Source organism: Aricia agestis, chromosome 16, assembly GCF_905147365.1.
Source record: "Aricia agestis chromosome 16, ilAriAges1.1, whole genome shotgun sequence".
NCBI classification, from domain to species: Eukaryota; Metazoa; Arthropoda; class Insecta; order Lepidoptera; family Lycaenidae; genus Aricia; species Aricia agestis.
The window spans coordinates 6,265,846-6,328,583 of NC_056421.1; the positions used below are offsets into that span (position 1 = coordinate 6,265,846).

Genomic DNA, 62,738 nt, shown 5'->3' on the forward strand with positions numbered 1-62,738 from the left:
ACTAATTTTGCCGCAACGCAGTTGCTGGCATCGTCTATTTTCACTATTGCAGCAATTGTTGTTTATTTAAATGTTTTGTTAACAACCTCAATAATCTCTATATTCAAAGCAAATTACACTAACATTTTCTAGTTTCAATGACTATTTTAAACCGAGAACAAGAAGTTTTCAATGTCTTCATGTATTACTTTTTGTTTTACATCGTTTTAGCCATAGTCGGACACAATCTACAAGTCTAGACGAAGTCTGCACGCAAACTGAGAGATTAAAGCCAAGATGAATAGTGAGATGAAGAAAATACCTTGACGTACCAGAGCCTTGTTCTGTCACGTACACTCTTCTTATTTAACCTTTTTGGTCGGAGCAAATAGAATGGGACACATTTTTATGTTAAACTTGTACCTTTGTGTTGCTACTTTTATTTTAAATGCTTACTATGGTTTAGGTTAAGTACGTAAATAATAATGAAATTTCAAGTCTTAAGTTTTACTTAGATTCCAGTCCTGAAATAGACTTTGAATGCTCAAGAAATTCCAGATACCTGGAATCGAATAAAAATGTAATTGGGCTGAGGATAATGACAGCTTTTAAGTAGCTAAGCCTTAAATTGCCGACTGAGCCTAAGTGATTTTTTGTTTAAAAGCTCTACATTAATAAAATTTTAACATAAAAAGCCCCTAAGCCTATGCGACAAATAGGTCCATTGTTGATATCACAGCCATTAAAATTATGAATCATGTACCCATAAAGTCGAACAAACAGGATAGGCGGGATATTTTGTACCACCCGAGCACTCGTAAAAGCTCAAGCCCTAAATTAGCTCGATTCTTTGTCACCCCTTTGAGCAACCCTAAAAAATTCTACCACCGTCTTTGTCTAACAGTAACCACCACATTCCCATCCGCGAACTGCATCAAGGAAAATCAACGTACAACCGCCCGAGATGAAACGAGATAGAATAAAATATATGCACTAGTACAGATGACAGAGAGAGCGTCATACGTAGTAGTAGCCATGAACGTACAGCGCGTAGTGAGAGCGAGCGAGAGGAGGGAAACCCTCGCGCGAGAGCGGGACGGGACGAAAATTAACTATCCGAGGGGAGAGGAACAGAGCTTCTTCAAGCGGGGTGGTTAGTCCGCTTTCGGCCGCGATCGAGGCGGTATCGCTTATCGAAATCGTTTCGCTGGAGAACGATTCAAGTTGTGCAGATTCAATTCCTGTGTATTGTATTTCGTTTCGTTCGCCTTGGATTCTTTTGGACATGGTCACACGTGCTTCATGTTTTGTTCCTTTGTGAATATTTATTTTGATTTTAATTTTCGTGCTACTAAACTTGTTAATTTGTTTTGACAATATTATGCGTTTTTCGTTTGGATTTCTGTGCGTGTTATGATAGCAGATAAATACTGACTTATCTAAAAGAAGATACCAAAGAAGATGAGTGCCAAAATGTTATTATATAATTTCTCCTTGTTTTCTGCGGTTATAACTTGGATTGGAGTGGTAGCTGAGGAGGAGGTTTCGTCGCCTTTAAGGGTAGCACAATGCAGAGCGACATGTCTTCAAAAGGTAAGATTCTTAATTTTTTTGCTATGCTCGTTTATTTTTTTTCGGCACCACGTAATGAATGTCATAAATCTTGTATGGCTTCTAAAATTTTTATTATAATTAGCATTTATTAAGAATCACTTCCAAATGTTAAAATTTGCACTTTGCTTTCCAACTTCATTGGAAAATGTATCTATCGACAACTTTTTGCGAGCGAGTTGCAGAGCTCTACATTTATCAAAAGTTGTCGAACTAGCGCAAGCATATAGTGAGGGTCATAAAATAAAATTCAAACATTCACCTAATGAAAGAAAAGTTTCACATGCTACGAGTAACAAAAATCATAGGAAACAAAATATGAAAACAGTTTTTCAACACTTCGCGTTAAACGGATTTCGAGCTTTAAGCTTTTCAGCATATCACAATTTATCCCGTGAAAAACTCGTTTTTACTGACGTGGCATTTTAAAATTAATCGCGATGCAATTAGGTTCAAATTTGATAAACTCAATTATCGAAATATTCCCGTAGATTGGTCATTTGTCCCCCGATCAATCACTCTCCGTCGGCTCCCCGACATAAATATTAACTGCACACGAGCTTTGTTGTCCACATGAGAATACTCCTGTTCAATTTTATCGACTACGGTGTGATTAAAGACTCTACATGCATAAAAAGATTAAAAATATGCGAGAAAATCTCTTGCTCTATTTTTTTTAGCTCTACATTCAAACTCGTAGTACGACTTTCGTAATGAAATGCTAAGTGCCATTGTTTTTTTTAGTTTGAGCATCTAGTGATTTCGAAATAACATTTTCAGTTAGCTTTTTACTCATAAGTACTTGTCTTTTTCTGAAGTCCACTTTAATAATACTCCAGTCATTACATTGGAAAAATCGGGTTAGAAATGCAAATGAACCGAGAAAGCCAACTTTTGGATATTACGTGGGGATGGCTAGAAAAGCTTAAGTTCAAATTGTCGACCAAAATAACCTTGTAACCCACAACTACCGACCCCCCACGTTATATCCAAAATTTGGCTTTCTCGGTTCATTTGCATTTCCAAATGTATATAATGACTGGAGTATAAGATTTAATAAGATCTAGTGATTTACACCTTTAATTTTTTTTTAAATTTCAAATTCTACGAAAGAACAAATTACAATAGAGCAACTAAACAAAAATAATACCTGAAATTAAAAAGAGATCACGAAAACCATCGGTGTGTATTATGAATAAAATATTACGCTTATTAGTCATGAACCTAATCGGTCATCCAATTATTGTGCCATTAGTGGTCAAAGCAGTCGTTAAATCGAGCCTTCGGTGACATAAATTAGGAGAAAAAAACAATCTTAACGATACTTTAATAGAAATCGATTTAGTAGGTAGAGTAGGTACGGATAAAAGTGGTTCTACTTTGATATGCTCTACATCCAAACCTATACTTAGTAATTTTATAATTGTTGCTACTTTTATATAATTAAGTATCAAAAAAAAAATAGAATTTGTTACGAAATTACTTACATTTATTTACACGTCTACTTCATTTTTACTATTTGTAATATCGTTGGAATGTAGTTCAATCTTTATTTTTTTAACTTCTCATGGCTACATTGGATTATTCGGGATCACAATTAAAAGTCACAGAACCCAACGTACCTAAGTGTTGTAATTTTTAGCAACAGTATAAAATAGTTACTCGATTTCGTAGAAATATGTAGTGCGTGAGTTCTTTCGATGGAATGTATATTGTGTCCGGCAGGAGACGATGGGTGCCATGTTTTTATACAACTCCGTTATGTGAAGGGTATCTTAAAGATTATAATGACATATTTTATGGCCACACATGGACTGGACCAATTAAAAAATTATGATCTTTTGTAGCTTGTTCGCTTTGTAACGAAACATTGTTTTTCTTCATTTGTACCTTTGCCACGTAGTCATTATAATAATTGTCAAGTAAAAACAATATTTTTTTGTTTATTTAGGTTTAATATTGATATTACAGAAAAACTTTTGTAACAAAATAGTAACTTGAATTACTTATCAATTTAAGCCTTAATTACTTTGGTGGATTAACTTTTTATCTTGAGTAAAAAATGTTCATTACCGATAATCCGATAAATACCATAGTCCACATATAATCAGCATCTTTATTAGGCTATCAAGCTCGTAACTTAAATGGTATTATGGAAATATGATAAAATATGAAATAAGCTACATAACTAGTCCAATTTATTAAAAGTCTGCAAAACTGGGTGTAATAAAACGAAAGAGGTTTGTCGCTGATACTATCTTCGTCTAGAGCTACCCAACCGCTTACGTCGTAAAATATAATTCTTTTCATTTCACGAAATCTCTTACAATAAAAAGAAACTGTTATAACAATAATACAATAATTCTTGAACAACAAAATCCTATTTGCAATAATCTTGGTTCCATCGTTATCTTTATTTATTATTGCAGGAAGTTAATCCTTTAGCAAGTAAATTTTGTTCTTGTTATTAATGTATCGTTTCACTCAATGTATTTATTTATGAGTAGATCAAATAAAAATAATCCTAATTTTATTCGTTTGGTTCAAAAGAACTTCAGTTGAAGATACTGTTGTACCAAAACCACAAAAGTAGCTTACAAAATCTTTAATAACATAACCGTGAAATTTCCTAAGTATATACTATCAGATCATACATTTGTAACGCTATAGTGTATCGCATGTTATGCAGATACGGATTATCTTAACACCTTAGACAATTTATTAGCACATACAAACAGGTTGTTAGCAAGCTCTATAAGGATTTAGCTATAAACGTAATTTGTATGGACCTCTAGCATCAGAAGGTTTGCAACGGTCGCCCACGTAGCTTTTAGCATCTTTTTGTTGTCGCTCTCGTAAACTACTTCACATATTTTGTACCTTTTTTGCCAAGGTATTTAAGCTAAATTTAGAAATCATAATGATCATCTTCGTCAAATAATTATAGTCCCAATATTAAATTTTGTACATTTGACATTTCGTATTGAATTGTTGATTTCTATTAAATGAATGTCTACTCTAAAATTAATAATATGAATAAAGATAAGCAAAAACCAGGATTTCATAAAATAACTTAAAATCAGAATATTGGTGCTTCACTTATCAAACCATTAAAATCATGTCACAAAATTTATGTTCCTTATAAAACAGCAGTTTTTTTAAATGTAATTTGGGGTGGTCTATGGGCTATTCGCCCATATTCTTTTTTGCTATCTTTTTTAGGTTTTCCGCACCAACGATAATTATTGAAATAATATTTAAACACCGGTTTACAGCATTCAAAATAAAAGCAATATCATCCAGCTATATCATTTCAAGAAAGGTATCTTCTTTCTTTAAATGAAATAACATTTTTAATTTCGATTACTTTGCTGAAGATTAATGTATTTTCTTAGCGCTGTAATGAGTCCCTTGATTGAATTTTAATTAAGTTTTTACTTTTACGAGGAGCGAGACATTTTTTTCATCGTCGCCCGTGACTTTCTTTTATTAATCTTTTTAACTTTTTTACTTTATTATCTATTGTGATGGTCAAATATTTTATAACGTCAACTTTGTTAGCCTTTTTATGTGATAATATTTATTTGCTTTATAAGTTAACCGTTTATTGCTCTATGAAATAAATTGGATATATCCAAGAGATGAGGAGAGAGGTACTTCTAAGATGAGTGATAAGATAAGGGTGAGAGAGAGGTACACCTCTAATAGGATCTAAAATATTATAAACAAGAATAATAATCATTAATGTTATCGATATTGTTTCAGAGTAACCCAACACTACATGATCAATTATTTGCCCTAGCTTTACCGCCTTTACTACTCCAGTAGGTTGTTTATACTCTTTGAACATATTCCATTCGTGTCCTACTACAGGGACCGGTTTTGTGATGTGTCAGATCTGGATAATATCTGACCATTGTACTACTTTCAATGGTAGCGATGACGTACATTTTCAAGCTTCATCGAAGCGTTTAAGCTTGCTTCATTTTAAATGACTTAATTTTCTTCTTCTTAATAATATCTAAGATGTTTTTAAAAGTTATCTATTTGAACGTCATTGGTTTAATATACTTAAATTAATGTGTGTAACATTATCAGCCTCTTCAAAGTTCGCATGCTATCGATAATGTATACTATCGGTAGCAAAAAAAATAAAGGGCGTAAAGACGTGGTTATGAATAGTTTTTTTTTTTAAGAAAATGGTGTAATACCTACCTTATTGCTTTCAATACGTCAGGCTCTATTGTCAATTGTAATAGATCTGCTCTATTTAATATTAAAAAAAAGAAAACATCGAATAATCTCATGCACATCACTATGCCTCAAAATCGACATCTGGTTCAACTCAAAAATATTTGCTATAATCATGGCTGTATAATTTTTTGCTTTGCTTTTAGTGTGCCCATTTTTTTTGCCCCGCTCTACCTGCTAAGATCACAATGAGCTTGGCATTTAGGTTTTTTTGGTTTTGTTTGTGAAGGGACGTGCGTGATGTTGCCAAGGGCGGAAGGATAGATCACCTTTTTCGCCCTCAGGAAATACACAAATTACCTTCATGATGGAAAAATTATACGTCGAGCATAATCTACGCTTTGTACGTAGCGCCCGTAATGTTTTTGACAAAAATGGTTTGAGAATTGAAGCCTATATCTAAACGTTAAATGCTATAATATCAAATTATAGAGTGCGGGTGATAAAACTAGATGATTTTGCGACAAAAATATATCGAATTGACTATTTTAGGCTAATAATATAACTACGCTATATTGATGGCGATTTAATTGTTAATAAATATTATATTCCTAAAATAGACACTAAACGTAGGATAAAGTTACTTCTATTTAATAATGTTTTAATCTTAGATAATGTAATTAATAACAGAGTCGATACGCGTCTTGTAAGATTCGTCCTACACATTCCTTCTTAGTAGCAACTGGCAACATTAAACATTACTCTTATCGTACAATACATTAACAAGATAGGGACTTATTTAAAAGCTTTTAACTACAAACCCCTATTTGTTATTGGGCTTCTGATAACGGTAATTACTTTTAAATTGCAGTGCTTATAATTAACCAAATCATTTCCATTTATTATTTTAATGTTAACGTTTCCAAATATTATGATTGCGCAATTTAAAATACTAGGTGTTCCGCGCGGCTTCGCTCAAATAATGTTATAAACAAAGAATTCCGCGGGAAGTGTTCATTTGCCCACAAGAAAGTTCCTATGTCCTTCTCCATGGGCTCTATCTGTGCCAAATAACATAAAAATCGTAGTCGTCGTCCGTAGCCAAATTACATAGAAATTAGCGCGTTCAAATAAAACAAACAAACGTTATATAATTTTATAAACCATGAAGTTAATTTCTATTGAGCATAGAATTCAGTACCGCTGTGAAGTTTCCAAGCTTAACATTAACATAAGGTGTGTAAGCGTACACAAAAAATATGGAAATGAACATGATTGTGTTACATTCAAATTCTGTCGCCAGAAACTTTTGTAGCCTTTGTAAATAGACCCTTTTTAAACAGTCCGTGTTTTTCTTTTTTATATCAATGAGTACTTTGGAGACGCGTGATGAATTTTAAGAAGCACTTAAAATTCAAACCTGAGTAGCGTGATGAAGGTCTCTCTCACGTAACAATTATCATCTGCTCTAACGTGCCTGACTCTATTTCTTTTAAATACGAGTAGGCGTTGCCGTGACTCCTTCCGCGAAAAATGAAATCACGTGGTACAATTACTTAATTTTTATTTACGCTTATTAGAGCAGACCAGAGACAAAGGTTTTTTACTAACTTTAACAGATAGTAGTCGATTCTACTATCTGTTAAAGTTAGTAAATTAGTTTTTAAGTTCAAATATTTAAAAAAATGTATAAATTCGCACAACACTAATAGTTACAACTTATAGCTCCGCGGCAGATAGTGAAATAGATAGCCTAAATATTTAATCGTTAATTATTTTTTGCTTGCCGTTTTAAAGCTCATAAATTTATTTATTGTCCCCAACGTCATTTTGTCCGATATGAAAAAAAGGTTTCGGATGTGCATCCTTAGAAAAACTAAATGAAGAAAAAAACGAGAGTCCACGTCGGGATGATCTGCGTTTTTGTTCATCATTTGTTTTCTTTTTTGCTTCGTTCGAGTCGATTTGGAAGTAGCCATGTCTGTTGCTTACTGAATTATCTTAAATTGCTTTTAGTTTTTGTTTTAAAATATGATTTGGTTCGCTTTGCGGTCATATTATTTGAAGTTTGCCTAAATGAGTACCACTATTTTTGTCGCTTCCTCTTCTTTATTACTTTTTGTGGTTTTTGTCTGGAATCTAATTTCCTGAGTTCGCCTTACTACTTCCATTTAATGACAGTTCAATATAAAGAACAAACCATTATGACTTTTGCTAGGTCTAAAAAGTATAAACTTTTTTAATAAATAATAGTATGAAATTATTGTGGAAATCCTCAATTTAAAAAAAAAGTTTATTTTTTTACATAAGGATAAAAAGCAATTGTATCTATTGTCCAGTAAATTAGGTAGGATCTCGCTACTTGAAAATATTAGAGCGACAAAAATCTCCTGAAAGTCACTTCACAAACAGAGTATTTATGAAAAAGGCAAGCGTACCTCATGAAGGGTGGCTTGTACAAGGTGGCCGTAATAGAGCCGTAGAGGGACGATTAACGATTCATGACCCTCAGCGCAGTGTCATCAATATTATTCTGTTTGTAGCGTTTGGCCCACCCTAACCCGCGCCCCGTTCATACATAAATAAGCGCGACACGTCGCCTTCTCTGATTACATCTCACCGAAGTAGTGAGAAATAGTCGGATGCTGAGCCCGTCTTTTGTTCGATATATTCTCCGGAGACACCGAATGAATAGTCAACACTGTGTGCAAGCATGTTCACGGTTTCGAATTTCTCCCAAAGATTCCTGATAACGGAAATGGAATTTATTTGTCTCGCGGTAATAAGCCGATGTTACAATTGTAAAGCCAGTGACTTAATTTATTCGCGCACCATGTTTGTGCATACACAATTAATGATGAGCAAAAATGTTTCTTGAAACTGGTTTGCGAATTGCGAGTGATTGGGTGATCGTTGCTTGCATTGCATGGTTCGTGACATAGAGGAAAAAATGTATGGCTGGTCTCTGATGATGATAATGATAGTAAAAACAAGAATAAATAATAATAAATTGAAATAGCTATAATAACCATCAAAACTTGAAATCCTTACGATTAAGATTAACAGCCAAGATAATGATAGTTTTTCAAAAATCCTCGACAATCTAGATACGTATTATTGAAACCAGTAACGTAATACTTGGGTCAAGAATAGAGTTTGAAGATATCTGTTTTTGTGAGCATGCCCAAAACAGATATTATCTTAATCCGTTCGAAACGAAGTCTTGATTTTTAAAATCAGATATGAGTCCGGTGTCTGATGTCGAGAGCCGAAACTAGAAAGAGCTGTCCCGAGCTGTTTGCTAATTGCATACCCATGACTGACTTCATTAATTACTGGTTCTAGGTAATATGAGATTTCAAACTGTGGTTACTCTCCAATATTCTTTACATCACTGTGGACTCGACATTTTCTATATCTATGACGACCACTTTGAAATATAAATGTTTTCTTTTGTGTTGAAGCATATCGTACGTATCAAAACTTATAAAAACATAAATATTATTTAGGTGTTTAAATTTTATCGGGCAATTATGTTTTTTCTTTTTAGGTAAATCTTTTTATTTTTTACGATGTTGTATTAGCTAATTGACTTCCAGAAGCATCTTCAATGTTGCATATAAAAACTAAACGTTTAATAATATTGTGATTCATTATTTTATTTCATTCTAAATCACTTGCCATCTTCAACTTGCACGTTTACTTCACTCTATCATTCTTGTTGCGCGTTTCTTTTATATAATTTTAAATAAATTTCTTTTGGCTCTTGGACGTAAAGCGTGGTAATAAATGATGCATCAGCTACTACACCGCTTCGCTTTTAATCCTCGAGGCAGCATTGTGTCGCTGTCCGAATTTGACATCGTCCCTTCCAACACCTACGTTTGGTTTTGGTAAATAACAAATTAATGACCCTTTCCTCGTTATCTCTGCGACGATCAATCACGCACGCTATCGAACGGCCATCGTTCGTCTTATCTCGACTTTGTAAATAAAATTGTTATAGAAAGTGGTTTTGATTTATCGGCGTCATTTAAATTATTTACACATTCACGTAATTATGTTGGTATAGCTCTTATCGTTTTGATCTCGCGAATAAATTTTATATTTTATATCTGACTTCTAAGGTGATCTATACATCTGATACAATGCAAATTAAAGTGCTTAGGCTTGTAATTTGGATGATTTTAAATAAAATTGATAACGCTTATAGCGTTTCTTAACCATAAATGTATATATTTTTTTATTTTTGTGTTTATTCATTTACTCATCTACCTATTTTGCGAATAATTTATAAAACAATATGATATTTTATTTAAATTTGAAACCAAAACTCTACAGCTTAACAATTTATTTCAACAATACGTTCAATTAAAATTTACAGCAGCCCATAAAATATGACCGAATGCGCTGCATGAATAAAGTATTGATTGATGAGCCTAATAGTTTACTAAAAGCGGTAGTTTTGATTACAAATTTAATAACTTCGTAAACTATGTAATATCGTAGCGGAGTCGATCGAGATTCGATTAGGCAGGCTTCAGACTAAGCCCCTGGACTATAAACTGAGATAGTTTAAATGCTTGAAAATTCTGGATTCAGACTCAGCGTTCAACTAATCGCTTGCAACAGATAGTTTGAATGGAATTTAGGGAATTTTCCACTGAAATTATGTTCCATCAGATATTTCATATTGCTTCAGTTTACTATCTAAGGTACACCATCTTACTGCGAACTGATACTAAGAAACTACAGTATAACTTCAACACGCAGACAACGATTTAGATTTTGAAAGATAAGTTTTTGGCTCATAAAACTAGTAAATAGCTATAATTATTATAATTATTTTTATTGCCCAATAAATTAACACCGCAATTTCAGTTTATCGATTTCCAAATCTATTTAAATTTTGCGCTATCCTAAGTGACATCTAAAGAATCTTCAATACTGGTATTGAATTCCGAAAGAGGTCGTTATATCGACGGTATTCGTGCATAAGATTCTGGGAGTAAAAACTCATGCCTTTAGTAAAAAAATAACCACCCTTTTTTTCTTTTTTTACTCAAACAAAGCTCAGTAGGATGTCCGTGATGGGTGGAGCCAGGGTAATTGTCGTGCGTACACGCAACATGCACGTAAAGAGGGAACGGAATAAACAAAAGAGTTCCATGCATATATTTTTTACAAATATTTTTATAAAATTTTATATTATAGCTAAAAAATAATTGTTGTTATAACAGTTGCTGGTAACAGTTGTTGTTTTTGTATGTAAATTGCTATGGAAAAAAACAACCTTTGAAACTTTACTTGATTTTAATGATTTAAGACTGCTGATGGAATAATATCTTAGTACTACTTTTTATATTTACTTAAGTTTGGCAAAATACCTTAGAATTATAAAATCACTTGCATAAATAAAACATAATTATTAATATAATTTATATATTTATTAACATGCTAAATAAAAGCATTGTTCTATTACATTTCTTTGTCGATATTTTCTCTTCTCATTTATTTTTTAAGTTATTGGACTTATTTACAAAAGCAAAAAATACGCTTCAAACGTTTTAACTCTTTTTTTCTTGTTTCAGGTAAGGAAAATGAAGTCGAGCAGTGTCCAATAAAAAGGGCAACAAATCGCCATATTTGTCGAATGAAACGAGGACTAAATTTTATCGGCAACAAAAGCGCACGTTTTAATTTTAAACAAAGCAAATAAGGTGTCAAAATTTATTGTCCTCCCCAAATATCCACTTCGCTCCATCCTAAATCTTTTTATCTGGGCATTAATCTTTAAAGACCATAAAACCAATCTTGGATCTTACCAAATATTTTGTACAAAATTGATAGGGGACCCGTTTATCAGGGCATCTAACGCGTAACGATCAAAATTCCTAGAGGTGTCGATACAAGATAAAAAGTATAAACCAAAATGGAACGAGTCAATAATTTCAAAAATATTAACTAATAAGATGTAGGTTTTAGCCGTTTTGGAACACTATGTTCTTTATGATCCGTGATCTTGGGAGATTGAATAACCTTATTTATCTTTTGAACCTTATTCTATATTATAAGTACTACTGCATAAATAGCTAGGGTCGTTTACAATAGCTTTACTTCTAAAACTATTTTATTTAAGAACTAGCTGTCCCGGCAAACGTTGTTTTGCCATATAATTTTTTTTTGTATGTAAAATAGATGTTGGCCGATTCTCAGACCTACTCAACATGCTCACAAAATTTCATGAGAATCGGTCAAGCCGTTTCGGAGGAGTATGGCAACGAAAACTGTGACACGAGAATTTTATTTATTAGATTTTTTATTTATACTGCTATTATTAATTTAAATAATAAAGAAGTAATTAACGCACAAGCTGTTATTATCAAAGCAATTAGATGAATATCTTTCCTTGTTTAAATATTATAGGCATAAGTTATGTTTTTATAACCCTTCGTAGTTCCAATAATAACTTAAGTAGACATATATCAATGTACGGTAGGGCCACTAAAAGTGTGAAAGATCGTCAGGGGATCGCGTGGGTCGCAACGTGAGCTCACAAAAAACACGGCACCCTGTTGTTTTAGAGGAAAAAAATAATGAAATATGCCTCGTTATAACGTTTTTATATGTAAAACGCCAAGAGTTTTAAGTGTCGCATTTAAAAGAACAGTCCCTTTGTAATATAATAAATTACAGCCTTGTTGTTTCTAAATTGAAATGTGTATTTTGTCGTATAAATTCCTTTGTAATTACACAGCCTGATCGTTTTAAACGTTCAATATGTGTGTAGTTGGAGAACGTTGAGGACCCCTGAAGTGAGCCGGCTGCGCTCGTTTAGGGTCCATTTTTCAAACTGATAGACTAATTTTGTACGCAATTTATAACGTATAATTTTTATTTGAGATTCAAATAATAATTGACCCATAGGCACGCATTTAATCTCACGTATCTGGGCTTAGTTAAGGGGGCGACTAAAGTGTCGATTTTATAATTCATTTTTATACTTGAAAATAAGCCCCGAATTGTTTCATTTTCTAAAATTATATACTACATTATATTTCCGAGAATTCGATCTGAGCAAAAACACGATATCTTAAAATTTTCTCGATAGAAAAAAATCACAAAGATGCATCTAATTTTCACGAATTTTTCATTAATTGCCATAACCGTGCATTGAACTAAGTTAATATTTTAACACATTGTATAAAATTCTATCATTGAGAGACCGACCTAGCGGATTTTTTAAATGTTGTATATTTATCGAGTTTTTGAGAAAAAACTAATTTGGCGATGAATCCGCGTCGTTCTTTTTCACCTGGCATATGAAAGACGGGCATGAGTGTGAAGAGAGAAGGACGATGTTTGATTTTTGGGGTTAGTCGCCCTCTTAAGATGCTTTCGTTAGCGTCGCTTTAGAAGTTTGAAATTAAAAATGTATAGTAATTTAATGACTTACGATAGTATATTTTCATGTCTCCAGTGAAATAATTAACGAAACGTCTTAAAGGTCTACCAGAATCTGATGGCAAATATTGATGGCAGATTTTCAAAATATTATATCCTTGATAATTGAATAAATTTTTATATTTGTATGTTTCACACAAAGAATACGCCGCTATAAGGAAAAAAGGATCAAAATGTTTTATTCCAATTACCCCGGTATTGCTAGAGTCAATTTATTTTCTCACTTTTTGCCATCAGATTCTGGTAGACGTATAGCTACTAGCTATGGCCTTTTCTACGTCTTGATGAATGAAAAAAAAATACTTGCTGCTCTACAATGGGGATTGTCCATTATTTTTTAATTTTGCTCATTACAAAAACATTTCGAGGAATAAGGTCAGTGATAATTTTTCTGTACATAAACGAAAAAAATACCCATTAGTTACTTATATTTTTGAACACATATGTTTAACCTTTGTTTGACCTTCAATGGCGTTTAATTAGCAATAAATTCGACCAACATTACGTTTCAAACTTTTGGTAAGCTTCTCGTATCAGCTTTCACATAATGAGAACTTGCATTTGATGAACCAGCCATTATAAATAAGATTAAAAGAAAAAACATACTGCAGAGGTCAATTACTGGCCGCCGATGATGACGTCAGAGCGAAAATTTAAAAATTTATTGAGAAAAAAGTAGCCAATGAATTTCAAAATTATTTAATTTATATTCTTAAAATACCCTATTTTAACGAAAAAAAATATAAAAAGTACATGTGATTTTTTTTGGACAATGCCCATTATCCGAAATAATATATTCAAGGTAAAATAATTACATAATAATATTATAATGCAGAGAGATTAAGTTTCGGGACTAACAGGATTGCGTTTTTGACAGGCTTGAAACAGATGTTTTGTTTCACATGAGAGCGTATTAATGCCGGCTCTGTGTCTGAAGTTCTGAAGGTAATCAATAAAGGCCTTTGTGAACGAAAAGATCTTGTGTTACAAATTAACCTATAGATATTAATTTCACTCTTTTGTTCTAGTATGTTATGTTAAATATTTATATATGTATTTAGTCTTTTGACTGCCTAGTAGGTAAAATACGACCATTCATAGTTGGCATTTTTAATACCCCGAAGAAAAATTCTAACTAGACCCAATAGAGAATTTGCAGGTTAAATAATAAATATAGTCCGGTACAACAAATTATTAAAATTACCTAATAGAAAAATATTAGTTAAGTTAATAATAGGTTAACAAAGCTAAATCTAAAACAGTTAACTTTGTTAACCTATTTGGAAATAAATATTTGTGATTTTGATTACTTTTATTAATAGTCGGTTTTTAATACCCTACTCATCACTTGAGCACATGACTAGAACTAAAGTTGTCCATGACAACCAAATCGATTTGTCTCCCAACCAATATTATTACAACGAGGTTTCTAGTAAAACTGCGTTATTTTAGGATTCATCCACATCTGAACAAACACTACTGTTTAGACGATAGTTAAACGAAACTGGTACAAAAATACCAATAAGGGTGTCTGCTCACTGTCATGCACAATAACGCATCCATGCATTTGTCCTCGCCACTCAGACTGCTCTCGAATTAGATCGCGGAAAGCTATACTTAATTATGAATGTACGTGTGTTATCAATCTCCGTTACATCTTGGATCGTAATGGCTGATTAATTTGAAAGAGATTTATCGAGTCATAATAATGTTAACTTACAAGTTACAACTAAAATTGCTGCAGTGTTTGCTTTGGAGTACTTTAAAACAGAGGACGGTAATGAAAAAGGTATTCAAAACGTTACACGTTATTTAAGACCAGTTATGATTTTTTCTGATTTTTTTTAATACATTAAACCTTTTTGAACTAATAATATTATATATAAATAATAATATTGGGACCATCTTAGTCAAACTTTTAATTCCATTACAATATCTAAATATCACTGCATCAAGCAAAACCCTTACAGCTTAATAAAATAAGTATATTGAGTTTTAGTAATAGCTAATTTACTGTCTTCTTTTACTACCTTAACATTTGTGACTTTTACAACTGCTATTATCGTTAAAGATAATAAGTCCCGTATTATCAGTGATTAAGTTACTACATCAAGTTAAGTCACTAACCCACTATATTAAGTTTAAGAATAGTTTTAGGATCAGTAGTATATTCTGTCTCCTTTTTATAACAAAATTGTCTTAAATTAAGTAGAATGAATATTATTTCACAAAGCTTATAGATAAAAACTTATAGTTTTATACGTGCTGAGTAATACGTACGTGTAGTACTATAGGGATTTGCGTAATAGTTTGATAACAACCTTAATTGTCGTTTAATCGAGGGTTCACCATCCGGTCAGATATTTTAACGAAGCTCTGGCACTCTAAATGAAAGTGGAACACATTTTTTGTGCACCGAGCTCACCATTTAAGTCACAATCGTAAATTTTATTGAAATGTCGAAGCGGCGATCGCACGAGATGTCTTGTCTTTTGGGATGAATTTATGCGTAATTCGTATACAAATTGACGTGGGGGACTTGATGAGTTGACACGTCTTTGAGTATTTAAATATTTACGAGACGACGTAAAACGTAAATGTGATCAAGAATTTCGTTATCTCTGCGATAGGGGAGGGGAACACTTCGCTTAAAGAAATGCAATTAATTTAATGGGTAGTAATTTTAAAGGTGTGCTTTTAAGCCATTCTTTGTCGATGACATTGTAAAAAGCGACACGAGACATCCGAGCGGGATCTTTGTGATCGATGCTTTTACGATATTTTGTTCGACATTGTAAAAAATGTAATCGCATAAAACGCAGGCAGCCAGTCAGTCGTGAAAGTGACTCACCACAATTTCACATATTGTACGTTGTAAAAAAACGACACCTCAATGCACTGTCGGTGTGGGGCTTCTTAAGTCGTACAAATATCGCATTACACAATACATGTTACATTTCATTTGATTCTGCTTGCTTTTGTTTCCCAGTATTCATTAACATTATCTATTTCACCATCGTTAAGTTAGGTGTTCAATATATTTTATCACCCTGGAATAGCTGTAGTAATTTAAACAATAAAATTAACCAATCATGGTAGCTTTCTCGCCGACGTTTCAATGTTGGTTAACTGTAAACATAATTAATATGTAGTAAAATTGTGAAATTTTCATTTTATTTGTTTGATGTTTATGCTTGAGAACTAAAAATGTTATGGTTTACAATTCATACTTTTTATTTCTTGAAATAAAATAAGTTCTGATAATCGATAAGTGTATCGTAAACATGCACTCGGCTGTACGAGCAACATGGCTGCCCGCTGCTAAATGTTGCCATCTAAGCGGCTATTAGCCTCACCCGAGCCAAGCCGGGCGTCGCTACATGCTTAATTGACTCCTAAATATTGTTCTTTTAGCAATGAACTGCAACCAGACATGTTTATTATTGAGAAACCGAAAGTTATTGCTCATTAAATGAAGACGTAAATAGCGAACTACGTCGACTGAATATTAAAGAAAGAAATGAGTATTCACAGTGAGAAGTTATGAGCGTACTCCTTGAAGAAGAATGAATTTCTATCTTAACTGCAATTCTAGATGAAGCAGAAAATGCTTTCATCCATATAAAACGTACAAATTATAAGGTTCAATATAATCATATACTTATTACTAAAATGCTTAATATAAATGATAATTTGATTAGGGAAAACGTTGAAGTGCAATCCTAAAAAGTTGTCCTTGAGTGACCACCACGCAAATTAAAACAATATCAATGTTTGTTTTATACATTATTTTCATATAGCTGCTATTGAACCGAAAGCTAAAATAAACGATTGAACAAACAAAACAGTTTTAATATTCAATGTTCGCAATTTGCATATGGGTACAAGAGTTTTTGCAATAACAGTGCTTACATTTCCGTTCGTTAATTAAGGCTCGGCAGGCAGTGTTTATGGCTGCAATGTTGCTGGCAGTAGTCACAACAATAATACATCTCGAGCTTCCTTTCCGAGATAGATAAACATTGGGCGCTCCTTATCAGATTCAGACAAACAGCTTCCAGTAGTTTACGTGGGACTAGATGGTCATCTCGAGCCTTTATATTGCTTATTGAAATAATATTATTATACACTACGTACACCCACTTTTTATTGTTGTAATAAAATAATATTATTCAGAATATTTTAAATACGAGGATATTAGGTATGACTTTAAAGGGGAGCGCTTATTTAATTATATTAATTAATCACACAAACGCTAAAGCTATTTAATTATTTCTAGCTACCTGTTCATTAAAAGTTGTTTAGCAAAATAAATATAATGTAATATAAATTCTGATGTATTGCGACTCTAAAACTTATAACCGTCGCTGCAAAGAAACTTATTGAAATTAGTATAGCTGTTATAGGTAACGGCAAATATACTAATTTAAATAAAAAAAAAACTAAAAATTTTGTTGCTCAAACAATAGCAGAAAAATGGCCGTTGTAAAGTAGTTTTAATTCTACTGTCTGCACCCTTTTATGTGCATGTTCTAGAAGTTTGGTACAACATAATATTGTTGGTTCTATTTTGCTTCTCTCTCTTGTTGTCGGTTTTTTTAGATTTACTTTTGTAGTTTTAAGCCAGCCATTTTAAGATTATCCAAAACATTATGAAACTGCCGATCAGCATTGTGGCTATAAAATTACACCACCATAGAAGTTTTAATTAAACTTTTATCACCTTTCGTCCAAACAACGTTTTGGCTTGAATTGATTGCGTTTATTAACTCTGTAAATAGCTCTGACCTAATAGCTACCATATTAAAAAGGGTTTGGTTTTATCTAAATTTATGGCGGCCATTTTGTTTTGTTCGGCGGATGAGCCGGATTACCTGACTCGTTTTTGGAGAGTCATTTCATCTCGAAATTAACTCTCAGTAAAGTTTCGATGCGATTTAATTTTGTTTCAAATTGGCTCCTAATATTGCCTGAGATTGCTAACAATTATTAATGAAATAAATTAATGTTTTCTAGTTTCTACTATAATTTTAAATTCTCTGTCTAATCTAGCAATACATGAAAACTTGCCTATTCAAGCTATTTTGATTGGATTCATAAATACGTTAAGTTACTAGTTAGTTTAGTACATTATACTTCAATAGTAACAGTCATTCTTTTATTCATACGTAACATTAGTAAGACAGTACTGTAGTAGTAATTGTATCTACTTACTGTTTATAGCGGTCAATAAACTACATAATGTGTTTTTCGTTTGTGGTTCAAGTCACATACACTGTGTCACGAGCGCAGTTATTTCGTTCAGCGATGTTGCCACGAAAATAAACTTTAAACCCTTGGCATAAAAGTCCTGTAAGAGGTAAAATAACTCTGAACGGACTAATCATCCGTTCTGTTTACTAATCGATCGGCTAATACTTCCACGTAGTTTAAATATGTACGTTTTAGAATATAAACGATTCTCAAAAGTCGTAAAATCAAATTGAGCTTTGTTTGCATAATTAATTGAGTGCGAGAAATGTGATTTTGCAGAATTTACATGATGTTTAACGCGTTTTTATTAGTCAACGAGTTCCTTTGTATTTGACAAAAACTCTTTCTTAACTCTATTACCTATATTATGATTATTGATTATCCACACTTAATATTATAAATGCTAAAGTGTGTCTGTCTGTCGGTCTGTTACGTCTTCACGCCCAAACCGCTGAACCGATTTTGCTGAAATTTGGTATGGAGATACTTTGAGTCGCGGGAAAGGACATAGGATAGTTTTTATGCCGGAAAAATGTACGTTTCCCGTGCGTTATACGAATTTTATCATCTAGTTTTTTATATACAGAAATATATACCTAATTGAATGAAAATATTTACGGTAAGAATCTGTATTATTTTAAGAGAGTAAGTTTGTTGGACACATCCTTGTTTTGCAGGTATGTGAAATGAAAGCTATTTGTTTAATTTTTGTTAGAAGGAACATCAATTCTAATAATTATTATTAATATACGTGGGAGAGCCATGCTTCGGCACGAATGGGCCGGCTTCCCTATCCTCCCCTTTTCCCTTCCCTTCCCATCCCTACCCTCCCCTATTATCCTATTCCCTCTTAAAAGGCCGGCAACGCACCTGCAGCTCTTCTGATGCTGCGAGTGTCCATCGGCGACGGAAGTTGCTTTCCATCAGGTGACCCGTTTGCTCGTTTGCCCCCTTATTTCATAAAAAAAATCTGCAATCATGTTATTCACAACATTAGGCGTTAGTAAAGTACTATCTTACTACTTTCTACTTCTTTTCCTGTCAATTTATGTTTGCTACAAAAATAAGGAAATCCTGATAGACTTATCATTGATGATAAACTGTCAGAAGTCGTGATAACGGTTGAGGTTATTGACTCTGAAATGAGAGCTTTTAATAAACATAATATTTATGAACATCTTGGACGTGTAGATATTCTTCATTGTAGTTTGTCTCACGACACTTATTTTTAAACTTTCAAATAAGTACATTAAAAAATTAACTTTATTTTTCCTTTTATTTCCATTCAATTATTTCGCTTTTCAAACAAGCTTTTTACGTACTTTTGAAACCTATTGCTAAGTCCATGAAATAAATAAATAAAACCTGAAAAACTTTAATAGGAATGTCCTAGTTTTATTTAATTGAACGTAACAACTTGGCGCACGATAAATTTTCTTTTCACCGTTTAGTAATGAATGTAATTCTTTGTTGCAGGTAATTTTATAAGGGATGACTTCCTGCAAATGTTCTGCGATGAATGGGGCAGCAACACGACATAGTAGTAGGCGTCATATAAATTCACCTTTGTATAATCGCTGGTAAATCGCTTTAGAATAAACGCAAGCGAATCCTTTGATACAGCGGAAACTGCCGTAATTGAAATCGACAGCGAACCCACAAATAAAATTGATGTCTATTCTGTTGCCAACAGTCCTAGGATCATTTCAATAAAAGTTATTGTATCGGACGACAATGACACAGGAAGTGATGTGGATGTATAACAAGTGGACTGTTTATAATTTGTGTATTGTATACTTGGCCGTTTGGAGTTATTTTGCCTCGGAGTTCCAGCGGAGTGATCCTTATGTCGTCGGTATAAAGGTCCTGTGGCAGGCATAACAGCTCTGAACAGAAGAATGGGAACGCGACCATCCCTGACCATTGTCAATTCAGATACAGTTCCCTAATTGACTTTTGCACGGTACAAAAGTTAGAAATCGATTATTGAAATCCTTTTCCGGGGTCTAAGATAATAATTCAAATCTTAAAAAGATTACGAAATGTTGAAATTCCGTTAAAAATATTTATATTGGCGGTGATATTTTATTTGTATGTTCCAATTTTTGCCGATATTATCTTTAACTCCCTTGAGCCTTCAGCCAATTATTTATGTATAATTTTTATTTTTTCAAATCTCGACATCATACTCAACGACGGACTATGTAGTTTTATTATTTCTGCACCAATAGTTGTCAGTACGATGTATTAGGCTATTAGTTATATGTATTAGCAGCGATCTGTCACCTTTATGTAGGTGCGCGGTTGCAGCTGCAAATGCATCTACAGCTGATTATGTTCCATTAATCACACTGTTGCTATTATCAATGAAAACATTACAATCATGATCAACTTCATCTCCATAATGATCATTTTTATTAAGAAAATTCTTATTACCATAATCGTTTCCATGAACCATTATCAATATCATTAAATTCACTTTATCGTTAATTTCATTACGACTAATGTTTAGTAACCAGTCACCACTAGAAATACTTAATTAAAATCACTGCATCTAGCTACATTGCAAGGAATTTAATCGTTATTGAGTCTTTAGCTTAATTATCAATAAAGATAAGCTAATACTAAACTAGCTAATGAATTGGAATATAAAATACAGCTATAGGTCGGAAGGGTTATTTAAGAACATGCCATAGACTTGTACACTCGCGGGCAAGCGTGTATCTTAGGAGAACGTTGCACGATAAACAAGTATTTACCAAAGCTTCCTACAGGGAACCTTGTAACGCAATATTTTCTAAGCAGGCACTGAAATTCTTTGAAGTTTATTATCTATTGGAATATGTATGGATTTCTTAACATCTAAATTGTAGCAGATAATATTTTACTAATTTATAAGTAGCCTATTTAATCAATTATTTTTATTTCTGGTAATAAAGTTTTATTTTTCTGAGTCATAAAATTTTTAATCAACTTTTGAACCCGACTGATATTAAAACGCTCAAACAATAACGTTATTATAGCAATAAAATAAAACAATAAAATATTTATTAGGACCCGTGATAAAGTATAAGATTAAACAGCAAAAATAGAATATTTATAATAAAGACATGCCTCTACAACTAAGCTATAAACGGTTTTACTATTTTATTTAGGCTGTGACTTTATTAAATACTTTTATAAGTAATTCAGTCACGCGAATACTTTTAGTATTCGGATAATATAAAGTAAGTGAACTATAATAAATGCCTTGTCTTGTATATTTTGGGTTTATATGTTTACGGATAACTTTTTATTGCATTCCGTCGTTTATTACGTTGTCTTTTCGTGTCTGTAATCTATCATTCTAATCTATCTGTAGTAAACATTTTTTTAGCAATAAACTCGTAATCTGTATTTAAATATTAATACCTTGACGAGCCTTTACTCTTTATAGGGGCTCTACATCTATCTATACTTATAAAATTACATGTCCTGACTGACTGACTGACTGACTGATTCATCATCGCTGAGCAAAAACTGTAATGTAGTAATAGCCACGAAATTTGGTGAGTAGGGTTGTTTTATTAAGTAGACACCCACTAAGGAAGGAATTTTGAAAATTTTACCCCGAAGGGGGTGAAATAAGGGTTGAAAGTTTTAATGAAAGTCCATCATTTCTTGAGTTACAAACATGAAACTTTATTTTTGGGTTACTGATTAAAAATGAATGTATACGTATTTAAGTGTTTTTGGAAATTCTACCCCCAAGGGGATGAAATTGGGGTTGAAAGTTTGAATGAAACTCCGTTATTTCTTGAGTTAGAAACATGAAATTTTATGTTTGGGTTACTGATTAAAAATGATTGGATACGTGTTTAAGCGTTTCTGAAAACTCTACCCCCAAGGGGGTGAAATAGGGGTTGAAATTTTAAATGGAAGTCCGTCTTTCCTTAAGTTAGAAACATGAAAGTTTATTTTTGGACTGCTGATTAAAAATGAATGGATAGGTATTTAAGCGTTTTTAGAAATTCTACCCCCAAGGGAGTGAAATTGGAGTTGAAAGTTTGAATGAAAGTCCGTCATTTCTTGAGTTAGAAACATGAATCTTTATTTTTGTGCTACTGATTAAAAATGAATGGATACGTATTTAAGTGTTTCTGGTAATTCTACCCCCAAGGGGGTGAAATTGGGGTAGAAAGTTTCAATGAAAGTCCGTCATTTCTTGAGTTAGAAACATGAAAGTTTATTGACGTTTGCTTAAATAGGGTCCGTTTTTACCCTTTGTATAAGGAACCACAAAAACAAAAAGAGAAAACTATCCATCTTTGTTATTATACTATGTTAACGCGGATGAAGTCGCGGGCAACAGCTAGTAACTTTATATTATCCTTAAGCTGCATTAGAAAGTTATAAAATACAGTCCTGCGGACAAATCTTCTATGTATGTACGTACGTAGTTCATTGAATCGGGTCATTCTTTGTTTATAATATTCCAGTTTGTAGCGAAATAAGATTTCACTTCCCGTGACCTCACAGACGAACCATTTGTCAGGCTGAGCTGCACTGAGCTCGCCTTATCTAAGAAAGCTGGATTTAGTTTGTATCGTATCAATGTATCCCTTGATATGGCTCGAGGCGATATTTGGAGTTATTCTGAGATATAAATGGTTTTGAATGTTCAATCTGGAAAAAGGTTTTTTTATATGAAATATTTTGTTGCATATTATATTGAAATATGATACTGGGTATCCAGCATCAGCTCTAATTTATTAATGTTTTGGATTGTTTTATATTCATGACAATATCAGCTTGTCTCTATTTTAAGATAACTCATATAAAAATTAAAAATTCTTTCAATTTTACTAGGACCTCTATGGTAATTTTGCGGTTACAAAAATAGTTTATAATATGCTTATCCAACTGAGCTAACCATTGCTCTAAATTAGCTTTTTGTATCGTTTTAAATATCTCAAGTTTAATTCCAAGTGCATTTGCTGCATAAAGATAAGTAGTCAAGGAGGCAGCGCTTTACTTAAATACCATTGTTTTTGCTGCACTAAGTAGCAATAATGTTGGAAGTGGGCGCTGACCCGCGCTAATGTTGCCTGTACCATTTTGAAGTGTTCTTAAGAGCACTTGATTATTTTAAGATTAAATAAACGAGCGAGGGGCAGGCGAGATACTTGAATACGTTTAAAACGCGTCGCTTATTAAGTGTTTTCAAGATGTCAGATAATGAGTTAAAAGTTTTTGTTCTCGTAGGCATTCTAATATTATATAAAAAGAAGTGCTAGAAAATTGGTAACGTAAAATACTAAAAAGTCTCTTTTCAACGTCAATACTTTATCGAAAAAGAACTAAATAAGTATCGTAAAACGCGAGCTTTTTAGTCAATGCCTCGATTTTTAACTCTTCCTGTTTCTATTCGTAATTACTAGTGTCGAAGTTGCATTTTGGAATTTAATTTATCTCCATTCGACTTTTTACAAGTTTAATTAGAATGTACAAATAAGTCGATTACGTGTACAAATGAACATCGACGTGACTGCGACAAAGCGACGATCGACGGTGGGCTCTTGGACTAAATTGGATACCGATCGAAGCGTAACGATTCGATAAAAAAGTAACCCTTTTGATATCTCTACGTAACTGCACAATAGAGTTCGTCTTACCTTATCTATCTTTAAATAGAAACGATTGTACGCCGCGATAAGAAAATATTGGTTTTTGTGAAATGGATTTTTTATACGAAGGACACAGGCACCTGTTTGGAATTTTTAATGATAATATTTTCTAAGTTTTTTAGAAAACTGGAGACATAAACGTTTGATATCTATGCTTTGAATGCAGATGAGGTTTACTAAACTTAGATATTTTGATTGTTTTATAGTTTCATAAGAAACAAATTTACCAGCCTTTGATCAACCAAAAGGTAATCGTTTTGTAAATTCTCTAATAAACTGGATGTTATCTGGAATCACAAAAGAACAGACAGATACAGTTTTCCCTTATGAGTAGCATAAAGTAGATAGGTTTGCTATAGTTATTTCATACGTTTTCACCGAAGACAAAAGTACATACCCTTTTCTTGATAATCTCAAAGAAGCATGATTAGTGGAGCGTTAAAAATTCACAAGAAAGACATAGATTACCTCAAGAATAGAACCATCACCGTAAATTTACACTTTACGAGTTTTCTCTGAACCGTCATTGATTTATGCGTTGTTTAAAAAAGTTTTATAAAGCAGTTGTTACCAACTGTCCGCGGCATCTGGCTCTTGCGGAGTTTCGGCTGTTTCGCCAAACTTTGTCATTTAAAAACACCCGGCATTAATATATTTGCATAATGATGTCATCGGCATATTTTGGAAGTTTCGTTGAATGTAACCTCTAGAGTCCAGACTTTGGGTAACTCAAGTAGATGTCTTTGAAATCAAACGTTGCTTAGCTGTTTGGGTCATTCGCGTTTCTGATGTGAAAATGGGACATTTGAAAAAAATCATAGTAATTACGTTTACTGTATAATACAGTTTACATTTATATTGTACTTCTAGTTTGGACGATGCATGTGGTTATTCAAACTTTTGCCTAATTAACTTGACGAGTATAAACACTAAAAGCCGTAGAGGATACGCCGCGCGTAGAAAACTACCATCTGTACCTTCAATTCAATGCTAATTTCTATCAGAAGAAGATTTTTTATCTATCTTGCTCACATCCTTGATCCCGCAGGGGCTAGAAAAATGAATAAAAAGTACGTGTAATATCTATAGCTGTCTCCCTTACCTTAAGCCTATACCGCAGAACGCGATAGAGACAACTGCAGAAAATCCAGAAAATCAACGATTCGTTGTCCCCTGATTCCTTCTCCAAAACTTAACCGATTTAAGTACTTTTTTCACTAAAGATTAAAGAAAGGCTTGAGCTATGTTCCTATGTTTTGTTTTTTTTTGTATAATCTAGCCAAATCTATTTTCTAGACGTTTGAACACATCGGAAAATCTGGCCATTTTTTTGGGTTTTTGAACGTTCATATCTTATTTAAAAATTAAATTATGAAAAAAAAGAAAACATAGGGACATTGTATTAGTGGCCGTAGATATTCAGGAAAAAAATTATAACTTTACTAGCATTATCCAGGGAGGAAACAGGGGACAACGTTTGTATGGAAAAAAGGGCGGTGTGGACTCCTCTTAAATAAAATCATCTACATTCTATACATGTTTTATAAAGCACAAACGAGACATTTCAATATATAAACGGTTGCTTTGGCTCTCAGTAATTGTAACGTATGACGTTGCTTAACTTTGTCTAGCTCCGTAATTGCCTAGACGCAATGGTTGTCAGGGCGAGATTAACACTTGCTTAATTGGCCGTATATTATCGGGAGCTGTATAGAATTTGCTTAAAATCATTACTGCAATATTGTCGCGAAAATTGCTTTTACTAATGAAGCTTTAGATCAAAAACAAAAAATAAGATGCAGTGTTATAATGAAGCCCGCAACTCCATTGCGCCAAAATTCCTCTATTTCTCGGGAACCATACATTTTTCCGTGATGAAAGTTATCCTATGTCCTTTCCCGGGACTCTAAGTATCCCTATACCAAATTGCAGCAAAATCGGCGGTTTGGGCGTGAAGAGATAACAGACAGACAAACTTTCGCATTTATAACATTAGTATGGATCGTAGGAAATGATGAACTTAATCAAGTGGCTTCGAAAATGAATAACACTTCTAAAAATGGTTTTCCTTCTACATAGCTTTGAAGCTACACTACCATTACATACTTCGATCGCGGATTCTTGGAAATGCTATTGTAGTCTATTGTGGACGCGATCCTCGGTCCTCTTATAGGGCTTGAAGGATTAATGCCCTGTAAAATTCACAAAATTGCATTAAAACATTTCATAAAATCTCAAAGAAACTGCACAGCAGTAATAACACAGAAAGTTAAACTGTAAAACAATTAACGAACAAGACGTTCAAAAATTAATGACAAAAAAGTTTTGAAGCCGGTGCAAATTGCATTTCGACTATACAAAACACCTGAAATTTCAGCTTAAAACAGTTTCATGAAAGACTTTTGTCGCATAATGAATCCGCATCGGAATGTTTTACTTCGTGTTTTTATTCCGGCCTTTTCAACCACTAGTTCAAAAGTTTCTTTAATTGCGGACCCGAATTTTCTTAGAAATATTAAGGTTCATTTTCGTCATTAAAACTCTGTGTAACTTAAAAGTCTGATTTAGGTTTTGCTATCTTAAGGCTATGTTCTTAATATTGATTGATTATATTGTTACCGCCAAAGTGCGTCTACGATCTGTCTCTTTGTTACCCCCCACAAAAACAAAACCGATTTTTTATAAAAGCAAAGAGTTACCTAAAGTTTCGGATTATTTAAAAAAAATAACAATACTTACCTGAAGGCTGAATAATGTTACACATTTTTTTAATGCAATTAAGAAATCTCGTACTACTAAAAGAAAAAAAAAAACTAATTTTGTTTTGATCTGTGTCATATTTTTTGTGTCGTGTTGTGTTTTTGTCATATTAATTAAATCCCTCATGAATACGCATTCCTATGAGCTAATTAAGTAATTAATCATTGTTATTAATTACATAATATGAATAACAGTGTCATACTGTAACAGTAAGCTTTTTTCTGTGTTTTTCATGATAAAAATACAGGGTGAATATTTATTACGATTCTAGAAGTCACTGATTCAAAATACTATAGAGAACAAAATCAAGTAACGATGATGATTCATTAGTCCATGTAAGCCTGTATTAAAAGTAGAACTACTCTATTAGACACTTTTTTTATGAAATAAGGGGGCAAACGAGCAAGCGGGTCACCTGATGCAAAGCAACCTCCGTCGCATATGGACACCCGCAGCATCAGAAGAGCTGCAAGTGCGTTGCCGACCTTTTAAGAGGGAATAGGGTAATAGGGGAGGGTAGGGAAGGGAAGGGAGGGAATAGGGTAGGGGTTAGGGGATTTGGCCTCCGGTAAACTCACTCACTCGGCGAAACACAGCGCAAGCGCTGTTTCACGCCGGTTTTCTGTGAGAACGTGGTATTTATCCGGTTGAGCCGGCCCATTCGTGCCGAAGCATGGCTCTCCCACGTATAAACTTATATTAAAGTATGCAATATCATACATATGCAGATTACCACCTAATCCTTTTGAGTTCTAAGCAAGTCATTTACATTTTAAGCCGAAGTGCTTCCCCTTAAACCTGTAATAAGGAGCCTTAAGGCGAGATTGTTCAACGTTAAGCCACGAGCATTCCTATTGATACGGTATTGGTTTTACAGGAAAAAAGTATATCCGAGCTTACCTCAAATAGGTACTTTGTGTATTTATTTCTGACTGTCTTAGAATTGTGTAATACATTATTGATCCTGTAAAATCAGACAATAATTAAACTAGAAAATATTACACAATAACTGGGGTTTTTTTTTTTAATTATTGTCTGATTTTACATGATCAGTTTTAGAATTTATGGTCAAAAATATTTAAAACTTTGTCGCCTCCTGTAAAGTTACGTTAAGTTTTTGATGTAGTTTATATGATAGATAGATAAACGTAGATAAACGTCAAAAACCAATATGAAACGCATTTAAATTGATAAAAATTTAATAAATCTGTCGATAAGCGATAGTTTAACAATATTATGTATAATGATTAATGAGAATAGTATTGCCGTTTGATTGGACTCGGACGAGATCAAAGTTGTACTAATTTTTAAAATTGCAGAATCAAGGTACGACTACGAAAAAGTTCTTGTTAAAAGAACCGTGTATGTTACGTATAAGGAATGTTCCTTAGCCGTTTTCGACGCTACCGTTTGCTCTAGTCATATATAAATATTTGTAAGAATGCGGCCTGCTCCACCCAAGTCTCTACTTTTTAATTGCTCTTATTTTATACTTTTGATATATTGCCGTGATAAAATTAGGCCCGCCGTGCTCGTAAACGATCGTATAAAATTAATGTCTCGAATGGTTTTTAAAACATCGCCCGAGGGGCAACAATTGTTATGTAAAATATTTAACTATGGTACCTAGTTTGTTAGAGCCTCTTTCTACTTTTAACTTCACTATTTTTGTAGCTACAAATATAGTACAATATACTATGCCATAAATCGATCTAGCTAGGCATCATTTCCAGAAAATGTATTTTATTCGTGTTTAATCAATAATCGATAAACTGAAAAATATGACTCTTCCTGACATTATTGGCGAATAATAATACTATTATGTGAGCAACTAATTGTTTTAACGACCAGCAGATGGTGTTATTAAGTAACACGAAGTCAATGAGTGTTTGCTATACCGAGCAAAGCTCGGTCATCCAGGTACTTATCTGTTATCGTCAAAACTGGAGGAGCTACATAAAAATTACCCAAAGTACCTAATTTAGCATTTTAACTACGCATAACCTTAAAATGTCTCCACATATAAATTCTACACATTCCTTTCGTAGAACAGTAGTCTATGCACGTATATTATCTAGAACTTTCCCTCGATGCAACTGTAAATGTATTGCAACTGTACACCAATATCATTGTTCGTTATAGATCAGGGCGAAATAACGGAAATAGCAAATAAGGTATTGAATAAGGTTTACCATAGCTGTACTTAATAAGCGTACACACTAATTTGATTGATGCCTAGCTGTAATCTAGTTTAGACCTAGGTCTAAACATAGCCTGGAAACAGTTATGCGTATTACCCACTTAAAATTTATTCGCCAAATATAAATTATGGTAAAATATTATGGTACGTATGAGTAAACCACTTAGTTCTTGTTATTCTTAATTGGTTGTTAGTCATTTCAGTATGTGTGTTAGAAATTAGAATTGAATATAAAATAATTATGGTTGGAAAAGGTATGTAGCTATTAATTTTGATATTCTTTAATTAGGAATCTCTCACATATTATATTTACAAGAGTTAGCCGAATTTCTTTGATAAATAGATTACAGGTTAGCGTAAAAAGCTTAACTCGGAAAAGAACTATTAATACATGTGTATTTAAAAAAAATCACTGGGCTAAATCATAAATGTCTCAAATAAGTTATTAATTCAGGGTCCCGGCGCAACTGATCCTTGTTACACCACTGCTCAATATTGAGTACGGGGCCCCAAATCAACTGTTCTAGCTACGCCACTGCACAATATTAGTAGTATGATCCCAGGCCAAGCCATTTACCGAGAAACAAGCAATGTATCGATCGCATCTACGCAAGAAACTGTAAGCGAAATAAACGACGTGTCACCGCTTAAATCAGATACATGGCGAAACATAACCATTTGGATGTCGTCTTTACGCCTTCGTAGGTACACGGGATGTCCGTATATCTTAGTAACCGGGACGTTAAGGAACCATTTAGTCTAATACTAACTTACTTAGCGAAGTAGAACGTGACTGGCAAAAGTACATTTATCTAATTGAATCAACTGGGTTCAGTTAGATGCCTGATAGTTTTTTCTTCAGCAAAATGTATGTTTACCGCGAGAAGTAAAGGTACCGCGAACATCATGTCTAAAAATAAATCAATCGTGTTATCGCCACAAATTGGTCCCAACTCACAATCAACAAAAATTGAGATTTCTAAATCAGTAGTTCCGTTATCAAGATATCCTTCTACTTCTTACGTAATTACATATATTAATATATATACGTAATTACATTTAACTAGATGACGCCCGCAACTCCGTTGCGCCAAAGCTCGTTTATCGCGCGGGAACCGTATATTTTCCCGGGACAAAAAGTATCCTATGTCCTTTCCCCGGACTCAAAGTATCTCCATGCTAAATTTCAGCAAAATCGGTTCAGCGGTTTAGGCATGAAGAGATAACAGACAGACGGACAAACTGACACACTTTCGCATTTACAATATTAGTATGGATTAGTATGGATATGGAAGTATGGATATACTACGTCATGTATATCGATACAGTAACGGTTAAGTATCGGGGCTGCATTCTACAGTTCCCTTGAGCCATCGTGATTACGCCGATGGAAATTATATTCCTTGTTATAATGTTCTTGACCGAGAAATTTCTAGGTGTCGAAGTACTATTATTGAAAGTACTGTACTTTTATAATATGGAAAATACAGTCAGGCAGTTTGAGGCGTCTGAGTTGATAAGCGACTGAGATTTTTTGAGCAAATAGATTATAGAAGCTTCTCTCAAAGTCTATGCAAGGTTATGATAAATGTAATAAGAATACGATACTGGAAATTTCTAGTATCGTAAAGGACATTTTCGTGAAAATGAGCTATTTAAATATAGTACACAAATAAACTTGCCAAAACACAAGCAGCAGATCCTTTGCTCTTTCCGTTCTATAAAATAGAATGACTAGTTACTAGAGCGAGACTAGACGTATATATTAGGTATATTATACATCTATTTTCGCTCTGGTTTCAATCGCAGTTGCCGGCAAAAGCTAGTCGAATTGGTCAGATAACAGTAAAGCGGTAATAAAATCTGACTGTGTGATTCTAAAGGTGATAAACTAATATCCAGTCTGACATGCAGATAAGGCTTTGATGTTCGATATCGTACGCGTCCGAGCGGTACTTTCTCTACGTGTCCGCAGGATTAATATTAATGATATTATCTAGAAGATTTATTCTAAAACTTACAGTAAATTGCACGGTCAATTAATTGTAGAGTATAAATAGTATGATGTGGGTTCTTTTTGTTATGACCTGTTGCTTCGGATTATGAAATAAAACAGAGAGAAGGATGTTTTAAAAGTCAGAGCTGCCAATAGATTTTCGACTATACTAATGCATTAAAAGGACTATTTTTCAAATTGTAGAAGTTTCTGTTTTAAGCATTTTTATGTAGGTTTGAAGTGGATAAATCAAAGATTAGAAAAAATCTAAAACATTGAATGTGATCAAACAGCTTATATACTTTGACTTTTTGATGATGAGAAACATTTCATAAACGTTCACGGTATGAAATATATTTTTAACATTTGAATATCGATTAAAACAAGTTTCAAAGCAATCGATAAATATATGCCATCGGTAATCTCGATATAACATTTAAAATCGGAGATCCGCCCGTCAAACAATCAAAGATTTGATTGATTATCCCAATCGGAACACGCTTCGTTACGGCGTCAGCCGACCGAGCATCTGTCGCATGCTCCAAAGAACTTCTGAGACTTACAAAAACTGACGAGATCAGATTGCGAGACGGCAATATACACGATGGACGAGCTAGAACGAGACAGAATCCTAATCTACGACGAGAAATAAATCTCTCTGATGAATTTGAAAGTTTACTAAAATAGTCACGGTACGAATTTGTATGCTAATTGCTGATACTAATTACTTGACGTACTATTTTTGTTGTAAACATTTTTTTTGCGGCAGAATTTTTTGCGATTGCCAAGCTTTCAGTTTAATTGGCAACATAAAAAGTTCTCGCCAAAGTAGCGGATGCAGTTTATTACAAAATATGATTTATTGTACAGATTCAATTCGGTAGAAGCGTTATGGTCCGAAATTGAATTGAGGTATCTTTAAAGTATTTAATGATCTATAAATGTCAATTTTATTACGTTAGGTGTATCAATTTATGGTTCAACTTGGATTCGTATGCGGTTATACGAAATTTCAATAAACGTATCAGAAAATTGATTATCTTGTCGTTGCACGTATTTATATTGAAAAAGGTCGGTTAGACATTCGATATTTAAAAAGTTTAATAATATAATAATTAAAAAATTAACTGCAGTACACGAGTACTTTAAAAATTTGTTCTATTGGAGATACTAGATAAAATATAGTGACTTATTTATATTGAAAAAGTTCGGTTAGACATTCGATATTTAAAAAGTTTAATAATATAATAATTAAAAAATTAACTGCAGTACACGAGTACTTTAAATATTTGTTCTATTGGAGATACTACATAAAATATAGTGACTTGTATAGTTTTGGACTTAATAGAAACAATCATTAAGTCGTTAATCGATTTTGGAATAAAAGTATGTCATGTTCGATGTTAATGGTAGGATAATGACGAAACTCCTTGTAGTTATTTACCTAAAACAAACTTTGTAGAAGCCAAAGAGGCAGAAAAAGTAAAGTTTGGGAATCTAGACTTTATACTATCGGAATGAGCGAAGTTAAAAGTGAACAAAACTGAAATCACGTCTCCAAGCGCCGAAAAATAAGGTTATGGTTTACGTTACTGATTTCGTATTATAATCACAAGAGAATCGAGCACCCAGGAGCATCTCATGTTACAGAACCGATATAAAATATAATAAACCACAATAAAACAATACTGGAAGCGCTATCGGGCAATAACATTCGATGCTAAATCGAGTTTACGAACTGCATTTGACGTTGATTCTGAAATGCGACTCCATAACCACTTAGATCCAGTTTTCTTATTGGAAACGTATGCTATTGTCTCGGCCGAGATATAAAATAACGATATGACCTTACGACGTCTTCGTCGCAAGAAATATTCAATACTACCCACACTTTTAATAGCGGTTACATCATTTCCACACAATGAGATCGCCGTCCACACCCATTCTCTGTCCGTATGATTTGAAATTATAGCACCGTTTTATTTGCTCTTACCGCATTTATATGCGGTCGCCTGGCACAATATGCTATATATGTTAAGCGCCTACGTAAGGTAGAGAAAGCAAAAATCCAAGATTAGAAGTTGTCGAAGTGAACTTGTCGATAAGTGAGAGCCTGAACGTCGTTCAGAAGGAAACAATAATATCGAAAGTCATTTTACAAAAGCTAATAAAACAAAAACTACTACTATAGATTTCCAACATATTCTGCATATCGTAGGAAAGGAAAGTAAACTATGTAAAATCGATGATCTAATAATATTTCTCGAACCGTGCACTTTTTTGCCAACCGTACAAGAAAGTGTCGCGTGTGTCAGATCGCGTGGGAGGCTGTATGAAGCTGTAATTTAGCCCTTGATTGTGTACGCGCTTGAATTATACATTTCTCAAATTTCACAAACGTGTAGTGTCATCCTGATTACATTTCTTTGTGCTAGCCATTAAGACTGTCCAACATTTGCATACAAAAAGGAGTGAAATCTTGCGCTTTATTTGAATATATTGCGATGAACGTTCACTTCTTTTCGTATATTAGCTGTTAGTACCAAGTTTGTTTCATCTAGCTAAGCCAGTAGGTTACTTATTACAACCATTTCAGTATTATTACAATAAATAACCTCACTTTTTGTAACCGAGCTATTAATCCGATCCGAGCCGAAGACTCGGTTATCCGATTATTTTTTTACAAAAAGGGATGTTCGTGTATTAATACAGTTTATCGACGTTTATTACCATATGTAATTATTTTGATAACTCTCATAAAAACTTGGATATAATTTATGACGATGCCAATCATGCTATTATCGATCACGGCGCATATCTATTATCCTTTTATAATAAAACTAGACTTTGAGACCTCCGCGGTCAATTTAAAAATAGCTTAAGGATAGTCCACATAATTATACGTCGAGGATTGGTAAAAAACCTTAATACACAAAATTGGCAGGGCGCGCCCGTAACCATAACTCCGGCCGGATTAAAAGGCGTATTACCTTAATTTAAAGATTATTCTGGACGTAAACGGGGCACAAAAAGTCGTAAAGTATTGTTTCTATTTTACATTTAATGAATTGCTCCTCGCGTCCGTCAGATACGACACTTTATAGTCGTTCGCAACGAGATAAAACTGTAAGTCGATAAAAAAGGTAACAAATGAAAATAATACAGGCTTGTATACGTGAGATAAACCGATCCGACTATATTTCATGAAAAATTCATATCATCGCCGGAGCCTAATGATGAGCCCATCTTTTATTGCCAACTGGGACATATCTTTCATTAGCACGTATTGTGTTGTCACTTACGTTTTTAAAAATGTAACACGCTGCAACAAATTTTTGTTGTGTTACAATTTTATGTTTCGATGCCATTATTCACAACTTTATTGATATTTGCACCAAAGGTTTGTTTTATAATACTCGAAATGTATAATTTATTCTGCACCGAAGTTAAAGTAGGAATCCATAGCAAACTTAAAATTAATTTTAACAGCATTTTTATCATCAGTAAATAAAATTTCACCTATAAATAATATGTTCCATCGAGAAAATTAATTCCTAGGCAGTTGACCACCATCATTTGGTTGGATCATGTCAATTCAATGTTAATTGTGATTAGCTGTTGGCTGGGTTTAACGAAGTAAATAATGTTTAGCTACCAAACTACGTAGATGCCCCATCTGCCTAGGAATCAACTTCTCTGATAGTACTTCTCTAAAGCACCTGTAATATTTAAGCTCGTTGAATTTGGAACGAAGAAAAATAAACAGCTATCGATACACGACATCAATATTTTCATCCATACATATCCAACCTAGTTTCTATTAAGAACACAGTGGGAGCTGAAATTGAATTCCTACTAAAAACGTTCCGTAATAGAGTTTACCTTCAACTGATCAAATAAAATAACGCTCGGCGAAGGCATGCGCTCGATATCTCCATCTGTTTTTCCATTTGTATTTACATTAAAACAAAATAATGTTTAGCTACTAAACTTTTTAGTAATAAAGTTAAAGTAAATGCATAATTCTGTAAGTAATTTTAATTGTTAACCGATTTCTTTAAAAGAAATAGGTTCGATCTCCGGTTGTAAATATTTTGTAGTATTATTTATTACAAACTTATCTACAGGATAACCCAATACAGAAGATGGTTATAGGTATGAATTAATGATGTGCAAAACTATTAAAGGAGATAGAACAAAATTAAATTAAGCTCTACCGCGATTATGGTTCAAACATAACTTGAAACCAAAACCTTAAAAAGGTGCAAAAAGGAACATCTATTTTGTAAAGTCAATGTTAATTGGATAAAACTTATGGGGGAATCTATAATACCAAATATAAATTATTTATACTTTCCTAATTATCGCTTTCAAAACCTTAAAGTAACAATGCGGGGTATGAAATAGGGAATCATAAATTTATTCACATTTAGATTACAGTATTATCTCATGAACGAAGCGCTATCTCCGGTCACAAAACTATACGTCTTGTTATAATTTCATTTACACTTTTTAATTGGATTCACACTTGATGTATTCATAGATATTATTCATGAGCAATCAACGCCAAACGAAATATAATTGTAGATTCAAAAAGTCGTAATCCAAATTATGTTTTAAAAGCTTACGCATTGCTCTTTGGATGAAATTGTATGATTCTCGCTACTCACTATGCGATGGCGGAACTACGGACTGGGGCTCTAATCGGCTGAGATGATTGGTCATCAAAGACGGCCGATCTACCGTGTCGCGTCGTCCACTGTTCACACTTTTTACTCCCAATTTCTCGAATGTTCTAAGTGGCCTTTAATGAACACTTCGAAGCACTCAATTGATACAATAGTTTTATTTAAAATATTTATTTCAACGTTCTTTTTAGGGTTCCTCCATAGTTCCTTCATAGTCAAATGGCAAAAAACGGAACCCTTAATTCGTCATGTCTGTCTGTCTGTCTGTCCGTATGTCACAGCCACTTTTCTCTGAAACTATGAGATATAGTAAGTATATAAACTTGGTAAGTAGATGTAGTCTGTCTGTCTGTCCGTATGACACAGCCACTTTTCTTCGAAACTATGAGATACACTATAGAAACTTGGAAAGTAGATGTAGTCTGTGAAACGCATTAATAAGATTTTGATACGAAATGGAAAAAATATTTAAAATTTAGGGGTACAACTGAAACAAAAAAATTTTTTGTTCATATAACCTATGCATGTGTGGTATCTAATATATGGATAGGTCTTTAAAAATCATATTGAGTTTTCTAATGTCATTTTTTTCTAACCTGAATAGTTTGCGAGAGAGACTCTTCCAAAGTGTTAAAATGTGTGCATAAAAATTGTAAACCATAATTTAACTTTCAATATAGGTAAATCAACTGGAATATAAAAATAAATCAAAAACCTTTTAATTTTATAAAAATAAACCTTATTGCTGCTGCGGAACCCTTCGTGGGCGAGTCCAACTCGCACTTGGCCGATTTTGTGTTTTTAGTATTTAGATTACTGTTTTTTACTGTGATTAGTTAATACTAACGTTCTGTCTCTTAGGACGTAAAATCAAAGTAAAATTACTGTTTTTAGGGTTCCGTACCTCAAAAGGAAAAAACGGAACCCTTATAGGATCACTTTGTTGTCCGTCTGTCCGTCTGTCAAGACCCTTTTTCTCAGGAACGCGTGGAGGTATGAAGCTGAAATTTATATCAATTACTCAGGTCTACTGTCCCTTGAAGCTGTGAAAAAATCAAACTTCTAAGCCAACGCAATCAAAAGATACAGCCGTTTATGCCGCAAATTTTCGACACTTGCAAGGGAATCAAAACCTACAGGGTGCTTCCCGTGAACTCAGAATCTTGAAATTTGGTACGAAGCAACGTCTTATAGCATAGATAAAGGAAAAATTACGAAAACCATAAATTTTTAGTTACATCACATAATATATTTTTTTTAATAATTTTAAACTTACTACCCATTTCCTCATAAACGCGTAGAGGTATTAAATTGAAATTCATACCAAATACTCAGGTCTATAATACCTTTAAGCTGTCGGAACCCTCGGTGCGCGAGTCCGACTCGCACTTGGCCGGTTTTTTTTATTAATTAGTTTCATCCTAGGAGATATCTGTGTATTCGGAATGTATTTTGATATAATATGTATTATTACATAATATAACATATAACTTTTTCTCTGTACAAGCGTTTTAAAACTTTTTTGTTCCGGTCTAGACGTGGTTGCTCTCTCAAGAAAATTACATTTCTTTTTCTTCACTTTGGCTTTCTTAAGCTATGTTTTAGCTCTTTAGAAAATTTTATATTATCAAGCACAAAAGCGTAGGCGTACATTTTAAATAAATGAAAGAAAAATTCACTTTCGTACGTGAATTCGCATTTACAAACTGTGCAAGAGGTGACACATCTTTGAATATTTTGTTGTGAATTATGAAACTGTTAACTAAATATAATGATATCGTAAAATTTAATAAGCATGGCCTTGTAATATTTAAGTGCAGAGGACTGCCAACTAGTTACAATATCTCTTGGCATTTTACCCAACATATTTTTTTCTTGAATGTTTTCTCCGAAAATAGAGTGCACCTAGAGCAAATTTTATACTTAGTACTCTAAAGCTTTTAAAAAACTAGGTATTTTGTGACTAAATCATACAGCATTATTTATTACTTTACTATCGGATACAAAATTAATTATTATAATATTATGGTAAAGCTCAAGTTAGAAATCACATAAAAACTTAACGATTGTAATATTGACCTCTCTGAACTCAAGTTACAAAAAAAACTAAATGATCAAAATCGCGGTAGCCTGACTAAATTCCTAATATTTGCTACTGAGACAGCTCTTCTCTCGATCATTTCAATTAATCGAGGTCATCAGAGGTCGAGAATAAACGTGTTTGATTCTGTATTAGTTTTGGTATGGCCCCCAAGAGCGATCGTTTGCTACTCACAAAACAAAATGATAAATGAAGATCATCGATAGTTAGGTTATGGGTAAGTTGATGGATTGATTGTAAACGTATGCCCACCGATTAGCTCCGAGCCCGGCCTGCTCGATTACTTTTAATGGCTTTCGAAAACGTTAAGTGTTATTATATAAAAAAACAAAAACCGACCTCTCTATTATCACATTACTCCCTTTATGGAGATTTTACGTTCTATTTTCGAAAGTATTCCCTAGAATTAGAAGGACGATAACTTAAGTTTAAAGCAGGTGTTTCGTTTTATGGGTTATTTAAAAAACTAACGAAAATACAAGTCAAAAATAACTTTTAAAATTATGCAGCATATTTTAAATCTGCTTGCTTGTGTTAGGAAAACAAATATACCTCTTCCACCTACCTCTACAATCTACATATTTATTGATTCAGTAATGGAAATTTGAAATAGACACAAAAGAAAGTTTTGTCAAGTTTACAAAAAGGGTTCCGTTTTTTGCCATTTGGCTACGGAACCCTAAAAACATGGAAATTTTCATCTTCCAAGAGATAACGTTCATAAAAACTAACGATTTCCTAGAAATCATTACATCACTTTAAATTACAGAAAGAAAAATATTTTTTTCTGTACATCCGCTATAAAATCAATAATCAGTGAATGTGAATTGCGTTGATTTCTATCTTAAAAATTAAAGATAAATTCTACATTGACATCATCATAATTAATTAATTTTTGACGTTTTGGAGAAATCATTAAATTTGTATTATTTTTTCAACACTAACTTTGTTATTGCTCAAGCTAATGCATAATTTACTGTTCTTATCTAGTACTTTCTCCTAACTTCTAATTCTTAAAATATATATGACTATAAATTCGGGACTTAAAACGTCTCAAGGAGCTTCTAGTATTCTTTTAAGTTCTAACCGACTAGCTGACTTTCAAAATACTTTTCAATTGTGTTCAAAGTCAAGCGTAAGATTAATTGAATATTATTCAATAAATATTGTTTGATTAACAAAAGAATAATCTATGTCGGCATCTAACACAGTGCCTGATTTCAATCTCCATTCATTACTCACTTCCCTTCATGTAGATGGTGAGTCGAACGTTTTGTTTTGTTTGACTTTCGTATTTTGAACTCTTTAAAGTCATTTTTATTCGAACGAACTTTTATAAACGCACTGATTGCTGTTGTCATTTGCATGGACAAAAATTGAGTTTATAACTGATTTTTGTCTCAAAGACTTTGAATAATAGTAATATCTATGGACGCTTTACACCACGTCAGTCTGGCCCCGTGATAAGTACCTGAAGGACTTGTGTTACAGGTATCAGACAACGGAAATATATTTAATACTTTTATACTATACATATATTAAAGATTTTAATTATAATATAATACACATATTTAATACACGTCCATGACCCAGGAACTTAGAAAAATTTTTGGTCCGTTGGCGGGATTCGAACCCAAGACCCCCGGCTTGAGCTACCAACGCGCTCACCACTGAGCCACCGAGGTCGTCAAGACTAATAATTTTAATAGAGTACTTAGTGGTACAAAATGAACACATGTACTATCAGAGAAGTTGATTTCTATGCAAATCGGGGTCTTAAGTAGTTTGGTTGCGTTACGTCAAACCCAGCTGACAGATAACAATTAACATTGAATTGACATATTCGACCAAATAACGTTGGTCTGTCAATTGCATAGGAATCAACTTCCTCGATGGTACCTAAAAGTCACATAATTTTAAATCATTGAAAGTTGAAACCTTTATCATAACATGGATAAACATTTTCAAAATAAAAATAAAAAGCTTCACACACATTTCTTATATTATTATGTGCATTATAACAAAGATGAGAGAATGAGAGCATTTTTGTTGTCATTATCCGATGTGAAACACTTCCGTGGGCCATGTTGCGTCCAAAAAAAATAAATTGTGTGAAAAATTACGATGATTACATCGAATAATGGAAGAAGTTTCACAGAATAAATGGAGACAGAACGCAAGCACATGTGTGTTGTGAGTGGCTCACTTTTGTACTTTCGCCCGGTGGAAGGTGAAGGCGCATCATTTCCGTTGCGCGTGTCAGATTAGATTCCCAAATATTGTAGTGGAGGAGTGGAATTTTACCTTCTGTTTCTATTTATTTTGTGGTCGTTTGATGGCTACAGATTGGCCTCATTAGGAGTGATAGTGGTCTAACAGTACTTTTGTTTTGCCACGCAAATGGATGTGTTGATGTGACTATTTTTTTCTTTTGTTTCAAAAAGCTCCCATTGTTTGCTTTTGTTTTCGCTTTATTGTCCCATTGATTACATTTATAGAGGCATTTTATTTTCAAAGACACGCATATCAGTGCACCCGAATTTAACATGTCTTAGGACTAAAGTAGGAAATGTCAATTTTTGTAATGAAATAAGGGGGCAACCGAGCAAACGGGTCACTGATGGAAAGCAACTTCCGTCGGCCATAGACACTCGCAGAGCTGCAGGTGCGTTGCCGGTCTTTTAAGAGGGAATAGGGTAATAGGGGAGGGTAGGGAAGGGAAAAGGGTAGGGGATGGAGCCTCCGGTAAACTCACTCACTCGGCGAAACACAGTGCAAGCGCGTTTCACGCCGGTTTTCTATGAGCCCGTGGTATTTCTCCGGTCGAGCCGGCCCATTCGTGCCGAAGCATGGCTCTCCCACGTAAAAATAAAATTATAATCATATCGTCTTTGGGACAACTTATGAAATTCAGTGTTAATTTCAAATCATTGAGTTGTTACAGTATGCGTTACGATGAAATAAAACAAATGCATATATATAGTTAAATATCTTCATATTAGCTTAATTAAAATGAGTAAAATTAATGTTTAATTTATGATATTAAACAAACGAAGGAAATTAATCATTACTTAGATAAAACTTACCATTACTATTTATATTCCACAGTAAGCCAATAATTTTAATTAGGCAGAACAAAGATACTTTGGGCCGTATTTTGAATTAATTTATAATTAAGATAACAATGAGCTATAATAACTTAATAATACTTTTCATAGATAAATAGAGACACAACATGTTTTATTAGATGCACCGTACAGGGAGATAATTAACATTTTAAACTTTCGCGTTGCATTATAATGAAACTTTTTAATCGGGACTTAACGCGACTTATTTATGTAGTAATGCTACTACGAGTACATACTTTTTCTCGACGTTTCGGCCGTGTTGCAACGGCCGTGGTCACGAGGGGATGGTCCCCTCGTGACCACGGCCGTTGTACTCGTAGTAGCATTACTACTTAAATAAGTCGCGTTAAGTCCCGATTAAAAAGTTTCAGGGAGATAATTATAACAAATATATTACAATATTAATGTGTTTTTTCCTTTTCGTCCTCGACTCATTTTAATCCATTTTAATCCACTTAAAAGTCAAAAATCGAAAATTTAAAAATTATATCTATTTTGCTGTCATTTGTTTTTTAAATATTTTTCATTACTTTAATTGCATCCTATGCATCTGCTTTCGAAAAAAACGCTTTAATAGGCTTATTATCCATAGCAATAAATATTTTATCACCAATATTGGAAGTTTTACTAGTGACTTTAACATAGTATCAGGTGATAAAGGCCGTGGATGCCAGCCTGTCACTTTATCAAATACATTAAAACGAGTGCTCGAGCCTTCTTTTTTCGTTCCCTCTCGACTTAGATAACGTAAGTGTTCGGCTCCCGAGTAATAATTAAACGTATTTTATAATATGCAATCGTTAATTAAATTTTGTACCTTTACAATGCCACGGTTGTGATATCATTTAAATTAACTTGTCTTTTTCGATTCCGTTCCACTTTTGGTTTGTGTGTCTTTATTCATTTGGACATTTCTAATTATAATGTTATCCCTATCTTATAATGTGGTGGATGCTTTTTTATTACTTCTTTCACACACACAATATTATACTTTCTTCAGCAGCCACACTCGAAGACATAATATTTTATCTAATGATTATTTGATGAACTATTTACTTCAGCTTTTGATACAAAGTTTTTAAAATTCCATTAAATACCTTAAGTAATCATTGAATATCCTTAAGTGCTACCGTTAATACCTTCTATAGAGAAAAAGAAAGATTTTGTAGAGCCTTATTCTAATGAAGTCCTTTTATTTGTTTTAGTTCGCGGCACCCCGGTCAGGCGGCGAGTCATCTTGTTTGCAAGGCCCTGATTGCTTTATGGTGAGTAATGCTTTTATTTACAACATCTTTGCCTTATAGCCTTACTATTAGCATTTACAGAAAAGGTTCTGACTATCTGGTCATTTCCATCACCTGCTTACAACTTTATCTTTAGATATCAGCTCTAGATAAGTAATCTTATTCCTTTCTCTTTATCTGAATTTTAATTTATCTATTTTTGTCTGTTATCTACTGCAATATCTCTTGATCTAGTGTAGAGAATATGATATTTAATAGAAGTAATTTGAAGATTGAAGTAGCAATTAATATGGAAAGTTGTAAGACGAAGAAGGTAAGACCGTTAGAATCGGAGCAGAAATAGAGCCATGTATAGTTTTAATATTTGTTATACCTCACACACGATGCCGACAGCGCCACAATCAGAGCCGGAACCGACGGCCATTAACTTACAAATGCGTTGTATTAAGTCATAAACATTTACCGCTATCTTCTAATAATTTACATCTAACATCATCACCGGTTTGCCGAATCGTCGTAAAGATAATTGATATATAAGCCTATAAAAGCACCAAGGTAGGGCTTCTTAATTGGCGTATTTTAATCACGACCGACATACATAATGTTTGTTTATGTCTATCGGCGATAAGAATGTTGAAAAAGTTATCAAATATGTAATTAAGTAAAAATACATCGTAATTAGGGTTAATTAATGTCTGTTATATTTTATGATAGAGGAGCATGTTATTTCCTTTCCTTCTTTCTTCATAAGCAAACATGTGCATTAGTTCAGCGCTTTATCTTAAAAGCATTTTAGTTTTATTGGAGACAGCCTTTGTTTTACGACCTTCATGTTTATTAACTGCATTCAAGCGTGGCACCTTCAAAGCGGAGACGAAATGGCTAAAATCAATAATATTGCCACTTCAAACGCCCCGCGGATTGCGGACGACAGAACGTTTTGTCAATAACAGTAATTAATAACCGGGGCTCATGCCCGTTCTTATAATTATTAAAGCTTAGAGCGGAGTGGGCGTCAAGTTAACGTCAACTCCGACTAATGAGCCTTTCCAATGACAAATGCTGTATCTGAGGCGACCATCAAATAAAATTTGTCGTTATTTGTTTACCACTCCTAGTCGGTTTAAGGTGGCACGATTTGTTTCCAGAAGTATAATTTATTACAGTACATTTAGCTTCCGAGACGATGTAATAACAGTAATTTAATAAATTATTTTTCGTTGGAATTTCATTATCTCGGAAGCATGCATTGCTTTGTTTTATTCGCGTACGTTTTTTAAATTATAGGTCCGCTCGTTGACGAATCTTAGTCATTAAAGTCCGAGACACGTTATGGCTTGATGGCTAATAAAAGCGTGACATTCGTTATAAAGTTTCTTTCTCTTGTTTCAGTGCTGGGAAAACTGTGAGCTACTTCAATCGAACTATCAAGTTTGGGGGGCGGTGTGCGACGAAAATGATATTTGCGTAAGTGTCTTTAAGATAAAGTAAAATAGAATTTTGGTCTATATTTCAGTTTCGAGACACTAACCCTATCTTTTGTTACAGTTTCCTGGCTGCAAAGTGGCATGTGAATTTCATACCGGAGCTGCTCGTGCGTCTCAAACTCAACCCGTTATCCACACTAAGGGCGAAGGAGTGATGAGAGTAAGCGGTGCTCTAGCTCGCTGGCCACCCCCAGTACCGCGGGCCGCTTCCAATCCGGCTCCTTTAGTGTACGTGGTTATGCGAAAAGCTGCCGAAGGACCTTGGCGTCAAATCATCCAGACTCAATCACTGGCAACGAGAGTACCGTCGAACAATGAGGGTGCACTTCTTAGAGTTCTGGTCGTCGATCCGCAAGGGCTCGTGACTATCTACAGTCCAGACGAAACGTGGGTAGCTCATGACACCAACTCATCTAGTCACGATGAACACAAGTGGACGCTGAAAGAAATATCACTCATTCATCAAAAAGTTCTTGTAATTGGAGAAATCGCTTGGGAGCCGAGAATAACTCGCGGCGTGTATTTAGTTACTTGGGAAGTAGACGGCGGAGGTTTGAAAGGAAATCTTTTTACCGATTCTACACGTGTAACACTGTCGCTATGGCCCGACACGATCTATCATATTCAAGTAGAACTCGTTTCGAGGACTCCAGGTGTAGAAAATGAAAAATCAGAGACTATGACTATTGATACCAGCCGTGCTCAGAGAGTATCTACAGAGAGTGTTCAGGATGTGGAAGTGAGTGAAGGTGACCGTCTTATGTCAGTTTTAGTGAGCTCCATGCGCGGTGACAGAGTACCAGAACGCGCTCCCGATTCTGAGCTCGTATTGGGCTGCCTGTCCGCTATGATCGCGTTCGGGTTGGCTGTCATCGCCGCTATAATTTGGAGACGACGACGAAGAGGTACATTTCCCGGTACAAATGTATACGTAGGTTCTTCGTCGATTCTGAAAAGAAAGTTGGTTGAAGATTTCACCCCGGGCGTTCACTGCTTCCAGCCAGTTCTCGCTCCGGAGACTCCAACTAACCAAGCTTCACGGGATGTCGTCGTGTGACGTCATAGCTTCGACATGCTGTCATTAGACGACCGCTCCTTCAGTTCCTAAAGCTCTGGACGAAATTTCGACTAGGTAAATGTTTGAAACAAAGCGTGAAAATGTTTTGTATGTGATACAAGAACACTAAAACAGTGAATCAAAATAGATGTGTGGACATAAAAATAAATTAACCACGGTTTCAGTGATTCATCGTAAAATTTATGTGTAACAAAAAGACATTGCGAGATCGATTGTAATGAAATTATTTTATGTTATCGATTACGTAGTTATTTAGATAAATTGTAAATTCAATTATGTACTTATAGTATTTATGGAATTCAGTAAGGTTAACACCACAAAAATTAGATATTACTATGTAAATAATATAATATCGAAATAGCGAATCATAATTTTCTAAACACTAAAAGATATATAAATGTGCTGTACATAACATGAGTGTCTATGGCAATACTGGTGTCGCTCTTTTGATAAGGCTCTTACCCTAAGAATAATGAAATGTGTATGTGTAACTGCATTATAAAGGTGTAATGACTTATACATTTACGTGCCCTTGTAAACGTAATAAAACATCTAGTGCCGATGGTGTACATAAATTACAACCACAATTATTACACGAAACTATTTTTACAGCTAGTCTTTATCATAATTTAGTTGTACCTAGTTATTAGTTAAAATTCGCTCGTTATAGAATCTACGGTTTCTTCAGCAATAAAATTACATGTATGTATATGTAAATATTTGAAGCGTGATTGTAAAAACATAACAGAGAAATTATATTTTTCTTGAACTTAACAGAATATATATTATGTAATAGTTAAAACGTCTGAATATAAATAGTAACATAATATTTGTCACTCTATTCGAGTATTCGGCTTAGATAATGAAAATAAAATTCTTCCAAATTTTTTTATAAATTCTGGATGTTTTAGGTCAATTCGTGTAACTCTTTTGTACTTAACTTTTACTTGTTAGAAAAGACCAAAACGTTTTGTTGATAAGCTTTGGTTGGGTGACCAAATTGATCGTAGGTAAGTTATTAGCTTAGTTAAATTTATTTATTTCTTTTTGTGAAAAGTTTTTCCTCTTGTTTCAATTTGTAAATATGCTATGTTAATGAAGCTGATCTTTGACAAGTATAAAATAAATATGTCTGCCAAATTATTACCACTTTTAATTTCATCCTCATCTCAGATTTCTGTGACATAAAATTAACTCAGCAAATAATTGAATTTGAGAAAACATTAAATAAACGAAGCCTTTATTTTGTTTCCCGGCCACGCGCCATGTGTCCAGTAATTTTTTATTTCATAGAATCATGCGCATGACTAACAAGAGCAATAATTCCAAGAATATCTTTTAAATAAACATCAACTTACAAAGGGACAGTTGGATAGTCGGGTCCAATTGTAGTTCTGCTGTGTCCCGGATAAAACGGTACCATTGTCATGAGATTAGTGTCAACGAATCCGTTCCTAGCCGACGCCTGATTAAACAGAAATATTTCGCCGACAACAACCCTCTGTTTAATTATAAAATCACGAAATATGGAATGCGCTTTGCCCATGAATTATTAAATATTTTACGCATAATTTTGGTACTAGTGGAAGTAAAATGCATACCATGAGAAAATAGTTGAAATTAAGTAATAAGAAGAAAATGTGGATACTTTTAAATACTTACATAAATGTTTTAGTTCACATTTTTGGCTTAGTAAATTTTAAGGAAATGAGGAGAGAAGATACGAAATAAAAGTAAAATAAAAATATAGTGAATGGCAAAATATAAATTCATATTTTAAACACAGTGCCGTGCTCCAAATTTATACCTTGTGGAATACATTAAGGTACTCGAGAGTCGAGGTTTACGTTGAGACAATTATGAAGGTCGTTCCAGTATGCAAATGTGAGGGTTCTGATGTAAATGAACAGTAATCATAAGTAGTTTCAACATTTGAACTATATTTGAATATATTGTGGTTCGTTTCTCCATTAATCCTAGAGATAAGGTAAAGCCTTTTTGTTTTCACCTCGTAAGGAACCCTTTCTTAATGTGTTTTAAAATTGTATGGCTCATCGAAAGCATTAAAATAGTGATGTCAACTTACCCTTTTAAAATATGTATAATCCGAAGCAGGCGACATAATTGAGGAATGAGTCAATGATATAACTGACACGTTTTAGAGTATCTTTAAAATGTTACATATTATGCATTTAATATGTATGAATATATTTTTTTCTTCAGATTATTATACCACTTAAAATAGTCACAGTGTACACGAATTCTTAATAAGCAAAAATAAGGCAATTCCATTACCTGTGTAAATTTTATCGCCCCATATTTTCACGCAGCTCAACACTTGCGAATGCAAAATTCTGCCAACACACAGTAATATATTTTGGTTACCCGTTTTAATCTTGACCAGCGGTTTCAGTTGAAAGCATAGAGGTTCATAAATAACGAGAAAATAGGAGGTGAACGTTCCTACGAGTATCCTTTTGGGAACGACCAAGTATTCTTTTAAGATTTATTACAGAAGTTAAGCACATTTCTTATTCCTTATATGCTTTGCGACCCTTAAGATTTATGCATTTTTCGATTTATTCTCCATTTAGGGATATTAAAATTAGAATATCTTTTACAGCTTTTACACGTTGTGTTAATTAAAGAGAACTATATTATAATATTTTTATGCACAGCAGATCAGGAAATGAAACGTAAATAAGCGATTACCTACTTACTATGCTGATATAGAAATTAACATTGAATTATACTTAAAGAATCAAATAAATAATACATTGTAATACATATAAAATCTGGAGTTATAGTCGAAGATTACTCGAGAAATATTGACGATACCATCATAAAATTTGATTGCCAATAAGATAAGTATTACACACTAGAAGCAACAGGGTTACTCGACGATTACGGGCCCGCAGGAGATAGAAGGGAGATATAAAATGCAATCGATATATTTTATGTCAATTTTATCTTAATTGCTGGCGCATGGCGCAGGTATAGAACAGTCTTTCTTGTTAACGTGTGTCCATGTTTGAGTAACATTCCCGGTGGTTTTATAGGATATTAACGATAGAAGCACTTAAACACGTTATAAAATAGTACTTAGGGCTAGTCTGGAAATCATCAATATGAGTAAAACAAAAATATTAAGAAATAATAGCACTTAGCTTTGGACTGGTTGGTGCGGATAAAATAAAAACTTATAATTTATTATAAAGAACTGCAACTACAGAAGATATAAGCAATCTTAAGATATTATCATTCACAAGATAAATCTTTGCCATAATGTCATAGGTAAGAAATTTCTGACCAGAATTAGTTGACATAAAAAGTCGCAGAATGTTAAATTCATACCATTGCATCGTTTGTAACGGTAGTTTCTGAAATAATGGTGTGAAAGGATAAATCAGAACAAACATTCAATAAGCACGACCAATAATCTGGGCCATCTTGGAATTTCTATTGAACGTCGGAAATTCACGTAACGCAATTACCACGAGGGTTGTCAGGTGGACATTTCAAGACTTAGGTTGTCCGGCTATCTGGTCTGCGGGTACACATTTATCACAGAGCTGGGTTTTCGCCTGCCCGCCTGTCGATATTTTGCAACCTGTTCCAGATTCGAGAATTTAACTGTAATGTTCATAATTTTCGTTTCCAACTCTTGAAAATATAATGGTACAAAAGGATTTCATTTTAGTTTTGCGTTGCAAAATGCTGATAAAAAGTAACACGATGTTGCAGTCACACACGAAGTCACGACAAAGATGCGTTCGCTTATTACAGTCATTCTAAGAATCATATCATATAATGTTCTAGCAAATCTAGTGTAATATTATAAATGCATTTTTAAAAAATTAAGGTAATTTCAAACTTAATTGTTTTTTGTTAAATTATTCATTCAATTTCCACATTTACTAGCTACCAACTATACTTTTTTATTAGAGCATTTTGTATTTGCTTTTGATATCATATCTCTAAAAACAGTAAAAAAAATTTAAAATATACTTGGGTTAGCTTGTAAAGACTGTTAAAGCCGAACTGTAGGCTTAAAGTAGTCAAATGCGGGTCGATACACTGTGTTGAAAGAGACAAAAAGACAGTTTCTTTTAAAAGGAGGCTTTAGAGCTCAACTGGATCATACGAGTGGGAACATAAAACTGCACTAACAGAAAAGGCTAACTATCGAAAGAACAATGAAAGCTCGATGGATCCCTGAGCTGAACTTAGAGCATTGGAAACTGCAGCGCAGGCTAATCGTTTCGCTATAAACGTACAAAGTAATAATGGTTATATTTTTATTTACTTAGCTGCAACTTCATTGAATTAGTAACGTTTCAAAATAACGAATGCGCAATTATTAACTGAACCTAAAAAAGGAACATTGCTCGCTATCTAATTACTTTCATGAAGTTTAATTTAGCTTTGCTTTTTCGCTTCGGCATCGAGTATGATGCGATCCCTGAGGGAGCCATGCGCCCGCGCACCATAATAGGCGGCTGTCAGCGTGGGCGATCCGCTAAACATCGCCTTGTATATTCTGGTAAATATTTGTCTTCAATGTAATTACAGTAATCCCCGTGGTTTCTTTAACTTTAACGTTGATATGTTCGCCCGTGATAGCTGCATCGAACGTATATTTATGGCTGACTTTGATAGTAGGTGAATCAAAGTAATTGAAAATTAAACCTGCGGCTGCATTATTTTCAGAAGGTCTTAAGTACGCTAGACGCAGCGTACAATCTAGAGTATTCTAGAGTCTAGCGTCCATAGGACAACCTGTCTTAAGGATGCATTTTTGAATTGATATATTCTATTACTTAAATTTTTTATTTCATTTGGTAACAAGCATATTGTAGACATTTGCAATCTACATATTTGGCATATATGTGTAGGATATTCGGGGCCTTAATTTTTAATCTGTCACCTCATTATATTTTAAAAGACCTGCCATAAGTTACATTACGATTTAACGTACAGGTAAATTGAATGCCCGAAATTGCCAGTTTACGAATAACCAACATATCGATACGATTTAAGGCACCACGCTGACTTCGCAATCCATCACTGATTCTGCGAAGTGTAGCATTATCTGAAACATAACGGCCGCGGGTATCGGTATCAAATTATTCGAGATATTGATCTTGTTAATCGATAAACTCGGTTCGATCAATTACTTCATCGGCATTGCTTGCTTTATTTCACGAGAAATTTTGATGGATCAAAATTTTTGTAGCTGGCAACATTTCATTTTATTGGCTTACTAATAAATATTGTGACAACATTTTTTACCAGTAGCCGTATACTTTGCCAAAATACATTTTGGAACAGCATAAATAATTAGAGTGCTTAGTCAAAATGCATTCGCAAGAGTCTATAGCTGTATTTTGTATTAAGTCTTGTTCGTTAAATTGTATTTCGAAAGCAGAAATTAAGAGAAAATCTATAGGACTTCAGTAAGTAATAGGAAGTAATAATATAGATGCAGGCTGTATGCTTTAGGCAATAAATAATCTCGGATAACTAGAAGTTACTATTACCATAATTGAAATATAGCACCAGAAAGTCAATGAGGTGATATAAAACTTGTTTAAAAATGAATTATTCAAGTATCCTATGTACTCTTACTGATAAAACCATTTACACTAGTACAAGTATAATAATTATAGTATCCAAACCTTTTTTTTTTTAGAAGACGTGTGTTTTTTTAAGTAAGTATTCGATAAATACAGCAGGCCTAATATAGCTGTGTATATATAAGTCGCTGTGTGAATTATAATTTTGTTAGTACTATATCATATTATGTAATTTAAATACTGCATTACAAAATTAATCTCGAGGTAAAATGAATCGGGAATTTGTAAGAATTTATAATATTGCGATTTTACTATTACCTTGGATAAAGATCACTAGGTATGTACAATACCAAATAGTTTATTAACAATTATTTTTACAATACATTTCAAAATTTAACGGTCTCTCAAATTAGGCGAGGCTCCTTTGGCAATTTAAAGGAATATAATTAGTGTCAGAATTACTGCTAGCAAAAACAAAATAAATTCTGGAATAATCGAAAGTATGTCAGGAATGTCAGGACGTGTCAACAGATGGCGCTGATCGCTAATTACGGTAACAAACAACCGGTTATCATAATTAGAGATGGGCGGAGTGGGCGGCGTCTCCGGGTCGAGGCGTGGTCGCTTTTCGGTGATGGTTCATGTTTAATTTAACAGGCGATCGAATGTCACGAACCCGTGGCTATTCCCTCATTTTTAACCCCATCGAGCTCGAAATCCTGAATCAAGATTTATTGGTTGACACTTGACCCTTTGCAGACTTTCAAAATTAGCCACATGAGTGAAACTTGGATTAAAATTTATGACACTGTAACAATTTAATAATATAGAAAAAGTAATGAAAAATTGTGGCAGTTCTGTAAAAATAATTCATCAGGATAGTATAAAAATTGAGGTAGCGAATTATTATGCTAATCGTGTATCCTAAATTAAGTAATTTAGAAAATATTTATGAATTTTTAGGAATAGCTTTGACCCAACTCACATAAGCTGCCAGAACTATTTTGGTTGGATTGTTACCTAAAAATAACTTCATCGTGTATACAAAATCAACAAAGAATTTAAAAGCATGTAAAGATAAAACGGCGCCACTTGCGGCCCGTTTCCACGTCGGCATATAAAAGACATCCTAATTCACCTCCATGGCTCATCTCAATGGTTTTTGTGTCCGTGCAGTCCCAGGTTTTATTGTTTACGTGATGTGCCAGTAGAGTAGGCTTGGCGGGGAACTGAATTTTAACTGCAGGCGATCGCACTTACCGCCACTCAAAGAAATTTCATGGTGACTTAGCCTGAATTTAATGAAGAATTAAAAGAAAATGAGTCATAATCCTCATTACATTATTAATTAACCATTGCATTTTTCTACAGTCTAACAGACTTTATGCTTATGTAGACGTTAATTATCCCATCAAGTCCCATAAGAGACACAATAGAATAACAATAGATTTCCAAGAATCCATGATCGGAGGATTAAATCGATATAAACATTCTATAAAAAATTAGAAATTAATTTTGCCACAATAATATCTAACGAAGCCATAAAAATATCAATGCAATTTTGTATTGTAATGTTGCCATTACGTTGTTACTCCCTACGACACGGCGACAGTTACAACACCAGAACTGCATCTTATAATATGTAGATAACGTAGTTATAAAACTCGCGAGGAACAAATGTAGTAAATGTGTAAAAACGTGCGATGAGTTGAAGCCACACTCGAAATGATGTTAGTTACCGATGCGGACTCCGAATTAACTACGAACAAACTTTACAAGGATTTTCCGTGAAACACTAAACAATATTAACAAAGTTAGCATTATTTGCTAATTTTGATAGTTACTTTACTAAAAAGAAAAAAGATTAAAAAGTCTTTTGATAGTAAATTAAACAGTATTTATCAAAGTTATCAACTTAATACTTAATACTTATTAAAAAATATCTCTCTAATTTTGATTTAAAAAAAAATAGTAGTCCAAAATATAGTCCTTTTATATATATTTTAGTGAGATAAACGTTTTATACAAAACAGATAAAAATTTAAAAGCACTAGACATCACTTTGATGCTGGCCCTTGAGGACTCCAAAAAAAATATAATAATGCCAATTGAAGAGAAGATAGAAAAATCCTGTAATATTCATGAACGAGCATCGTAGATGAAATCAGATTGATTGAGTATAAGTATAATTTCATAGATCATTTACATTCACAACACGTAAATATCAATGAACATTTAGCACTTTTATTGGATCTGATAAAATATCTAAATGTTGTAGTAACATAGGAACTTATTGAAAATTACCATCAATTATTAGCAACCAGAGAGATTGAAATCGGATATGTATCCACATATTTTTCATCATTCCGCAGAAGATGGTATCTATAATTGGCATATCTGAGCGTACACAGTAGATCATTTAGTTTTCTTAATAATTTTCTATTGGATTTCGCCCGGAGCGGTCCTCGCCGGTCTAGCCAGCTTTGTTGCACCTTTTTACTGGTTCTGCATAATCAATCTGGTGAGCGAGAATATTTTAGAAATTCACAAGTAAATTTATATCTACCTTTAAATCTTAATGTATGCTCGGTTTGAATTTATGATGTGAAACGTAGAATTATTACGCATAGAAATATTATCTTTTACGCTGTAGATATTTATTTATGTAACACAACAGTGTGAATTTGTAGTGTTGAACTTTTAATGTAAAATCTTAACCAAAACATGGTAAGGTGCATACTCTATTTACAAGGTGCATATATGCAATATATAGAGATCTATTTACATAATATAATGAATATTGTTAGGGATCACAAGTTCAAAATTGTTTTTGCAGATTGAATTTTACTAATTTGATACAATTACGTACAATTGGAGCCAATTATCTTCTTGTGACTGATCGAATCATCAAAAATGATTCTAATTTGCCTTTAAAAACGATGACGATGAATGATCACCACTCAAAAGATATCATTTAGTAGGTGTGACCGGATGAGGTGACTCTGCATGTCTGTTTGACCGAAGCCGCTAGCAATTTAAAATACAATAATCCTATTACAAATCTCACTGAACAAATTAAATTATTACTGTGGTGTCAAGGAAAGTTTCCTATCTTGAAGAGGAACTCTCCCTCACTTTTTGGTTTTTAAAAAATCTAGTGGTCTTACATTACAATTAAATAGAACATTAAATATAACATAAAAATATTTAATCTATCTCAAATAAAATTCTGAAATTAAATTTTATTTTAGACTGATTTACTGATTTTGGACCACGTCTACACTGCCAATAATATAATTGAACCATTGTGTACAACTCCTACAAGGTTTAATAAAAATTTAGAAAAATCGCAATGATGTTCAAGTTATTTATGTGTGTACTGTGTATAAATTATAATAGTTTAACACCATCGATAACATGAATCAGTTGCGGCCGCCAGCGAGTTATAGGACGTGGGCTTGTAGTAGCTTATTGTGGGGATGCAGGTAAATTCGTTGTCACGGTAGTTTACTGTATACTGTATGAAACTAACTTGGTAAATAATACCAGGTTATATTGTAGAACAGAATACAGCTTTAACGCTTATAAGCTCCAATATTTTGTGGTATTTGTTGCCAAACTCCTACAGACCGCTTGGTCTAGTTTGTTTAAATTTTGGAGGTTTGAGAATCATAAAACATAATGTTTAAATATTGATTTATACTCAAAATTACGTATATAGCAAAACAAAGTTTATCGGGCTAGCTATTTACATTATCATTTATCCAACGTACCAGTAGGCAAGTTGTTTATTAGTAAATAAAATTATTGGGATAGTAAAAATTATACAAGATCTGCTTATCTATTTCTGGTATATCGGAAACGCTACTTGACAAAGACGGTACACCTTGAAGGGTATAAATTCATATCAGACAACTGTATAATAAATAAATATTACTCACTTTACTAATGTCGCTAGTTCTTGTCTTGCTTTCTTATGATATTCAGAACTAAGCTTGGCTATAATATATTTATTAATTAATGCCATGCTAATTTGGTGCATACCGCACTTCCTAATTACGAGAGGAGCATAATATACATTATCATAATGTTTGTGTTGCATGCAGATTAATGCGCTAGTGTCCACAGAAGCTTGAATGGGCCAATCACAAGTGAAGCTATTTTTGGCACACTGTTCTTATGCTTTGAATGAATATTATACTTGTTTCCTATAGTTCCTATAGCTCTTAATTATCTATTTTCATCAAAAAAATTCATGCACGTTATGAGGGCACTTTTGCGATTGACAGCTCCCGGACCATTATCAATAGACAATAATCTAATAGTAACATAAAGGAACAAATTCCTACAATAACAACTACAACAACAAATATTTTTAATACGGTTGCTTAATTGCGCGAATCTATTATATCTCGAAGATGGCATTAGTCCAACAAGACCTACAACAAGACACATTAAACTTGGATACAAACAAAAAACATTATGCTTGTAGTATTTACGATACTTTCTTAGCCAATTTTATCAATAACGGAAATAATAAAGTGCTACATTATTTGACATGTCTTTACTTTTTGCCAGTTTTTTTTTCAGAAAAGCTGGCGTTCAAATGACCTTCAATGAAGTTCTTAGTAGATTTTAGGAGTAAGCTTCTTTTGGCAGCATTGTATTTTTTTTTTGGGATGAGTAAACTTATCAAACACTTTTGCCGGCACTCCGGCTGCAACCCATTATTATTGTTTTTTACTATTTTTCTTACTATTTTAATTTATGTTGTTTATTTTTGCAACATCAAATCCAAGTTCGACAAACTGATATTTAAATTGAATAGTAGTTTTTTAGAGCAAAACTCTCTTATCCTACCTCATGACTTTCGGTGTATGATACCCCTAATCCTTTTAGCTCTCTACTGTAAGTCTTGAAATAGAGGGCATTAATCAGGATCCCATAGATATATTGTCTCCCATAGTTGACCCCTCTGAAATATCTTCAGGATGATAAGGGTAGGGCTCAAGTGATTGAATTAAGCCTTACTAATCTCTGAGTCTAATTGATGGCGTCTTGACCTCCCCTTTTGTCTTGTTGTGAGTTTGTGTGACTGTGCGGGGCACAGATAAAGATCTAGAATCTAGATAGATACCGCATGTGTATGTACTTCGAGTGCCATATCGCGCTCCCAAACGACGAGCAATGCTCGTCTTTCGAAAGTCTGTTCTTTAGTCTGCTATCGGAATCAGACGTCAATCGGAATTTTTAAAATGTTTAAATGCCTGATTGTGCTGTAGAAATGCGAATAAAACGTTAGCTTAGATAATTAATGGACACGTTTCTTATCATCGGTACGTCACAGTAGGTAGGAAAAAAAAGGCACGCTCGTTTTCATACAAATGGAACATGCGGTATCTATCTTGATCTATATCTGTGGTGCGGGGTATAATTCTGATAATTCTGTATTCGGTGATCTAATTGGGATAGAGTAATTTGATGCTTTCAGTTCACAGCTAGAAAGCCCTTTCCGTAGTCATCCAAAAGTGTGTGAGTATCCTATTTAATAACTCTTCACTTATTCTCTAAAGCACACTTATACTAATCCAAGCTGAAGTTGAGCCAACTTTTAAATATCATGCCTTTTCTTTCATAAATAGGAATTACGGGAGAAATAACAAATAATAAAAATTCCTACGGAGATCTTTTCAGTGTCAGGCATTGACATTGGACATGGGATAGTTTTTATCGCGTTGTCTTGCTTTATCCTCGTGACTTTTGACTACATTAATTAAGGTTCTAAAGAGTTGCACATAAAAAGTTGGAGACCGACAGCAACAACGATACGTCACAGTAGATTCCTGATTAGCATTCAGCTTATCTGTACGTATCTAGATGTAGAGATTGACAGACGTTCTGTTGCCGGCTTACTGCGCTCTAATTCGTTCCATTTATCCGGCTCCATAATTGAATTAAACTTCGATCGGGCTGGCTTTGTTGCAATTACGAATCAGATTCATATGAGCATCTGATGGATCAAACGCATATACAAATTCTGACGATCCTTTATAATCTGTGCATTAGTTGATTTCAAAGCAAATGTAACATTCAATTGGAGTAGTTATCTCTAGTTCTGTTATGCTACAATTAAGGATGTTAAAAGATTTTAATATTGCAATATACACGAACATTTAAGTTTAAGATATGTGTTATATTATAACTATGGACAGTATTAGAGTTCAATTAAATATAAATATTCGGAACTAAGCAAGTTGATAGTTATAAAGATGATAAAAGCAAAGAGGGACTCGTATATGTACGTATGTACAGAATATAGTATCGAATAAAACAATAATAATTACTCTAACTTTGTAAAGTCCAAAATTATTTCTAATAATATTGTAAAAAATGAAAAGGATAATAAGTATTTTACTCTTAAAGAACCACATCAGCACCATTATAATATCTAATCAAAGTGGGTAGGTGAATTTGAAACTAATCTTGCAAACTATGTTGTACATGAGCTTCGAATTTTAGACACTGGCTGCGGATTAAGCACGCTACGAGTTTAGGTTTAGTCCGAACCGCCGGCTTAATTGTGGACTTTCAAAGCTTTCATCGTCACGGATTTATTTTTTGGTTTTACTTTAAAAAACTTTGATTCAAAGTCTGCTAGAGCTAGAGCTGTCATGCAGTAGATAATAATAGATATTCTTAGTTTCAAAACTTAGAATTTAAATAAGATTTTTTTAGTTTTTTCATATTCGACTTCAAAAAAAGGAGGTATGTAGTGAATATTTCCAAAACTGCCAAGATTATGTGTTAGTCTATAATCTCTATATAAGCGTCTGAACAAACGTGCCAAATTTCAAAAGTGTATGTTTGTATGTTTTTATGTTTGTTTGTTGTTATGAACCCCAATTCTAATTTAAGTTATCCTTTTTTTTTTTGTACTAGGTACACAATACCTACAACAGGACAGAACAAGACCTGCAAGTTTCATTCAGTTAGTAATTTTTGATATTGGGAATTTGAAGTCGAATTTATTTTTATTAAGTATTAGTTATTGTGTAAACTCTTTGAAATAGGATAAAGTTTTACGGTAGCACTTATGTTCTATCTAGGAGAGTAGTCTAGGAACATTATAATTAAAACAGTCATATTGTTTGATATTATCAAATAACCATTTGCAGTATTTGTTGAGAGTGATCCTATTTATAAAGCGTGGTAACAGTAAAACAATCGCTTTTGTTATTGTAGTGTAACGTTTATTAATTGAAAATGGAAATTAGAGTAGGTATTATGTAACACAAACCAATATTTGCAATAGAACTACTTTCCATCTGACCTATTTCAAAGAGATTCCCTCCCGTTATATAATATTTTGATGCGTCAGTAATAACGTGGTTCTATATTGGAATTTTACTGTCAAATATTATATTAATAAACAGTTTAGTTTATAGTCATATTTTGATTCTTCTAAAGACCTTTCTTCACAATCTACACAAAATGAGACATGTTTGGATGAGGTGGGTACCTAAAAATTTGAATAAATGAAAGCTTTAGGAGCCTGAAAAATGATTTAAAAATGTGCATTTTTGACCTACATACTATTTTATAGTAAGTATATTTATAGCTAGATGATGAAGTGGGTAAGTTACAAGGTTTGTTCAAACTATAAGGGAGTAATTGCTCTTATGTTGAAAAATGTTAGTTACCCACTTTTCACTTATGTCTTCTATTAAGAGCATACTACTGTCTACTGTGATTTTTTAAAAGATTCAGACTGTATATTATTCAGAGTTACCTATATATTGATGTTGATCAAAATAATAGTATTGTTCAGATTTCCGCCTTTATTGCTTACACCGGTCAAATTAAGACTCGTGATGGTTTTGCACGTAGCCCTTAAGTTCTCTGCAAACAACAAACTTAAATAAAGCGAGGTGATATTAGATCGTCCGTTGTGCTCGAAATTGGATGGCAGTTGATGCGTGAACCCTCACGACCACACACAGTTATTGCTTCGTCTTATTTCGTCCGTATATTGTATTGTTATCATAGAACGTGTAGGCATCTTTTATATCTATATACCTAGACTAGATGACACCCGCAACTCTGGTTCGTTTATCGTGCCGGAACCGTACATTATCTGGGGTGAAAATTTATTTATTTATTTAAATCAGGCTACGTAGGCCCATACAATATATACCATAATGACTAACATACATAAAAATTATATAAACTTAACAACTACACATTATCACGAATTAACGGCGACGTGACGCGCGCTTCATTCCGGAGTCTCCCCCGGAACCTTCGGTAAACCACATCAGTCGGCAAGAATTCCTCCACTTCAGAGGTCGGGAGAAGATGCGTCGGTACTCTCACCACAAAGGAACTGAAGTTGACCTTGTGGCGAGACTGCAGACGCTCGACCCTCAAGTGGAGGGATGTCTTCTTACTGATGTAGTCCACGACGTCTTTGACCTCCATGGACCAGTGCAGGCGGGATATGTACAGGGGCGTCGCGGAGACCTCGCTCCGCAGACGCAGCTCAGGTACATAGGGCGCGGTACCACGATGGTTGCGGGCGGCGGGCTCCTTCTTCCTTCTCTCCACCAGTATGAAGCCCTCCTCATCGCACCTCCTGCTTTCGTCCTTGCCAGGTCGAGAAGACTTATTCTTGCGGCTCTCCGTAGTCTTACGGCTCTCATTTTCCCCATTTTTTATGCGCCCGCGGGGGAGGCGCGGGGCGACCAGCAACAGTCGCGTAGTTTTGCTGAATCGCCTGTGGACTCGGCGTCGGCGCAACCGCGAGGGGAGCGCGGGCGGGGGCGGCAGCGGCGGCGTTCATTGACCCGTCCGATAATGCTGACGGGCTAAACGTGATCGCTTTTGCGCCTCGGCGATGAGTGACGAATGCGGCGTCAGCTGATGACCTACATAATGAATTATTACTTTTTTGTTGTGATAATTCATTACGTAGATCACTAATGATAGCTTCTGATGCCTGCAATCTACCCTTGCTCCGGTCAGCTCCTCCTTCAGGAACCTGATGTCCTTCAGTAGGCTGACGACGTTGACGTGGTCCAACGTGACGGGCGGCAGCTTGTGCAGCTCTTTAGCCGCAAAAGCCGGTACCTCATCTGGATCAGTCTGCTTCAGCAGGGAGATGATGTCCTGCATGCTCCTTTCGGTTCCGTCTCTTCGTCGCGACGGCATGTTCGCGCTCTGGCCGAGCGTCTCATACAGCAGTTGCTTCCCCTTGCAAATCTCCTCACTGGTGAAGGAGGACTTGCAGATCTGCATGATGCTGACCTCGTCCATGGTGTCGATGGCGTGCTGGATAAACGCCAGCAACTCGTTGGCTACGAGTGCCATAGTCACGTGCAGCGGCAACGTGCCGCGCGATTCGCGAAAATATTAATTAAATAATATTTGCGGCGTGTGTAATGTGGAGCACGACCGTTCGCTAGCTCGACACATTACACATGAAAAGTATCCTCTGACATCTCCAGGATTTGAAGTATGTAAGTATATCAAATTCATCCAAAATCGGCTCAGCGGTTTGGGCTTGAAGTGGTAACAGACAAACAGACACACTTTCGCATTTAAAATGTTAGTATGGATACCAACATACTTTAACATTCCAATAAACTTAATCATCTTCATTCCTTAGTTATTTAAATGAAATGCTTTGTCTACAAATTGTTTTTTTGCGGAAAGAAATTCCCGTGATTCTAACAAGTTATGATTAAAAGTAGTTGCATCTTAATCAGTTAAAATTGAATGTTATATTTTGAAGGCAGAATAGATTTGCTCTAGTTTTGTACATAAATCGTGAATTCAAATGTCATTCGCCTATTTGCCCTTTGACTATGTACAACTCATTTTGTAATCATGTACGATTAATTACGGGAATGTCAATCGATTTAATCGTTAACAGTATTGTGATTTTCAAGTGCATTGTTAATTATGATGTTTGATTTTATTTATTGGACAAATGTCCAATAAATAAAATAATATGATGCAAATAAGTTATCATTATCATCATAGAATTTAGAAAACACGCGTGACTAGGATCACTGATTTTAGTTCCTTTGGTACGCAAATAATTTTTTTAAGTTATTTCAGTTATTCTATATCATTATTCAATTTTTTGTATACAGCCAGTAAATGTCATTCCACAGTAAAGAGCCATTCCAGTCTCTTCGGGGATTGCACAATGGAAATAAATCTTATTATTTATTTGCAACAAAAAGCAACATTACGCTCAATTTGAGAACATTACAAGGGTAATAAACTGTAGCACTATAGTTGGAACTGATTCAGCAGAACAAATAAATACTAGTAACAGGTTGCAAGTGAAAGGCAAGGTCGTTGCAAGGAATACTTAGTTTCATAAGCACAGGATTAGATAAACAGTAACGAATTAGAGTGATATCGGAATGGAAATAGCTGTAACGGACTTTGCTTTAAACAAGTTCTACATTGAATTTATATCTAAGGCAATAAATGCTTGATCAAAGCTAAGAATAAAGTTAAAGTAAGGACGACAAGAGACTCACTCCTATCAAACATCTTTTACCTAAGGAATTTTGTTACTTTTAGCAAAATCTGCCGAAACAGAAATGTATAAACTAATGCTCAGAAACAAAGGTTAGATAAGAATGACGTCTTATAATATTTATAATATTTTTATTTTTAAATACTATAATTTTTAATTAATTATAATATTTAAAAATAATTAATTTATAATATTTATAAACATTATCATGTTTTATATATAAAATATGTCTAGATATACTTCAATCACAAAAATTAAAACTTTATGTGTATCAATTAAATTTTTAAAGTTATTATGATGGTACAGTACATCATTTAATAGCCATTAGCAAAAAGCTTCTTTAAAAGTAAATTATTTTATCGTCCCATTAGTAAGAAATTTTTTACAAAGCTTAGCAAACAGACAATCGTTTTGATCATCAAAATGTGGGTTCTGAGTCATATCTAAAAATTACTCAACCTATGGTTGAAGCGGTATATTCTTATTTCTACGCAAAGTAGCTGTTTTGATTTAACGCTATTTCTGTATCTGAAAATAATCGTTATTAATAACGCGTAGGTTGGCACCACTGCCTGCTTCTGCCCACTTAACGGATCTGTGACAGTGAGATAGGCTTGAATTTGACGTGCAATTAGTAATCAACATACAATAGAAGCATTCACAGAATCCCGTCATTAATCTAAGATAGAAGCAAATTTATTTAAAGTGTTACAAAATATTGTAGTTTTAAAGTCTTATCCAAATACGTCTAGAAACTTAAAACCTCTTTTATGTTGTTTGAATTTGTTATGCTTATCTAAATCATCTGATTGATCATTTATGTTATTACAAATTGCTGTAAGCCTAGAAGCTGGATAGTTCGTAAACAAGTTTAGCTACATTATCTCTTGTAGGCGAACGTTAGGCACTTACGAGCTGTAGATTAAATACTTGCTCAAGGATTTTTTGTAATACTTACTTGGTAATTTTTTCACATATTGACTTAACCGATTCAATGCGGCGCACATTTTTGAAGACTTTCAGTCGTGGCGGCACACAATTTTACCGTGACATACGCCATAGAAGTAGATGACACGGCTACCGTGTCACCCGCCACGTTCAAAAAGGTTTATTGTTTAGTTGAGCCCAAACCATTAATGTTAACGGAAGGCTACGTTTTTTTGAGTTGCCTTCGAGTAGTTTTACTAAGTGTTAACCTGAAAATGGCAGGTAAGCAAGTTTTTTATTCAGATGTTGCAAACCTTATGTAGGTTTAAAAGTTAGAAAAATTAGTATACTAAATATAATCGGGGTTTCCGATGTAAATTATTATACGTTCGTAGATAAATTTAATCAAGTTCGTTGTTAAGTTTTTTAACCGACTTCCAAAAAGGAGGACAGTTCCAGTAATAAAGCTCATAGGTACAAGACCACTTTTAACCGCAGGGAAACGTTTTATTCCTATGGATAAGGAAGTTTGCGGTAACAGCTAGTTAAAAATATTTTCGAAAGAAACAACTTAGATTAAAACAAAAATCGTTAGTGGATTAGTAATACTTTGATGTCAACGCATTACGTGGAAAATTAAGATGGTTTTGTTCGGAGTAAAACCTTCTAAAGTGTAATTTAAGGGAGATGAAATCGCTTTCTAAATGACACGGCTCACGTGTCATAATATGTCAGACGTTAAGAACCCATAAGACGCGGCTGCCGTGTAATCCGCAATTAATGCACCTTTTAAAAAGGTTGACGGCCCCTACGTTTTTTAATTCACTGAATTTTATG

The 62,738-nt window shown here is 33.8% G+C and overlaps 1 protein-coding gene across 1 annotated transcript; it reads left to right on the top strand.

Moving 5' to 3' along the window:
- Nucleotides 1–1,154: 1,154 nt before the first annotated feature.
- LOC121734833 lies at nucleotides 1,155–45,989 on the top strand. The gene is made up of 4 exons (XM_042125459.1): nucleotides 1,155–1,572; nucleotides 42,243–42,302; nucleotides 43,674–43,748; nucleotides 43,830–45,989. Exons 1-4 carry the CDS (start codon nucleotides 1,441–1,443, stop codon nucleotides 44,823–44,825), a joined length of 1,263 nt encoding a protein of 420 aa, XP_041981393.1. The 5' UTR covers nucleotides 1,155–1,440; the 3' UTR covers nucleotides 44,826–45,989.
- The last annotated feature ends 16,749 nt before the right edge of the window (nucleotides 45,990–62,738 follow it).

Excerpts from the sequence above, each read along its gene's own strand:
- LOC121734833 (XM_042125459.1), top strand. The coding sequence starts at position 1,441 with ATGAGTGCCAAAATGTTATTATATAATTTCTCCTTGTTTTCTGCGGTT. Across the intron at positions 1,573-42,242 it reads GAGCGACATGTCTTCAAAAG|TTCGCGGCACCCCGGTCAGG; the intron begins GTAAGATTCTTA and ends TATTTGTTTTAG. Across the intron at positions 43,749-43,829 it reads GCGACGAAAATGATATTTGC|TTTCCTGGCTGCAAAGTGGC; the intron begins GTAAGTGTCTTT and ends CTTTTGTTACAG.